The 70895-nt window shown below is 50.9% G+C and overlaps 1 protein-coding gene across 4 annotated transcripts; it reads right to left on the bottom strand.

Annotated features, from left to right (window-relative positions):
- Window positions 1–36366: 36366 nt before the first annotated feature.
- On the bottom strand, window positions 36367–45708 carry PTP4A3 (protein tyrosine phosphatase 4A3). Of its 4 annotated transcripts, none has more exons than XM_086609588.1 (5): window positions 45676–45708; window positions 43615–43707; window positions 37883–38013; window positions 36778–36852; window positions 36367–36484 (listed from the first exon to the last, which is right to left on the bottom strand). In XM_086609588.1, the coding sequence occupies exons 1-5, from the start codon at window positions 45706–45708 to the stop codon at window positions 36367–36369; spliced, it is 450 nt and encodes a 149-aa protein (XP_086465714.1). The 4 variants fall into 4 exon arrangements, with proteins under 4 accessions (XP_086465714.1, XP_086465713.1, XP_086465716.1 ...); XM_086609587.1 differs by having other exon boundaries at window positions 45604–45708; XM_086609590.1 differs by lacking the exon at window positions 36778–36852.
- Between the last annotated feature and the right edge of the window lie 25187 nt (window positions 45709–70895).

Here is a 70895-nt window from a genome sequence, read left to right on the forward strand (position 1 = left end):
GCAGCAGCTGCAGTGCCAGCTCATCTGCACTTGCCACCTATGTCTGCAGCAGTAAATTCGGCTGTGTCACGCAATTTTCTACTACCTTGAGCTAAACGGGAATGAGCCAGGCACATCTGTACTGCTAAGCACTCCGTACATCCAAGGCCAGGTGGCTGCATGCAATTTGCCTGACGGGAAAAGCCCTGCACTAACTCCGGATTTTTGTGCTGGGGCATCATTTAGGAGAGTGCTAGCCATACCCAGCCAAAGGTGTGCCAAGTGCTCTGCCAATGGCTTACCAGTATAAGAGATGACATTCCAGCAGTGTTCCCCTGTATAGCCAAAGTTGCTGGCACAGAAGTAGTTACTGTTGGGCTTGAGATAAGAGCAGAAGCAGGATCAACTCTACTTGGCTGAGATTCTGTGGGTTTTATGAACATTTGCAAAAGAAAGTCTCTTTCTAGTTATTCCATGGTGATAGAGAACCAGAATTAGTTGCTCAGAGTGTGTAATTAGGGATTATTCTGGTTTCTCTACTGCAAATCGTACAAGGTGCAGCAGGGACTGACCGAGCCAAGGAGAACCAGCTGCCTTTCCTGTCTCTGGAGGTTTTCCTGTTCCTAATGAAACCCTGCTGGTATGGGGCTGAGAGGCAAGACCTTGCTGCCCTGTGTCTGAGAACCTATCCAGGGAATGGATGAGTTTTCCTCTGGATTTAACTTCATGGCATGATGCCTTTTACATCAGTCACTATGGATTGCCTGGGAGAAGAGCTGGTGGGTCCGGTGGTTGAGTGAGAGCAGGACAGAGCACAGCTCTGATGGGAACAGGGTCTCACTGAGGAATTCCAGCAGCATCTGTTTACTCCCAGCTCAGGCTGGGGTAGACTATGAGAGGCTCTAATGAACACCCAGTCACACTTTGGTCAGAAAAAGAGGACCTCAAAGAAGGACAGAACAGAGTTTCAATTAAATAGTAAGTTACAATGCACTGTGCTCCTCATCCAGCATATTATTATTAGCAATTGCTTCTCCTGACAGGTAGCCTCCTTATTCAAGGTAATTTTCTCCTGGCTCTCTGCAGGTTCCCCTAAGCACGGGGACCAGCTCACGAAACCTGACCTTTCTTGTTATTTTTATCCAGGAGCAGCTGACACTAAAACTGACAAAAAAATTGATGGGGCAAGTGGGCCAGAGCATGAAAAATCCGGTCGTAAAAGCCGGAGTGTTTGCAATAAAATATCTATACATAAAGGGAGAGGAGGGAGGGAGAAGAAGGGCTGGACACAAAGCAGAGCAATGAGCTGTGAAAAGTGACGTCTGGACCAGACAAAGAAAGTGTAAATCCAGCTGTCAGTGCAATAATATGCCTTGGCACCTTGGTCTCCTTTCCCTCATAGAATCATAGAATGGTTTGGGTTGGAAGGGACCTCAAAGATCATCTAGTTCCAACCCCCCTGCCATGGGCAGGGACACCCTCCGCTACACCAGGTTGCTCAAAGCCTCATCCAACCTGGCCTTGAACACTGCCAGGGATGGAGCATCCACAACTTCTCTGGGCAACCTATTCCAGTGCCTCACCACCCTCAGAGTGAAAAATTTCTTCCTTATATCTAACCTAAATCTGCCCTCTTTCAGTTTAAAGCCGTTGCCTCTTGTCCTGTCACTACATGCCCTTGTCAAAAGTCCCTCTCCAGCTTTCTTGTAGCCCCTTTAGGTACTGGAAGGCTGCTATAAAATCTCCCCTGAGCCTTCTCTTCTCCAGGCTGAACAGCCCCAACTCTCTCAGCCTGTCTTCATAGCAGAGGTGCTCCAGCCCTCGGATCATCTTCTGGACTCCTCTGGACTTCTCCTTCCTCCTCCTCATGGGAGATCATGCCCACACGAGTGGCTATCGTGGGACTGTGGTTGGACCCAAAGGGGTGATAAGGTGGTGTAGGGTGATGAGATGTGCTTGGAGCCTCTCAGAGTCATGGGCAGAGCTGGCAAAACCCTCCGCTGCTGACTATGACTGCTAGGAATGGCCTTTCCTCTTCAATGATGAAGAAGAGGGGTTGCTGCAGAGGGTTGGGTTTGGGAAGGTGGTCTGGGCTGCAGTGGGGCAGGGTAGCAAACTCCATTGCAGGGTCAGTGAAAGCGGGTCAGGAAGAAAAGGCTCAGTTAGTTAAATGCACAAAACAATTGTATTGTTAAACCACCTCCAGCTGTTTTGGGTCTGCTCTGAGCACTTTGCTGGGCACAAGGCTCAGGAGACGCGAGGTGTTTCTCCAGTTCTGTTCAGGGACAACGATCAAGAGCTGGGAGCAGAAGTAGATGGAGGAGACATCAGCCCAGAGGGAGGTGAAGCACTTTTTTATATACATCCAAGAACAAACCAGATGGCATTAGAGAGCAGTGAGCAACCTCCTGGTGAGGTTTCTTTCGGTGCAAGGAAGGAAATTGATGCTGAAAACAAAATTGGGTGCCAAGACACCTGAGATCTCTCCCTAGGCTTGACCCAGTGTCCTTCTCTTTTGTCTCAGAGATGGATGAGAGCTCCAAGGTATTCCTAGGAAAGTCTGTGCTCTCATAGGGCATAGTGATGCTGCCTCAAGGTATCAAAATGGGAGTGCATGCTTCCATAGTCATACAGGAATGGACATCAGGGCTGGCACTGAGGACAAAGGATGGCGATTCCTGGTTTCAGAGACTGGGTTTTCAGGCGTCCAAATACTTGTACCCCTGGCTTGTGCTACATCAAAGATACATCCAACCAGTGGGGACAAGAGAGAGAAGAATAATGAAAAACAGAAAGACCCTGGGATGTCTCCAGCTGTGAAAAGCCTGAAGAATTTAAAGCAAGGAAGGGAACGATTTTTTTTTTTCCCTTGGCAGCCCCTTCTGAACTGCAGGATGTTTAACTCCAAAATATGTCTCTGCTATTCTTGAGCTCACGGAGTGACCTTGGCCAGCTTCTACGTGAGGAGAGCATGTGGGGGAAAGGAGAGTGTTTTAACGTGTCTGTGGCATTGCAGTCTGCATTTGGGCTCTGCAGGTCAGTGCATGTGGCCAGGTGGGGCCACATTAGAATCAGAATCATAGCACAGTTTGGGTTGGAAGGGACCTCAAAGATCATCTAGTTCCAACTCCCCTGCCATGGACAGGGACACCTTCCACTAGGTCAGGTTGCTCAAAGCCTCATCCAGCCTGGCCTTGAACACTTCCAGGGATGAGAAATCAACAACTTCTCTGGGCAACCTGTTCTAGTGCCTCACCACCCTCAGAGTGAAGGTTTTCTTCCTTAGAGCTAATCAAAATCTACCCTCAGATAGGACCCTTGTCCTATCACTACATTCACTAGTCTGGAGGCAGAAGGAAAGCTGAAATGCAGGATGGAATGGACCATGATCTTGAGACTGATGTTTGCTACTACTCCCTGCATCTGCTTTAGGGTGAGGTGGTCCAATATGGTATTTTGGTCTCAGAGGACAACAAATCCTAAGCCTCTCATCCCAAATAGCTTGATAGCTGATGTCAGTTCTGCAGGGCGTCCATGGTAATCAAACCAACAGCGAAAGAGCTGAGGTCACTTGTTCTCCATGGGCTGCCACCATTCCATGCTGAATCTGTGTCAACCAGCAGGAACCCCAAAACTTGCTAGCTGCATTATTACCATTTGCAGGCAACGTTTCTCCCCAGTTGTCTACAGAAACTCAGTCAGTTGGCATAAATCCTTCAGAGCAGGAGCAGATCTCCTCTCTACATATCTTTTCCAGCCTCTGAGCTGCTGGCCGAGGTTTGCCAATGATTATTTCTTGTGAAATACGGGATCATAAGGGTTGGGAAGCTGGGAAGGCAAAGTGTTATGTCAGTATCTGATACTGATTTGCAATACAGCCATCTTTCTTTGGAGCAGCTGGGATCAGTTCAGATTATGAGTATTAGAAAACTTTATTTAGAGACTGACAAGGAAAGAAACCTTACAATGTTATGAGATGGTGGCAAATCCTGTAGGACCAGATAGAGTGGTCCCATGGGAATAGGTGGGGGCTGCCAAGCAGCTGCTCGCTCTGAGCTTAGTATGCACAATAATTTTGTGCTGGTAAGAGAGTTTCTGCATTAGTTTTTGAGAAGGACTGGCTTGCCTTATTGTGGTTAGTTTAGCAGACATGTTGCATACTTTTCCCCAGCCACTCAAAGTTCAAGTGGCTAGTAGATCCCAAGAGGTGTGTGTTGCTCCTTGCTAAGTAAAGTCCATGTTGTGCTGAAAACCTCCCAGACTAGCTGGTCTTGGGGTGCTTCTCCTAAGAAATCCTCCCCTCCCTGCTTGTGCTAATTTTGGCTGGGATAGAGTTAATTTTCTTCATAGTAGCTATTATGGGGCTATGTTTTGGATTCGTGCTGAAAACAGTGTTGATAACACGGGGATGTTTTCCTTATTGTTGAGCAGAGCTTACACAGCATCAAGGCCTTTTTTGCTTCTCACACCACCCCACCAGCGAGTACACTGATAGCACACGAAGTTGAGAGGGGACAGGACAGCTGACCTGAACTAACAAAGGGATATTCCACACCGCATGACATCATGCCTACCATATAAAGCTGGAGGAAGAAGAAGGAAGAGGGGACATTTGGAGTTACAACTTTTTGTCTTCCCAAGTAACCGTTACGTGTGATGGAGCTCTGCTTTCCCGGAGATGGCCGAACATCTGCCTGCTGTCAGGAAGTAGTGAATGAATTCCTTTTTTTTTTTTTTTTGCTTTGCTTGCGTGCATGGCTTTCGCTTTACTTTGAAAAAAACTTACTTTGAAGTTTTTTGCTTTTACTCTTCTGATTCTCTACCCCATCCCACTAAGCAAGCAAGCGGCTGTTGTAGTTCTCAGTTGCCGGCTGGGGGTTAAATGACAACGCTGCTGAAGGCAGTTCTGAAGGGAGAGAAGAAGACCCAAGAACAGGGAGAAGAGAGGAAGAGGCATGGCTTGGAACTAGAGAAATGCCTCTGGGCTTGCTCGATTGACCCTTGCATTTGGTGATGTTGAAGTGTCTGAACGTTTCTGGCATGATGTCTGCGTGGCCTGTGTGGGCACAGTACTGCAGTGAGGGTCTTGTGAAGGTCCAAAGAGTGAAGGGACATGAGGAAACTGTGCATGTCTAGCAAGTTTCAAGGGCTTTGCTAGGACCCTTTGCAATGCAAGGGAAGCTCCTGAGGGCATGCTGGAAACCAATGTCCTGTTGGTCTGGAAAAGACAGAGGGCCAGATGTTTGGGAAGGGTAAATCTCTAGAGCCTCATGGAAAACTAGGAACCTAAACTGATTTACAGCAGCTGCAAATCTGCCCTCCACATTCTATTTAAAATAAAGAATCATGTCCTTAATCCCCAATCTTTTCCTTACCACCCTGGTCAATAAATAACTGCTAAACTCTGTCAATGCATCTCACTATGTCGATTCTGACAGTGGAGCAGATGTTTGAATAATGACTCCCAGAAACACAGATGCCTAGAGCAACATACTTGGCAGACTTTCTGCCTTTGTTAATTGGCATTTTAGAGACTTCCTATAGCAGAAGTTGCAGTCAGGTCGCTGCGCTATGTTGTCCCAGTGAAATCGTCCATGATTTTGAAGAAAACCTTTGTGGATCCCTGAAAATCCAGTGCAGCATCCTTTGTCCTCAATACCACTTTTGTGATCCCATGCATAATGTTGGCCTCCACGACCTCCTGTGGCAACAAGTCCCACAAGTTAATTACATGCATCGTGTAGAAGAAAAGCCCTTTCCTTCTGTTGGTATCAAACCCTTTGCCTGACTATCTCTTCGGATACTGATTGGGTTCTAGCCTGATGAGCAGACAGAAATCATTACTTTTTTGCTTTATATGGCATACTTTCCTCTAGCTGGTCCCTAATTCAAGGAGTTCCACCTTAGAAAGCACAAAGCACGCAATGCCTTGGGATCTGAATATGGAGATGCGCCAGAAGAAATGTGTAGTCTTTTCTCATTTATTCTCTTTCAAAAGACAAACAATGATCACATGCTTTTTGTGTTTTTCTCAGGTGATCTCTTTTTCTAAGGACTAGTCGCACAAGCAGCTTCAACATGAAAAGAGGTGGTTTTGCCAGTAACTGCCCAAGTGGCCTCAAGTTGAACTCTTCCCTTGTAGCTTTCCAGCTTCTTTGAACTGAACAGCAGGTGCCTCTGCCATATAACAAACCAATCAATGTTTTGCCATGACCTCATGTCCAAAAGTGCTTCATCTCTGTTAAAAGAGTGAGCTCTGTGCTGTGTACTCCTCAGGAAAGGACTAGGACAACTCTGAAGGCAACGTGGGCTGTCAGCTTTGGTCCACTCATAATCATCAAGACTCTTCCAAAGAGGGATGTTTCTCCTGCATGGGAGTTGTTGGGAAAAGCAGTGAATGACAGCCTTTCAAGTGAGCACAGAGCAGAGACAAATGTTTGACATCATAGGAACAGGGCTGGTCAACATATGCAACTACGGCAATATGACAGGGGGACAGGCATAAGAATCATAGAATCATAGAATGGCATAGGCTGGAAGGGACCTCAGAGATCATCTAATCCAACCTCCCTGTCATGGGCAGGGACGCCTCTCAACTAGACCAGGCTACTCAAGGCTCTGTCCAACCTGGCCTTGAACACCTCCAGGGAGGGGGCATCCACAACTTCTCTGGGCAATTTATTCCAAAGTCTTACCACCCTTGTACTGAAGAATTTCTTCCTAAGATCTAATCTAAATCTGTTCTCCTTCAACTTAAACCCATTTCCCCTTGTCCTATCAGCAGACACTCTTGTAAAAAGTCCCTCCCCAGCCTTCCTGTAGGTTCCCTTCAGGTATTGGAAGGCAGCTATTAGGTCCCTCCGAAGTCTTCTCTTTTCAAGGCTGAACAATCCCAGCTCCTGCAACCTGTCATCGTAGCAGAGGTGCTCCAGCCCCTGGATCATCTTTGTGGCCCTCCTCTGAACACGCTCCAACAGACCTATGTCTCTCTTACGGTGGGGACACCAGAACTGGATGCAGTATTCGAGGTGGGGTCTCACAAGAGCAGAGTAAAGGGGGAGAATCACCTCTCTTGACCTGCTGACCACACTTCTCTTGATACATCCCAGGATGCGGTTGGCCTTCTGGGCCGCATGAGCGCACTGATGGCTCATGTTGAGCTTTTCATCTATAAACACCCCCAAATCCTTCTCTTCAGGGCTACTCTCAACCCACTCCGTGCCCAGTTTGTATTTGTGCCTAGGAAGAAAAAGGCACTAGGTCAGAAACCTTATCTGACCAAGGCGCTGATGAATCACAGATCTACAAGTTGGAGAGATCAGAGGAACCGTCTATGCATCTCAGGATATTTTATTTCCAAAACTCTGCAACCTTCGTTCATGATAAAGACTGGCTTTGTCTGTCATCTGAGGTCATTTAGGCTGAACTGGAGAAACTGAGAAATAGTATCCTAAGAATCAAGGGATTTATGTGGAGCATTGAGTGAAGAATGATATTTTAATCACTGAAGTTTTTAAGTCTTTACCAGTAATTTATGTTTATTTTAGCCTATCTTTATCCAGTGAATAAATAACACTGGGAGGAAGGAAGTCTTTATTAAGGATTCAACCTCCTTTCCCTGTTCAGCTGAAGAATTTAGGGATTGCAATAAACATGCTTTTGAATCCAGAAAAGGTTTTTCATCAGAACTAAGGCGGGCCAACACTAACACTCCTAATCCAGTAAAGACAGAATATTAATATCATCAAGCCAAGACCTTTCATGTCATGTTTCTACATCAGAAAGAAGATTGTTGGTTATAACCTGAAAGTCCAAAGCCTTACTCAAACACCTTGGTAGTGAAACAAAAGTCTGCCATGACAGTCTCTTTTGGGGTAACTAAATTAGTAAATTTGTCTAGAACAGACCATAATGCTTTCCGATGATTTTTTTTTTCCATCAAAAAACGCTGATTTAATTGAAACTGAAACTTTCCATGGGAACATAGCAATTCCAATGAAACCTTAGTTGGGAAAAGTTTCTCAGGTCCCAGATTGAATTTGTGGTCAAAAATCAGAGAGGAAGAGAGTTTGTGTGCAGTTTTATCTGACCCTGGTGGATATGGAAATCCCATAGCACGGGGGATGATAGAGGTTCAAATCCCTGCCTCAGTGAATACTGGCTTTTCCTTAGAGGAGCAACTCAACACAGATGTGACAGCAACTTGCCCTTGCAGTGGTGAAGACTAACCATGTACTGAGCTGTATTGGTTTGACTGGACAAGGCTCTGAGCAGCCTGCGGTGGCTCGGCTCAGCTTTGGGCAGGGTTGGTAGTGTTCTAGCCCACGTGATTCTGCAATGACAGGGGTAAACTTGGGCTCGCTCGTGGCAGTGGTTGGAAGTTGGGTAGTGGAGTTGGATGAGAGCAAAATAGAGATGTGAGCTATGGTACGCCGTTTAAGTGCCCTGTCTATGGACTGGCCAAGCAAAAGTAACTTCATCTGTCCCATTCTCTCTGATTTTCTGTGAAAAACTTGACAACTTTTTTTGTCTCTTTTTTTTTCCCCTCAGTCACAAGTTCTTCAGAAGTTCTGAGGATAAGGAAACCATTTTATTACCCACCTCATTGAGTAGAGGGGGAGAGATGACTCTGGGCAGGTACTTACTTCCAAGCTGCCTACATCTTGCCCTCCATGGTCCTTCCCTGAACTCTTCCCCTGGTCAGACAGTGCTTGTCCTGTGATGTGGGCAACTGGCATCACCTGCAAACAGATCTGCCTGGCTGGCTGGAGAGATCAACAGGGTCATTAGACACATCATGCCTAAATTCCTTGAGAGTTTCCAGAAGAGAAAGGTGGACGAATTCCCAGCGTACTCTGTCACCGATTTATGCAGCTTGGATCCATGACGGCTAAACAATGAGTGATCAGGGTTTGTTTGACAGCCCGGTCTAAACCTTTGCATATGTTAATGTTACAACATATTTTCGTTCTGATGCAGAATTCCCCTGGGATCAGGCTGTGCTTGCAAGGGGCAAATGGAGGACAGAAATTTCTGCTGGCTGCGACCAAGGCTTTCAAACCACCATGGCACAAAGCAGTTGCTTGTCGCGGACCGCTGGTATCTCATCTTCAGGAATCACAACCCAAAAGGCCGTTGTGATTCCCCTCGTATATCAGAAGGCTCTTATCTCAATTCTTAAGGGTCTCAATCCCAAGCAAAGGCTATCCAACAGAGAGCTCCGACTCACTGCTCTCCAGGGGCTCCTACCTCTCCAATCTCCAGGAGGAAACTGCCCCACTCCCTGAGGGGAGTGCCCTGCCTTTAAACCATCCATGTGTCACGTGGTTTCCGGCTGACCAACGTGACTCACAGCACCTGTCTTGATGAGGCACAGGTGCTTTTCTATTCAGCCCATGTAGCAGCCAGAAAACTTCCCCAACAATTCCCCCTTTTTTTTTTTTTAAAAAAAAAACATCTAATGACCTTTAGGGGTTTCTAACGTCTCGATTCCATGTACAGCCACCATGTCGAATACCTTTGAGACCAGGTCATGGGGAAGTCATTCTTATATTTTTTTATCATACCAAGTCGGCAGTGGATATATCCATTGTTCTGATGATGTCGGATACATCCACCCTGGCTGTTCTGGCTGCTTTTCCTGATGGTTAATCTGCGGCTGCCACAACATTCCCTCAGGGGTCTTTTCCAGACTGGTCTGCAGCTGCTGCAACGTTCCCACAAAGGGTTTGCCTGGACCGTAAGACATCTGCGCACGCTTTCTCTTTCTGCCATTTCTCGGATTTGGCTGGCCGTAAGCGTAAACCTTTGACCTGCAGTGTCTAGCAATATGGCCTATTTTCCCACACCTGTAACATCTCTGTTTTCCACATTTATGGCAGTTAACTGAGCCATTAACTTTTCTGGCATTTATTGTCCACCTTTGGCCTTTCTGCCCTGGGCATTCTGATTTTATATGTCCCAGGTTTCCACATCTATAACACTTCTGCTTCTTCTTCTTAGCACGCAAGGGACCCGGAAGGGCTAGTACCACAGGGAACGCACTAGGCCCTCGCCCCATTTCTGTTATAGATGGAACTTTATTGTTGATTGGTACCCCCAGAGCTTCAGCTAGGTCCCAGTCTCCAGCCTCTATTGCTTTCATTCTAACCTCGTCCCAGAAACGTACTGGGTCACGAGGTTGAGCTGTTACTGTAGACGCTCCCAGGGGGTCTGGTTGCACTAAACAGGCAGATTTCGGCAACCTTTTTCTTGGCTTAGGTGCGGGTGGCAACTTCCCAGCAGAACTGTCACTTATTTTAGAGGTGTCTTTCACAACATCACTTACTGCAGGGGGGGTTATGGCCTGCTGAAAAGTTTCTACCACCACCGCTAGCTGCTGGGACACTCCTTGTAACATTGTCATGACCTGCTGCAGTATTATTGGCTGTGCTGCCTGTACCTGGGCCAGATATCCAGATACTGAGGGATACGGAACTGCTGGAGATGGTGTCATTAGATCCAGTGGCAGAGCCACAGGCATTACAAAATCCATAGAGGAAGGAGGGGGGGCTGCTGCGGCAAAGGGCGGGGGACGTTCTAACACCTCTTGCAGGGTGGGGCAGAGTCCCTGCACAGTCCCCGCAATTTTCTTGATTTCTTTGAACAGTGAGGATATACCTAATTCACTGTCCACGCTGTCTGACACCAGTCCTCCCTCAGACAGTTCATCGTCTTGTTCAAAGCCTTCACCCACTGATACATAGTCTGTTAATTCATCTTCTTCTTCTGCCAACCCCTTTTGAATTATATTATCTAGAGCCCCCCATGTACGCAGCAGGTCGATCTCAGTTAAGTCCTTATTCTCAAACACAGTCTCACAAAGTAACTTATCTCCCAGCTTTTTCCAAAGCTCTAGGTTAAAGGTGGTGGTAAGGCCACCTAGGCCTTCATGTTCCACCACCCAGTTGAGTAAATTATATAAATCTTCATTACTTATATTGACCCCCGCAGCCATTATCACAGATTTAAGGAAGGTGAAGGTCTGGTTCTCCTTGACAAAATTCTGACCCATGTCCACTCCCAGCAGCTCACCTTGCTCTAGATATCTAAGTCGAAGACGCAGTTTTCCCACTGCTCTCGAGCTTCGCTGGGCTTTAACTCCACCGCAGTTCACCCTGCGGTCCAGACAATTCACATTTCAACAAATCACATCAGGGTCACCAATTGTCACAGACCACTGGTATCTCATCTTCAGGAATCACAACCCAAAAGGCCATTGTGATTCCCCTCATATACCAGAAGGCTCTTATCTCAATTCTTAAGGGTCTCAATCCCAAGCAAAGGCTATCCAACAGAGTTCCAACTCACTGCTCCCCAGGAGCTCCCACCTCTCCAATCTCCAGGAGGAAACTGCCCCCCTCCCTGAGGGGAGTGCCCTGCCTTTAAACCACCCATGGGTCACGTGGTTTCCGGCTGACCAACGTGACTCACAGCACCTGTCTTGATGAGGCACAGGTGCTTTTCTATTCAGCCCATGTAGCAGCCAGAAAACTTCCCCGACAGTTGCTTATTCTTGCAACAGGCAATGGCAAATGCCATGTCCCAGTAAGGCCAGTCTGGTTTCCTCAACCCAGCCATCTTCTTCCTGAAGGGCTATCCTTCACCTCTGGGTAGGAGGGAGGCCAGACTCCTATCTGACCAGATGAATTACATTCTCAGTCTTGTTCAGGTGGAAATAATAAGCCTAAAATGCTGGACAGGGAAGGATCAGGCTGGGGAGTTGTGTATTTCAGCGAACACAGTTCAGTCTGCGTGTCCTCAGAGCGATAACGGGGCCAGCCTCAGTTCACTGGCTGCTGCTTTTCAGGACAGCACGTAGGAGCCTCGTACCGAGAAAGTTTAGTTTTCTCAGCTGACACTTCGACAGGCCTGTTTTGTGTCCAGCTTTGCTCATCGCGCCGCCTGTGTCCATGCAGGAGGTGTTTCCCTATGCAGCCCACAGCCCTGCTCATGCTGCGTCGCCGTCCAAGCCAAGGCACGGGCAGGACGTGAGTCATGAGTCACGGCTTATGGCACGAATTCCAGGTGGCCAGAGGTAACTGAGCAGCTCCATGACAGGTTCTGGGAGCACTGGGAACATACATCAGGCTGATGAAAATGCTCATGGCCAGGGCTGACTGTGGTGGCTGCAGCCTGTCTCCCAGAGCCGGGAGATGCTGGAGGGGAGCACCAAAAGATGCAGAGATATCGAAACTTGTTTAGCATCACTGCAAGGTTGGTGCCGCAGCATATGGGGTCAGAGATCAGTGACCAGAGACACTTGCATTTATCAGGGCTCTGTACAAGCTGCTTTTAACCCACTGAGGTGCAGAACACTTACTAGGCCGACGGACAAAACGCTTTCTTAATGGCTTGTGCTACTCATCCCTGATCTTGCTCTTGTCACCTTACATCCCCACTCTGTTCTGACCCCTTATACCATCTATGCTTTCACCTCTATAAATGGTTCCTTGTCCTGAAAATAGTGATGGCTATTTTCTCTCCAATCTATTGATTCCTCCCAGGATATTAGCAAGACAGAGCAGAAGATGCCTAAGGAGCCACATCTCAGCATGGATCATTGCACTGGGACACCTGCATGGCTCAGGCGCTCAGCAGGCATCACCCACTGGCACACACAAAAAAGAAATCCCAATTCAGAGATGCTTCAGCACTTGTTTTTTTCAGTTATTTAAGAGATGAAGCTGGAGATGGGCTGGCATCGCCATCTGGTGCAAGTTTTCAGGAATTAACTGGCTGTGAGCAGCTCCAGAATGAAAATACTCGCTTGGGATTTTGTAGCTGATCAGAGCAATGCTCAGGGCTACAGGACGGAATGGCTCAAGGAGAGATCACCTCGCACCTTGGCATTTTCCAACCTGATTCTGCCCTCAGAAATATTTGGGGCGTCAAACTGCAAGTTGCTGAGCGCAGGGATGGAGGAAAGAAAGAAAAGTGGTGCGCAGTGGAGTCTAGATCCCTGTTTTTCACAGGGAGCATCTGAGTCTATAGGGTTGCTAAAATTTGGCTAATTCTTGTCTTTAAGACAGATGATCTTTTAACTCTTGTATTTAAGACAGAGTGCTGAACGTCACCCCGGAAAAAACAGTTTTGTTTCGTGTTTATAGGGGCAAAAGACTACAGAAGTCCCTATATAAGACTCAATGGGCATATTTTAGTTTTCCTTAGTCTCAGTGCTTTCATCTGCTGCTTGTCTGCCTACAGGGAAGGGTGAGTGGTGTTCACAGGCATCACCAGCACAGCCCAGCTGAAGCAGGGAGTTTGCTGGGGCTCTGTGTGTCATGGCACAGAGCTAAAAGGAAATGTCTGGCACGAAATCAGTCCAAATGAAGTTATTTGATTTGAATTTTCTGGGAAGAAAAACAAGCAAACAAAAAAAAAAATGGAATTACTTGAGCAAAACCACAGCTTTTTCTCAGTGAAGCTTGATTTTGCAAATCTTGCCTTTCCTGCTGAGCAATTGTTCTTGCAAACAATTCCCACAGCCTTTCCAGAAAGGCAGGGGGTTACCAGCTGGCATCTTCTGTGCTCTATGCAGTCAATTAGTTCAAACCAATTAGGCAATTATTGGGTGTTACTAAACCAAAGTTAATTTCAATAACTTGAAAACAGCTGGGGCATTTGGCATTAAAAAGCAAATCCAAAGGATTCCCCAATCAGGTTCTTCCTCTCTGCACTCCTTTTCAGAAATCTCACCTATGATGTTGGCCTTGGCCTTGTGATGGGGAAAGAACGTCATCACCTTCCCAGGCAGTGGCACACAGAGGCGCCTGACCTCGTCATAAGACAAAGATGAAAAGCCTGCCCTGAATCCTCTCTGGAAGAACGAATCCAGCTGTCCAGATTGCTCCAGCAGAGATGAACAAACAGCCAAGTTATTTGATGGGTGAACTGGGATCCCAAGGATGGGCACTGATCTGAACATTGCTCTGAGAACATGTTTTCCTCTATCCCAAAAGTCCCCTCCCCTGACATGGCATCCTTTCCAAACAACAGCTGGAGCAATTAAAGTCAGAAATGAGACTTAGAAATGGGACTATCTCTAACTTTACAATGCAAGGCACTATATGGGACGTTTCCCCCAAGTTGTCCCCAAGTTTCTGGGACATACAGAATAGTGCATTTGCCTAAACATCTGGTACTGTTTGAGATGCATCAGGATACCTGAGAGATATATAGGGAAGGCCAGACAGACCCATAGGACGCCCATAACCTGCTGTTGTGGGAGTTGGAGGTCAGTGGAAATACCACATACGGTATGAAACACCTGTGTTAGGACAATAGATTGCACCCCTAGCATGCAGTAAACGCCTACACGTAGACATCTCTACAGCTAACCTCCAACTGAAAGCCTCTTCTGTGTTGTGCAGTCCTGGGACATGCCATGTCATACTGGACTTGGGCTTGACTCTCGCTCTGGGAAGGTACAGAGTTACACTGGTGGGACTGGAGAAGAAAGCATTCAAAAAGTTCTCCCATGCCACTGTAAGAAGTGATCTGAAATGCAGAGAGGTTGAGCAGGTGGCAGTAGACCAACATGTGGCTATTTCTCAGAACTGGTTTTGCCCAGAGTCTGAATGTGAAGAACTGGTTTCCAGCAAATTAGGTATTTCTGTGTCTTAGGTGGACAAGACCCTTAATTTTCTTCTAGCTGCTCTATGAGCTCTCAAAGTGAAGGACCTAGCTTTTAGATTGAGCCTTCCTCTCACGTCTGTACCTCCTGTGGCTCGTCTTGGTTCCCTGAGTCCTACATCCCAGAGACCTACATCCCAGAGACCAGGGACAGCACAGCCAACTCCTACTGTCCTTTTCACAAATCACTTACGTTTTATTTAGTTGGATCACAGGGCCTTCAACTGGTCATGTGAATGAGCCCCACAAGATCCCAAACATCCTCATCTTCCTTCTGACCAGCTGAGAAGTAATCCCTCAAATTTATTTGAACAGAAGTTCACAGTGGTAAAAGTTGGTGACCCTCTCCACTGAATAGCCTGTCTTGGAAAAAAAAAAACACCTGTTGGCTCGAGCAAACGTCGTCTTGAACAGGGTCTTTCTCCATTCTGCAACATGCCGGGCAGCAAACTATCTGTTGAATACAATGGCAAGGATTTGAGTGCTTCCAAAGGGTTTGAGCTGGTCAATATGTGACTGAAGACTGGAACTTGTGTCTGGTCTCAATGTATTAATTTTCAAAGGGGAATCCCTAGAGAAAACGCAGGGAGGGTTTGGAAGATAACAGGCCGCTAAATATATTCCAGCACAAAGCTGACAACAGCTAAAGCCACATGTGATATGCCTGTGGAATTCTAGCAGGGTTGATTTATCTTGGTGTTAGGCCTAATATACTTAAAAGCCCTTTATAAATAACCCAGGACCTTTTGCACTTGCTGTTCTACAGACTTGCTTTGTTTATTTGGCTGGTTGAGCTGGTCCTGTCATTTTTAATGAAAATAAACTCCTTATGAGGGACCTTTTCCTTTTGGGACCTTCTAAAGGACACAGAGCAATTTTCTGCTTCTCCCCCCCTTCCCAGAAGCCTCATTAGTTCTCATCTTTTTGGCTTCCGAAAGGTGAAGCGGTTCGGGGAAAGGTTAACTGGGCCCCTGTGGGTTATGTTTCTTCTGGCCTACAGAGCTTGTCTCCAAAGCTGAGCAAGGAAGCTTGTTATTTTGCATTTGGTTCTTTGAGGGGTAGGCACCCAACGTGCTGAAGTTCACCCCAAAGGACCAAGAGGCATCCACAGAGGAGGGCAGGTAACAGACAGAGAGATACGGGGCCTTGACTATAGTTTGGAGAGGGTATAGGAAGGTGAATCCCACCTGCTCCCTTGCTACCTCATCTCTTTCCACTTATTTTGGCCCGCAGAGAGCCACCATGACCTGAGCTGTCACTACAAGACTGAGGAAAGGCAAAGGAGCAGGGGACAGCACCTTTGATCTGTGAAGACAGAGATGGAAGAGTGGAGAGCTGTCTTCTGCTCTTCCAACCTTGGTCACCATGTCTCATCCTTTCTGGCCACTGGAGCAACCCCACCTCTGGGATCACTGCAGCAGAAGAGTCTGGGGGATGATGTCGTGTAAAGCATCCCCGAATGCTGAAACCCCTCAAGGTGCAAGGTGAATGGGAAGCTGTTGGCACTGGTGTAAGTCCTCGCCTCCTTTCTCCGCTGATGGTGCATCTATCAGCGGTGGGAAATGGGTCCTATGGGCCTGACCTGCCCATAAAGATCTAGCTGGATTGTGAAGATGTCAAATCCTGGGACAGGTTTTGTGGTCTGCATCCTTGAAGGTTTTCAGGACCAAACCGAATAAAGCCCTGAGCAACCTGGGCTGATTGCTGAACCTGACTCTGCTTTGAGCAGGAGTTTGGACTAGAAGCCTTCTGAGGTCCCTCCTAGCCTGAATTATCCCGTGGATCCTATGACCTCTGCTATGGCCACTGCTAGAGAGAAGAAGAAGGAGCTCAGCTCTACCTAAGACAATTCTGTAGATCACCTCTTGGCCCAGCTGCCACTAGAGAAGCTGCTTGTCCAGAGATGGGGACTTCAATGGGGAGGAATTTGAGATTTTGAAGTTTATGCTCAGGCTGGGACTGCTGGGAACTTCCTTCTTTGGGACTGTATTTGCCACGTCTCTTTCTCACTATGTTTTTTTTTTTCCTTCTGCTTCCTGAACATCAGGTAATTTCCATCTGGGATGAGTTGGTTTATTTTTCGCTCTACAGCTGTTTTCACCCAGCATTTTGCTTAGCTCTGGCGCCAGCGTTTCTCAATTCTAATAGATCATTTGGATCAGTAGAGGGAGTGCAAGAGCAAGGAAAAAAAGAAATGCACGCTGAATGTAAGGGGAGGTTGATCTCCTGAGGTGCTCTACGAGCCTCGCTCAGAGATGAACTAGCCCTGTGGAGAAGTGATCCTCCTGGCCACCTGCTGAGTAAGTCCTTCTGCGTTCTCACTCCCAAAAGGGACATCAGTGCTCCTCAGCAATATTTCTTCACCTGGTGGATTTCAGTAAATCTCCTGATTGCCTTGCAGCTGTACCACCACTACAAAAAAAAAAAGCAAATGAAAAAAGTGTGAACCTTCCAAACTCAGAATCCAAGTTAAAAAATTTTCATACAGGTCATTTAGAAATCAACAACATTGCCACAAAAACAACAACCAAAAAAAAAGTAAAAATGTGAAAATCACGTAGCTACTATTTCACCATACAAGAGTTTGGCAATGACACATGTTGTCTTTGTTATCCAAAAAATCCAAGGTCCTCAAATTTAGCACGTTGCACAAGGTTGCATTTAAGTGCCACCAAGGCCAAGGAGATTCCAGCACACAGCTGAGCGCTTTGCTGGAGCGTAAATCAGAGCCTCAGCCCGTAAATATTTGTTAACTTAGTCCAAGAACATATGGAACACAAATCTCATGGATCCAATGAGTGGCTGGTGCATCAGTCAAGGCACTCAACCCTTTCTGTTGTTTAACCTAAAAAAAAATGGACTTCAAACGACTATTGAAATATCTGCCCTTCGTTAATCTTTTCCCAGTAATTATTAGCCCGATAAGCAAGCACATCATATGGCTACCTGTAAACACAAGGCATGATTCCCCATTCCATTTGCAATGGAAAAAAAGCAGAGAAAAACCTCCAAGAGCATTCAAATTGTGTAATCAAGATAAAGGCCAAAAAATCAAAGGTCTTTACTCACATCTGCCTTACCACGTGGTGGGACCGTTTGTTCAATGTCAGCTCCCCAGATAATGGCACCACAGTAATGAGTCCAAATGACTTAGAGGAGAGAAAGACCCGAGTCAAAACTCACGAGGCAGCTCATGAGCTTCATCTCCCGTTATCCAGCTTCATCTAGGCACCCACCAACATCCAGCCCCACCTGCAAGCTGAAAGGGTAATTAACCGTTTTGCTCAACTGCTGTTCATTTGGGGTACACCCTGCCTATGCTGTGTTTGATCCAAGGCTGGGAAAGCCACCTTCTCTACATGACTTCTGTACATTACTACTAATGAACGCTCACCAGGAGACAGCTCCTAACTCCCCAGTCTTTGTGCCCCCCAGGAATACTTCATCTGAGAAGTACTGAAAGTCCAAGGCTAGATGTATGGCTTCAGTAAAAGTAACATATTTCCAAGGTGATGTGGGCCTCCTCTTGGAATCTTCTCCAAAGAGCAGTCTCTCTTGTGCACCCACTCCTAGGACCACTGATCTGGAGACCACTATACTCTTAAAAACGAGTAACCAAGTTTAATTGCTTGGACTGGTCTGGGTAGACTTCATTCAGGAAGGGTTTGGTCCAGCTTCTCCAAAGGCAGCAGCAGTGGAGTTAGTTGAAGAACAAACTCCTGTAACTACTTACTCTCGGTTCTCAGCATGGGGCCGAGGGACAGAGATGTAGTGAGTCTTCATCAGCCCTGGGAAACATGTTGCTTTGCCACCCTTACCTCCGAGGTGGCAGAACAATGCCTCCAATACCACATGGTGGGACCTTATGGAGATCTGTTATGTGCTGCCTTGGTTCTCTCATAGCTGAGACCTGGTGACAGCAATATCACTTGCTATGCACAGAGTCTTTCCACCATACCCAGTAAATCTGCTCCACTCCAGGTCTCAAGAGACTTTTCTGCAGACCAGGGCACAGACATAGGGGAGCCATAGACCTGTACCCACAGCAGCTTCCTACCCTTGTGCATGGCACCATCTGGGACAATGACTTCATGGTAATGTGCTTCTTCCCACTCATGCGTCTCAAAGCCATGGTCCTAGAAAGTTTGGTTAACCACACTGGTGGCAGCCACCTGAGCCAGGAAGGCAGGAGATGCAGAGGACACCGTACTGAGATGGCCTTATGACATTCCAGTATCCACGACTCGATGATGACCAGTCACATTCCATCCCTGACATCTTCAAGCCATGAGAGTCTTGGATATATCTTGAACTTAACAATCAATAGCCAGGGAGTCTGAGATCCTATCTCAATCAGGCTCCAGTGTCTGCAAAGCCTGGGGTGTATTCCTCAACTGTAACACTGAGTGAGCTGCCCTAGGCAGCTATCAGCCACCCTCAACTGCCCCAGCCTGAAGGTAGTGCAGCAGACTCTGCATAACTGTGTGCCAGAGCAAACGTCACTCCCCTGTCCCCAGGAGGTGACACTCCAGCTCCTGGCCAAAGAAAGAGGCTCCACACGAGTCCTCCAGCCAGCCCTGCTTCTGCCTAAAACCATCACAGGCTTGTTTCTGTTAACAGGTTGTGGCAAGGGGCCCACAGCCAACAGAACATTCATGATCCCAGAGGACACCATACCAGCTGCAGCTGGCATGAGACACACCTGCAGAAGGGCTTCCTGCATCCTCAGATCTTTCTTATACCAACAGAAAAACATTTGGCAATGCAAACGTTCTTGCAGCAGGTCTGTGGTTCTGCAGCAGGGCAGGCTTTGCGTTGTTTTCACTCCCACTCTGAGGGATGGACTTCGTTTACTGGCCTCGTATTGCATGACAACACAGGATGATGGAGGTTCTCAACAATTATTACTTGGTGTGTTTAATTGCCCTACAATTAATTTTATTAATTTTCTTATGAAAGACAGCTGCCAACTTTGCTGATGACTTGTCACTCACTTGGCCCACCTGAAGGATGGTCAGGTTGGCCTTGTCCAAGCGTTGTAGGGTCTGCCCAGACACTGTCCACTCCGACTGGAGCTGCAAAGACCAGTTCCCAGATGCTTTCAGTCTTTTTTATATTCTCTTCAGCTTTTTTTTTTATCAATTGTTTTCTTGTGAGGAGGTGTGTGGGGAGGAAATTCTTCACTAGGAGGGCAATGAGGCACTGGACCAGGTTGCCCAGAGAAGTTGTGGATGTCCCATCCCTGGAGGTGTTCAAGGCCAGGTTAGTTGAGGCTTTGAGCAATGTGGTCTAGTAGAAGGTGTCCCTGCCTATGGCAGGGAGATTGGAACTAGATAATCTTTAAGGTCCCTTCCAACCCAAACCCTTACATGGTTCTATGAAAGGAGGAAAAATGAGTTTACCTTGTCATGAATTGCATCCCTTCTGCCTCCTTCTTTGACTAAGCCTCTTCCAGTCTGGGAAGCTTTGCCTTAGGACTGTGGCCTGGTTGTCTTGCGTGGGGAAGCCCTGTGGTCCCTCCATGCAGGGTGTGATGGTGCTGCACGGTTCCTGAAGAGGGCATTGATGCACCATGCACGGTCTGGCCGGTGCTGGGCCGAGCTAACTACGGCTGGACCTGCAGTTTTCCCGTCCCAGCCCTATGTCCCAGCCGTCTCCACTGTTCTAGGCACTGACCCACCACAGCCAAGTGAAACTTGTGCCTGAAAACAGGAGTCGGGCTGCTCCAAAAAAGGAGAATCGATTTACCAGCAGATCAGTGGCTCCACCACAAACCTCTGGACTTTACCAGCTCTGCATCCATACCCACACCTGCTGCCTTCTCCTCCAACTAACAGTGATGTTTGCCTCCCCAGGTTGCTAGCAGGATCTAAAACGCCTCCACAAGCCTCCAGCTCTGGACAAGGCATCCTTGCATGTAACCGGGCATCACTGTGAAACCACGTCTCGCGGCTCCTCCTTTCCTCCCCTCTCCAGCATGTGTCCCACCCTGGTCTAAGCCCTCGCCTGAGGCTCGCATCTTTCTGTATCTGCTCTCACTTTTTATTTCCCCTGTGAGGAAGTCTGGTGCAATGGGAAATGCACCATAAACCAAAGCACGACGGCACCAGACTGTGAAGAAACTCCCCAGTGGGGTGCACACTTTCCTTATGGGGGGCAGAGCTGAACTCAGTCGTGAGTCCATTTTTTTCTTGGAGGTGGATGAATTCACGGCTTGTCTGCTCCAGCCAGCAGCAGGGCTGGGCTCTGAGCAGTTCGTGTAGGTCTGCAGAGCAGACACTGGTCTTCATCACCCTCAGGGCTGGCGGTCTCCAAAACCATGCCAGTCTTAGTGATGGTTTATGGTCTCCCAAAAGTGCTGATCACAGAGCAGGGTTGCAAGCTACCAGGAAAGGCTTTCCAAACCCAGCAGGGATGCTCTTGGCACAGCAAGCTGCTTTTACACCACACCCCGGCTTTTTTTCCCCTTGTTTTCCTAAAGAAACAAGATTTACGTGAATCATCCTGGGCAGTTTCAACTTGAATGATGTTGAGCAGAAGAGCCCTCGAGGAGATTATGTTCCCTCTAGATTTGCAGGGGAAAACCAGCCACTGCCCCTGGGGCGCGTGGCACAGAGGGGACCCTCCCTGTGCTTGGCAGGATCCAGAGCAGAGCCTCTCTGAAGCCATGGGTGAAAAAAATGGGCTGAACTGTGCCCCTCCATCCTCAGCTCCCACCTCTGCCCAGCCACCCCGGCAGCTCCAGGTGCAGAAGTTGTTATGTGAAGCCTGTCCTGCACCAGCAGCTCTCCCAGTTGGAAACATGCAGAGGCAGCGTTTGGGGTCAGCAGGGCCCTGCCCTGGCTGGGAAAAGGAGGGGCCAGTGGCAGAGACATGGATGGTCAGTGAGCAGGAGATATGGGGGTGGGCTGGGAGCAGGTACAGGTGGTAAGGTGGGACCATGGCTTTGAGAATGAGATGCCACCTAGCTGATGCATTGGTCTGCAGGAATGGGCTGTCCCCTCCTGCCATGGAGGAGAGGGCTGGCAGAAACTTCATACAACCCCATATTGCCATTGTCCTGCTCCCAACATGCTTGGCTTCATCCCCCACCTCTCAGCGTGTCTGGCGCCTTTCCAGGTTCCTGTGTGTCATGCTGATGCCAGGGCTTGCAGTGACAGTTCCCTCACCTCCTGGTGCTGGGGTTTCCACTCAGCCTCATGCATGTCACATTGGCTTTTAAAGCTCCCCTCCCAGGTCTCTTGCCCAAGGCTTATGGCGGGGTGCAAGTTGGGAACCACCTCGTTTGGCTGTCCACAGCAGAACGCCAATTCCTGCAAGTCCTGGCTGCAGTTGCAACAGCTTGTTTTGCAGGAGGAGAAGCTATGAAGGAGACCGTACGACCAGGAGGTTCTTCACTCAAGCTGCCCACCAAACCAAGGAGGTGTTGGGTGTAGGGTCCCAGGCCAGCTTGGCACCATGTGCCCATACTGAACAACATGGCTGAGCCCCTCCACAGTCTAACAGGGCAGACCTCATGGCATCTCCTTTCACCACAAGCAGAACAGGGAGACTGGGATGGCCTCCACTTCCCAACGGGAGGGCACAGAGCAAATGCCCCATTCGGTTAATCCATCAGCTGATGCGTTCATTCCCCATCTCGGGACGATGGCTTATTGCCACGGGAGATGATAGGACTGGGCAAGCCTAGATGCGTGCAATGGGAAGAAAAGAATTGAAAAGGCAGGATGCCAGGTTGTCATCTCCCCCACTCTGGATTTATCACCCGCTGCTAATTAGAGGCAGCCGGCTCTGTCTAATGTGGACAAGCCCTGGCTGTGTGCTTGCAGGCAGGGAGGGCACGGCTCGCCACGTCCCGGCGAAGGGCTCTCCGACACTCCAGCTCAGCTCGTGTCCTCAGGAGCTCGCGAGCTGAGCAGGGGGGCGGTGAGGACATGCCAAGGGCAGCAAAAGCAAGGCAGGCTCTGCTGGGGCAAGCACAGCCCAGAGCCAAGCTTTTCTTCTGGCAGCTGGCACTAGACATTCACAGGGGAATAATTTTTCTTTTTTTTTTTTCTTTTTTTTTCTTCTTTTTTTTTTTTTTCCTCCTGAACTGGCCCAAATGAGCCCTGGAGGGGAGAAGATTATTTAAACTCACCACGTCCCCTCTGGTTCTTCTAACGTGATCAACCCCGAAAGGCTGCAGATGCTCTTCCACCTTCACTCATTGTCCCGTCTGCCAGGAACTGCAGATCCCACCCTTCACTGAGCCTTCCCCTCCCAGGACCTCCTCCCTTAACGGAGCCAGAGGAGGCCACCACAAGGATCCCCTCCATTGTATTGCTCACTCCTGAGGAGACCCAATGACACGTCCGGGGCTGCCACCGCATGAGCCACGGCAGAGTGGGAAGGAATCTTGGATGAGATGCAAGGAGCAGGAAGGACCCACGGCGCAGTTTGGTTTGGCAGCCCCTTACAGACAATAAAAGGTCAGGCTGAAGAGGAGCTTGTTTTGGTTTTGGGTTTGTTTTTTTTTTTTTCACTTCCCTGGCTTTTTTTCAAGGCTGTGTCCTTAAGGACAGGGATTCTCCACGCTGGCGGCAGGCTGAGACCATGGGTGGGCAGCTGGCTGTTTGTGCTGGTGGGTTTTTTAGGATTTCACTTCAGTACAAGCTACAGGAGGAGAAGGCTGGGGTGGGTGTGAGCTCAGGGGGAGACGACAGTGCAACTGGGGCACCAGGATCTGGCTTGACTCCTAGTCCAAAACATAAAGCATCTTCACTTTGACTGAGGTTTTGAGGGCTACCAGGGGACCTGGTGGATCAGGAATTTATGGAGGAAGACACATATTGTGAAGGAAGCTGCACATGTGGAATTAAATGAGGTCAGTCTCTTGCCAAACAGCCCCAAGCAGAGCCTGAGATGAGGCAACAGCAGAGTCCTTATGGAAATGGTCAAGTCGGGTTCTCTGGTGTTGTCCAGTGGTGTCAGGGGGGTCAGCTGCTTCACCCCTTGATTTTGGGAAGGATTTGAGGTTTTAGAAATAGTGGTGTTGCTTCCTAAACTTATCAGGGCAGGGACAGCTTCCTATGGCTGTGCATCACACCCAGCTCTGCAGAGTCTATCCTCATCCCTGTCGTCCCACAGCCCAAGGGTCAGAGACCACAACACACTGCTGGCACACACAAAAGGGCTTTGCAAAGCACCCTGGCTGCACATCAGCAGCTCAGGCGGGTGAGTTAAGTTCTCACCTGGGCTATCCTGCCATGTCCACACAACCATCTCCTCTTCTTGGCCACTCTGCCAGGTCACTGGTTGATGCTGTGGGCCTCCATGAGCTTAGATGCTGCCATTATATTTATCTTCTAACAGAGCTTTCCTAAAAACTTTGGAATGCAGTAAGGAAACCAGTTCTTGGATGAAGAGCAGCTGATCCAGGACCAACCCAAGCAAGACTAGAGCTCAGCTCCTTGGAAGATGAAAAGCCTTTTGATGATGCATGGGCCAATATCTTCTCCTGGTCTCCAGTACCCATACTAATGTTGTGCTAAGCCTCAGGAGCCTGCTGAGCAGCTCAACTGCCTTTATGGGCCAGACATGTCTAGGAGCGATGTCAGGCTAATAATAACAGGCTGATTGCTAATAATAACAGTCTGATCTAGAATCTGATTCATGAAAACAGAAGGAACAGAAATGTAATAAGTGCCAGTCAATCTGGTTTTATGGAAAATGGGTCTTGTTGTACCAACTTGATTTTGTTCTTTTAGATTGTAAGGTTGGTTCATAAAGATAACTGTGTATGCAAGATACTTGTAAAATATTGGATTTGTACAGCATGGCATTCCAGTGGGGGGAGAAAAGCACCACACATCAGTAGAGCACGTGTTAAATGAGCTAAGAGTTGGCTAACTGACAGATCTCAAAAAGTGGTGATCAAGGGGGACTTGCTAGTGACTGAATCTGTTTCTTTGGAGGAAAATCCTAGGCCCAAAGCTATGTAGCCTTCTCCACCAGCAAGCTAGAAATAAAGGAAAAAATTGCTCCTGAGGAAGCTGGGAAGGGAGAAAACCAGCAAGATTGCTTCTGAAGAAGCTGGGAGGGGAGAAAAATGAGAAAAATGAGGTGGACAAGGACAGAGCCACAGGGACTGGTCAGTCCCTCTTGGTAAGAAGCCATTTCCATGCAGAATTTAGCCCAGACAGCTGGAAAAGTTATATCCCCAGGGAAAAGGACCCAGTGGTGAGCTGAGAGATTGAAGTGTGATGGGCTGCAGCTCAACATCTTCATGGCATGATGGATTGTGTGGTGACAGATGATGGGGCCAGAGATATCTCTTGCAGGGCTTTGCATTTGGTGAATCTGCATCCCATGATAGAAACTCAATAGAAAATAGATGACACGTTGAGTAAGGGGTGAATGCAGGAAAGTGATTTAACTGATTTAGAATCATAGAATGTTCTGGGTTGGAAGGGACCTCAAAGATCATCTAGTTCCAAACCCCCTGCCATGGGCAGGGACACCTTCCACTACACCAGGTTGCCCAAAGCCTCATCCAACCTGGCCTTGAACACTGCCAGGGATGGGGCATCCACAACTTCTCTGGGCAACCTGGTCCAGTGCCTCACCACCCTCACAGTGAAGAATTTCTTCCTTAGATCTAATCAAAATCTCCCCTCTTTCAGTTTAAAGCCATTGCCCCTTGTCTTATCACTACATATCCTTGTCAAAAGTCCCTCTCCAGCTTTCTTGTAGTTCCCCTTCAGGTACTGGAAGGCTGCTAGAAGGTCTCCCCCGAGCCTTCTCTTCTCCGGCTGAACAACCTCAACTCCTGTTTTCACAGGAGAGGTGTTCCAGCCCTCGGATCATCTTGATGGCCCTCCTCTGGACTTGCTCCAACAACTCCATGTCCTTCTTCTGTTGGGGGCCTCAGAGCTGAACACAGTACTGCAGGTGGGGTCTTACAAGAGCAGAGCAGAGGGGCAGGATGGAGTCTAACACTGAGTACAACATGTAGTTCTGGTGTCCACATTTTAGAGAAGACACTGAGTTGTCTATGTGGGGAGCATGCAGTCTGGACACAATTCCCTCCACGGTTATGGACACCTTGACCGTAACAGAAGGAGCTGGAGGAGACAGTTGCAGTGTCAGGAGAAGATGTATGCCCCAAGGGGAGTATCTCTCTGGAGTCTCTTTCAGTGACTCTATTTTACACCTTATGAGCTCTATGATAGTCTTTTCTCAGCTGGGATCATCATAGGACCACAGGATAATTCAGGCTGGAAGAGACTTCAGAAGATCTCCTGCTCAAAGCAAGGTCAGCTATGGAAGTCAGCACAGCTGCTCATGGCTTTATTCTGAAACGCCCCCAGGACAGTAACTGCAGATGTAACAGGTTGAGGAGCTGCCACCAGAAGGACTCCACTTCTCAACTGTGTCACTTGGCTACAGCTGGGATAGTTACAGGTGCGTGCCTCTCTGCACTATCAAGCTGTGTTGTCTCCTTCAACCTAACAGATTTGCAACTCAGAAAGATCCCCAAGACTTTAACAGCACCTAGTAAGTTTTCATACCCGGAGGTATTTAGAAGACCCATAGATGTGGTGCTTAGGGACATCATTTAGTGGTGGACTTGGCAGTGTTAGGTTGACAGTTGGATTTGATGTCAAGGTCTCTTCCAACTTAAAGGATTCTATGATCCTATGTTACCCCGTTATCACAGCTCTGGTGTTGAGTGCTGAGCATCCATCCACCAAAAACGAGTGCCTTGAACCAGGTACCCCAAAACCGGTCTGGCCGTCCTTCCCTGTCATCCACAGCTGCCTGAGCGCTGCAAAACAGGTCAGTGTTGTTTGCCTTGAAGATCAAAGCTCATTTAAATGCATTGCTTCTCCCTGTCTCCACCTGATAGCCAGACAAGATGCCCTGGTTGTTGTGAGTCAGTCCCCAGCTGAAGTCAGCAGCGCTGCCAGCCTCACGGTTATCTCGGCGGGGTGGAGGCAGCTCTTGCGTCGTGCTTCTCCCAGCGCCCAGCCGCCAGGTCTCTAATCATCTCCCGCCCCCAGTCCTTGGACTGAGCCCCGGCTTGGCCGTGACACGTCCCTGGAGGCTGCTTGGTTGCTGTGGGAGAGTCACACAGCCTCCTCTGCTCTGCGAGCCCCAAGGGAGATGTTGCAACAGAAACCAGCACCTGCAGCCAGGGAAGGGCATTTTCCACAGCCGCTGCTTTTGCAGGGAACTCCCTGGCTGCGTGCAGCACACGTAGCTCTCCGGCGGGATGCGGGAGAGGCCGTCGGTTGAGTTTTTTCTCCTTTATCTTTTTTTTTTTTTTTTTTTTTAAGGATGCGCTGACAAAGCTCCAGGTGGCTGTTTGGCAGCCACGCTTTCTCCTCGGCTGCTGGCGCCGACAGCGAGTGACTCAGCCCTTTCCAGGCTCCGTGCAAGCCTCTTCCCCCCCTGCCACTCAAATGTTTGCTCTCTCTGATTGTTAAATTCTGCCCCGAGGTCCTGCCTGGCGCGCCGCTCATGGCAGCACAGCCCCTCGCTATGGTCACGGCTCGGAGCAGCGGTTTGCAGAACCTCCTTCCTGGACCATGAGGGTGGTCACATAAGTCTGGGCAAAGAGTTTCTCCTTCTTCTGCTTGCTCTGTTTGCAGGGAAATCTTCCAGGGCAAAACCCACCCCTGGCGATCCGCGTTCCGGTACCTTTGCCAAGCAGTGTCTAATTCCCCACTTGACTTTTCAGCTACGTTCGTTGTGAACATTTAAATTTTCTTCCCAACCCAAGCTCTGCCCTACATTTTCATATCTAGGAGCACGGGAGTTTCCAGATACCGCAGTGCAAGCACGGCAGCACCTCCCACTCTCCTGTGCCTCGTGCCCAGACCCACAGGGTCCCCCAGATCCTGGGGGAAGGTGAGACCTTCGCCCCTGCAGCCACCCATCACTGCACAGGATCTCTCCGATGGTGCATGTCTCCCTGGGCACAGAGGGAAGCTGGAAGACTCCTTTCAGACGTACAATGTCCTCAGGTGGAGATGTTGCAAAAGGGCTGATCCCAAGCAGGTTGACAAGAGCAGTGGTGAGAGCCGTGTTGAGCCCAAGAGCCAGCATTGGCTGTGACCGTCAGCAACGTTCCAAAACAAGCAAAGGAAGGTTTCACCACAGCTCAGCACGCAGCAAGCAGGGAGCAAGGTGGCCCTCACAGAGCGTTTTTTATCCAGTCTTGTGAGCGTGGACCATGGCTGGTCTAGGCTTTACTGAAGACCCTGCAGCCTTTGCCTCCACGGCTCTGCAGAGAGCTGACTTTCTGAGATGGGTTACTAACACTGACAGAGTGAGCTCTGAGCCATGGGTCATCTCCCAAGGCTTTGGGTGTTTCCAGTGTGGGCGTCTCTATGTGAGCTGGGCATCTGGGGACCCTCTGCAGTGGAGTTCTGAAAGAATTGTCCATGCCAGTATGATATCGATCCCTCTTGAACCTCCAGTATTGACTCTTGACTTGATCTCTGCTGACTGGAAAGGGAGCCAAGGATGAGACCACACTGTGGACACTCACCTTGAGCTGGGTGGATCTCACTAATTTTGGTGTTGGCAAGACTAAAGGCACAGAAATACATGGGTGTGATGGGGCTTGCCTGTATTCACCTCCTCTGCTGAGAGGGGGCTAAGGCACTGCAGACCATGGCATGACTTGAGAAGACATCCCAGGACTTGTGAGCGGCCAATTCAGACCTTTCCAGACAACCCCAGTTTGATGGGCTTTCATAGTGCTCCTCTTGGGGAGGGGAGGAATCTGTGCATGGAGCCTTACACAGAGAGTCGGGGTCTAGCCTGCAAAGGGGTGCATGTTTTTAGGTGATGGAGGGTGAGGAGGAACACAGGCAGTTAGGAGACAGTGTGTACGGGCAGGAGCGCGGGCGGGTGTTTCTGCAGCACAGGCGCCCGTGTCCAGAAGTTCCCCTGGCCCTCCTGGTTGGGAGGTGAGGCAGCAATTAGGCTGATTGAAGGCCCAGTTGCTCATTGCACAACCCTGGAGACAGTGCCCCTTGCAGCTTCGTGGTTCAAAGCATGTGAGGAGATAAGGATCTGCCTTTCAGAGCACTTGGGGAGCTCTGGGGCTATCCAAGGACAGCTCTGGCCATGCCACCCCACTCTACTCTGACCTGAAACGCTCTCCTCTTCCAAGCCAGCATTTCTACAAAAAGCCTTCCTGAACCTACAGCAGCAGCACAAGGGGGGTTTCCTCTCCCCTTCCCCACTTACCGCACCCAACGCCTTGTAATCACTGGGGAGCTCACACAATTAGTGTCAGCTTTCCTTGCTTACCAGCCTGTTCGTGCAAGCTCCTGCTCCTCAGCCTCCATAGAGCCTCTGGTCTTTGACTTCCTGCCTTGGTCATGGGGGACAGAGTTAAAAACTCAGCTGGCTTTGTGAGCGAAGCCTGTTTTCATGCCCAATGAGTTGTCTCTGCCTGTGGTGAAGCACTGAGCAGATCTTCAATGGGTGGTGTATGTGTAACATCTAATCTGGGTGGACTCAGGTGTCTAACCAAGGTTGAGCCATGCTCTACTGGACATACGGCTTAGGTCTTTCCTTTGTCTGCTATTTTCATTGGTCTTGAAGGAATGCGGTGTCTTTGGGAGCTCTCATGCTCAGCGGGATTAAATCACACATTGGGTTCAAATTCTTGTGGTAGAGAGATGGACAAATGGGCCTTACAAGCCCTGTTGCAAACAGTTTAATCATCAAGACTAATGATAAACCATCAGTCTGGCAGTGGAAGTGTAAAGAAACCTGATCACACTCCTGAATTTGAAGCTGTAACGTCAGTGCCAGCCTCACAGCAGCCTTGCAGGAGCTTCCCATGCAGCAACCCACTGGCCCATGCCCCCTGCCCTAACCCAGGGCTGAGCTGGTTGATTGTTTTCCCCTGGAAGGGCTTTGCTACGGATAACACTCACTGAAGAGGGTCAAAAGCTCCCCCAGATCTGCTGGATCTATTGAGCTGTGGTGGTTCCCAAGAGACCACCTCTTCAACAGCCTCGCTAGTACCTTACAGCGCCTGGTTCCTCCAGGAGTCCCAGCTATGTGGCAGGACTAAAGGATCTGGAGTTGGAACTGGATGGTGAGAGTGGGTAAGTAAAACCCATCTCATGTCTTCCAAATCAGACCTCTTTTCCTAGCAGACCCTTCCTGCAGAAAACATTGAGTCCAGGTCATTTCAGCCTTCTCCCTCTCCCAGACAAGGGAAGGTATTTCCCCATAGATAACATAAGCCAGTTCCTGCAGAAATGCTGAGATACCTGCCATGTCTCCTAGTGTCCCATGTCCTGCCCAGCTCAGTTGCCTCTGCAGTTTTAACTTGCTTGGTTGGTCCTAAGCCTGGAGAAGAGCTAGGCTGGACCACAGGTGACCACAAAGCAATAGTGGGGTTTGGGATAAAAATGACATTACAGAGATCATCCTCCCATCCTGACCTTGGGTGGAACAAGATATTTGTCCTATTCTTAGAAGTCCTCCAAGGGCTTGAACATCATGTCCTGCCTCTAAAAGTCCACTTCACCAGCAGAAACCCTACCCTAATATTCAACCCAACTCCTCCCTGCTGGTGTGCTGACCAGTCCACCCAGTCTACTTTCCTGGTTGGACTGAGGTCAACATGTCTTAAGTTGCTCAACTGGGAGACGGTGCCCCAAGACCTCACTGAGGTCTCAGAGACCTCAGCTGCTCTCCACCCAGTAGATTTAGCTGTTAAACTGGTCTATAATAGGAGAAGCAGCAAGAGAGGGAGAAGCAGCCACCAGATCTCCAGCTGCAAGATCTTCCTAACCCAGGGGTCCCTGGCAGGTTGCATTTGTGCCAGCGGACGATGCATGTTCAGGAGCTGGTTCCTCACAGTGTTGCTTCATGCCAGAGCCCTGAGAGGCTGGTCACAGTTCATCCAGGTATTTGATGTGCTTCTGGTAGAAAAGCTGCCCACTGTACAGGTGGCCTCGAGTGGCAGGCTCTTGCACGCTATGACTTATTAGCCATGGCCCCTTGGGAGGCCCAACCGGGGTCCTCAGTTGAGCATCCAACAGCACCCTACAGCCTTGCTACAGGGTCAGCACTTTCTAGGTGGGATAAAAGGCATCTCTGAGCCTTGCAACATCTTTTATCCAACTGCATCAGTTGAGACATGCTGGACAGAAGATTAAGGTGTGTGTAGGCTCTGCTTATGCCAATTATTTGATGATGAAGCGAGTACTTAAGAACCATGACACACTTAGGTAAGTGAGCAATGCAATTAGCTCGCTCAGCCAAGGCAAGTTCGCTGCTGCAGACTGGCTCTGGGGTCTCCCTGGTGCCAGATCCTCCTTTGAAGAAGACTTTGCTTGGACTGAAAGTAAATCCTGTGATGGTTGAATTCCAGCAAGGTGCTGGCTCTTAATCCTCCTATGATCATGGTGGCTATGCTGGGGGGGATGCTGGAAGTGGGGGCTGCTTGGCCTGCTAATCATCACTGAAGACATGTATGATGTTTTGCTAAGTGCTGGAGATGGACCACGCAGTGACTATGCTGGATGAGACAGAGAGCAGCCCATGGGGAAAACGGATTTATGCAAATGCCTGGAGCCCTGGGTGCACCTGCCTTGGCACTGGGCAAATCAATTCTCTCTACCCTGTGCTCTACTTTACCTAATTTGGCTGCAGCCCATCATCTAATCACAGTTGGCCCAACCCTTTCTCAACCACTGTCCTGGGAGCTCCCAGGAAAGGTGAATGGGATGAGAGGAGGACAATAACCCAGGGAATGGGTGGGGAATGTAGCTGGGACACATTTGGGATGGGACGGGAGTGGGCTGAGGTCTCCAGCTAAGGGGATGCAGCAGGAACCCGATACGCCCCCATGCATCTCTCCACCATCCCTTGGCCAGAGTTTGGCTCTGCCTTTGCCTCCCCCATCTTAATAACTCCCCCATTAGCAGCACCGCAGCACACAGGGATGTACAAAACAGTGAACGCTTTTTATTTCGCTGCTGGAGTGAAACCACCGTTAATTTCATAAAACTCAAAAAAAAAAAAAAAGTGATTATTAAAAGGCATACATTTTTTTTTCCTTTTTACACAAGACATAAGTAAACAGACAAGTTTCTTTTTAAAAAGGTTATAAAGTGTCAAGATCCTATACCTCATCTGCATATTCGAAGTGATGCCATCTGATACAAAAAGCATTGGGTATAATAATTTAGCTATGGCTCAGACCAAAAAAAAAAAACCACCAAACAAAACCAAAACAAATAAAAAAAAAGTCATCTGGGCTTAATCTACATACTACTACGATTGCCCATGGAGTTAAAAAGGAAAATACGCAGTTCTTTGTCGCACAGAAAGAAACAGCAGGGAAGTGGAGAGTTCACTGGGAGATCGTTGTCCAAAGGGAAGCCGAGCACGGCGAAACGGCCCCCCCGTCCCCGGGAATGTCTGGAGAGGCCGCGAGCGGGACTGCAGCCGGCCCGTGACCCCCCGCTGCGCAGAGAAACCAGCCACATTTTTTTCCCACCAGACAGTATCCCGTCCAAATCCACCCGCCGAACCGCACCTACCCAGCTCGCTGGAAGCAAACGAGATGTAAGACCCTGGAAACTGCATGGAAGTCACGAATCTCCCTGTGTGTTTTCCCATTGGGATTAATAAAAACCAAACAAACCCAATTGAAAAAAAAAAAAACAAAAAACAAACTAAAAGAAAACGACTCATTCTATTGTAGATAGAGCAAGACTCTTTGCTTCCTCGGGAAATCTGTTACTCATAAACCTCCTCATCCGAAGCTCTCAGCCCAAGCACCAGTGTCAGCCTTATTGCAAGACTCACAATATGAATTTACAAAGTCTTCAAATACGCATCACCAGACCTTTCTTAAATAAAAAGCCGGCCATTAGCGACAGTCGCGTTGCCTTCTCCCCCACCGCTGCCCCCACCCGACTGGCAAGCATGGAGAACAGAAGGGACACAAGAGCCTCTTAACCGAAACCTGGAGAAGGGCACAACTATGAATTCCTGCTCAGATTTGTCCTCCACATGAAGTTCATTCATGACTGATTCCTATGCAAAGCCTACAAGCTCTTGGTTTGATGGTTAGGGCATCTCTGCTTTGCCATCCCTTGGGTCTCCCCTTGGAGCGCTGTCCCTGCAAACCATGGAAAGATGGTGGGTTTCCATGGAGGGAAGTGGGAAGAGGTGAGGAAGTGTAAAACCCAGTTTATGCCTTTGCTTCTGCAGAAAAGGGCAGGATAAGGTGGTTGGCTTGTAGCCACATCCATGGGGGTGTCTGTTCCCTATGACATCTGCCAAGACCCAATGGAGCAATAACAGAATAGGCAAGTAAGATTTTTAAGGCTCTCCTTTCAACATCTTGGCACCTGAGGTGAAACGAGGATTAGCGTACAAGGAGAGACTCCAAAACCAGCCCAAACCGTGAGCCCTTGGCTGCTCAGGACTTGCTTTGGTGCCACATGTCTACCAAGATCCATCCTTCCCTCTTCTCCAACTGTCCCGAGATTTTTGTGAAGGAATGGGGCTCTTCTTTGAGATTTCTAACCCAAAACCTAGTTGGAAGACCCCTCCGTTTCCCCAGCTTGTTATGTTTCTGCAACTGTCTCTAGGCTGCAACATCAGGGAGTTGGTACCTCAGAGGTAGGAGCCCAAGTCCCAGTCAAAAAAATCTCAAATATTTGGCAGTCCAACTCAGAAACCTTGGAGCGGGCTCAAGCCCTCCATGCAAGGGTGGCAGCTCCTGGGCTGCCGAGCTGTCCTGCCCATGGAGCAGCACATGAGAGGTGACAGCAAGTTCCAGGACAGGGGAAAGACATCCATTAAAAAAAGAAAAAAGAAAAAATTAAGACAATTTAACCAGCATGTTGGTTTATTTTCTTTTTTTTTTTTTTTTTCAGTAACCCACAAACTGAAGGATATCAAGATGCTGCTCTGCCAGCCAGAGGTGCTCAGGATTTGGCCACATGGATTGTGCCAGGTCAAGGACTGCTCTCACACTAGAAGCTCCCTATTTTTAAGGTGGTTGGGTTGATGCTACATAAAGTGAAGGAGCACTGCAAAGCCTATCCTCCTTATATTCCCCAAAAACAAGCCCACCAAGCTGAGATTTGAATGTACTCTTTGAAAGTCCCTTCCAGCCCTAACCATTCTATGATTCTACTCTCATCAGAGCTCAGCACTGAGCACTTCCACCACCACCACCAAACCCTGTATGGAGGAGGTCAAAAGTTCCTGTGGCCAAAGGAGGCTGAATTCAAGCCCCTCTGTCCCCACACCAACTCCAACTCCAAAGCATTGTGGCTGAAGCCCTGGACCGCTTGCCTTGGGCAACCCGCCATGTGATGCTCCCATGAGCACGGATGAGAAAACATTCCTCCTCCTCTTGCCAGGGCAGAAACATCTCCAAGTCTGCAAAGCAACAATTCCCACCACTTTATCCTAAACCCTTCACAAGTCATGGCACAGCCTGTTGTGACCAGGGAGCACATGGGACCATGAGGTCTCCTGGCTAAAAGGGACTGGGGCTGTCTGCATCGCAATGCTGAGCCGTCTCCTACTGCCCCTGGGGATTTAGCAGCACCTATTTTAGCAGCGGGAGGACACGCCTGGGTAGGAAGGGGATGGTGACCCACCTAGTGGGACTGCTGTAATACAGGATCAGGGCTTTTTATCAGCCCTATTTCTTGCCCTTCCCAACCAATGCAGACCCTTCCACCACTGCCGCCTTCCCCACGAGACATAGGAATCAACAGCCTGGAATAGGGCTGGAGAAACTCAAGGGACTGAAGGCTGTCCCACAATGTGGAAGCTTTGGACAGGCTCAAGATATGTGGTGTAACTCCGGGGCCACAGGTGGAGAGTGCCCACCTCACTTGGCACCACAGCCTGTCCCACGGGATGGTCATCCCTGCCACGCAGCAGGGCTGACTCCCACCAGGAGTGAAGTGGTGGCACTGGAAATGGCTCCAAACTCCTCCTCTGTCCATGTGTGGTGGCACGAAGCCATCCCCTACCCTTCTGCATGTACCAAAGGTGTCTAACCAGCCTTCCTCACCGCTTATCCCAAGAGATGAACCCTCTGATGCAAATGTCTCTGGACAGTCTCTGTTTCACAAGGCACACAAACCTATGGAGATACCCAACATAGGGCACTGAAGGCATCTGAAGTTGGGCAGCCTAAAACCACAAGACACTGGATGACTAACCCTCCTTGATCCAACAACTGCAATCCTCTGCAGCAAGCCCAAAGGATACCCGGAGCATCCCTCGGGCCACACGTATCCCTGGTGACAGTGGATGGCAGCCAGCTGTGACCCAGTGCTGGGGATCAGTCTGGGGAGCCATGGATCACCTGCTGGGCTCCACTGGGCAGCGATGGGAGAAAGAAAGGCCAGAGGACGTGCGGAAGACAAACAGTTTGGTTTTTTTTTAAGTTTTTTTTTTTTCCTTTAATTAGCAAATTTCTTCTTATCCTCATCAAAAGAAAAAACATCCCCATGCCCCCTACATGCCCACCACTCCAGCTGCTGCAAGCGTTCAAAGGCAGAAAGTTGAGAGATGTTTAATGTCCCAGCTCAAGGGCAGCTTTGATTCCACCCCACCAGGGCACGTGCTGGGGGAGTTTTGGGGTGCCAGGCGCCGGTTTACAGATGTGGGAAAGGCAGGTGCAAAATTTGGTGATGTGCTCTTCCCAGGAGCACCCAAAATCCCCCAGGAAAGATGCAGCCCAGCCCCTCAGCCAGCAAACACAGCGGTGGAGGACATGGACATGCCCCGAGATGCACACTGCGTCCCCAGGGCATCAGAACTGGGGTTTGTGCCATGGTTCAGTGATGGGGACACGACAGGAGAGAACACACCACCCTGTGCATTGAATTTAGAAGCTATAAATAAGGGCACCCCACACTTTGGGGGGACCCAGTGTTGCCCTGCACCCTGGCAAAGCTGGGTGCCTCAAAGCCCCACCATGGTCCCAGAGTTTCCCAGCGCCTCCGCCTTCATTGCGGCAAGTCCCCAACGAGCCCGAGCTGCAGCATCCTGGCCGGCATCAAGGCAACTGGGAGATGGGGAAGTGGCAGAGGAGCCAGGAGAAAGGGAACGGTGCTGGGGGGACTTAGCTCAGCCCTTCCCGTGGCCACAAGGCCAGCACTGAGCTACGAGCCCCCTTCACCTCTCCCTCCTCTCACCATCTTCCCCTCCAAGGCCATCATGTCATCCCCACCTCCGCCCCCTACTGCTGCAGCCCTTATTATTAGGAAAGAGGTGGGAAAGGGTTTTTCTGGGGGTACTCCAGCTCTCCTGCTCTCCATCCCTTCTCAGCTGGCACAGCCCTGCCTGCATCAACCCAACCCAACCCAACCACCCTTTGCCCATCCCTCTCAGTGCAATGGGAGGAGAAAGGGGGGAGGAGGAAGGTGAGGAAGAACCGTCACGTGAGCTCATTGTCTGCTAAGGCCAAGAGGCAAAGGGCAGCGCTGCCTTCCCTTCTCGGGGCTGGGGCTGGAGAGAGCAGCCTTTTTTGGGGGTCCGGCAAGATGACCGTGCCGCGGGTGCTGGAACACGTTGGTGATGCTCCACCTCCCCCGACCCCAGTGGGGCAGGACGTGGGGCACGCAGGGCTGGGCGAGGAGGTGCAGGGGTGGGATGCGTGCAAGTGCCCGGGTGTCTGTGTGCACGGATTTTGGCAAGAGGTCATTGAGGTTACATGATGCAGCATTTGTTCTTGTGGTTATGAGGGTCCTTAAATCGGAGTCTCTGCTTTGGTCGGTATTTTTCCAAGTACGTCAGCTGCTTGCTGTTGATGGCTCCTCGGCGCTTCCTGCAGGGACAGAGAAGGGCCAGCACAGTCAGCGGCGTGGCAGAAGACCCCTCCACCTCAAACTCACCCCTGTCGGGGTGCTGAACACCCCTCTGCCTGGAGCAGGAAGGGATTTTGGAGGCTGCAGCCAAGTGCGTCCTCCAGCACTGGAGACGGGTGCCCACCCCAGCAGCCCAGCGAGTCTCAGGACACGGAGAGCCGTGGAAGAAACGCGTGGGGACACATCAGATCTCTCCGTTCCCTCGGGAAGGGGGTTCCTTCCTCCCCTGACGCCGAAACGCCGCTTGACTTACTGTCGGATGAACTGGATGGCGTCTTCGTACTTCATCCCGCTCTCGATCAAGGCCAGCGCGACGAGGACCGGAGCGCTGAAAGGCAACAGCGGCGACAGTCACTCCCTGGCCACGCGGCCCAGGGGCTGACATCCCGTTTCGGGACGCGGGGACACGCTGCAGGGCTGGAACGGTGGCATCGCAGGCAACTGCCAGCCCTGGCTTTTAGCTCGTAATTCCTTGACATTTGGTTGCAAGTGCTGCCCCAAGGAGCAGCTGATTTTGGGAGTAAAACCCCCAGGATGGGGCTGGCAGCTGTTTGCTGATCTTCTAATAAGCACGAGGACTTGGGAGGCAAATCTATGGGATCAGCGGATGTAAATACACATGCAAAACCTGACCCGCAGCCGGGGGAGCAGTAAAATGCAGCAGCTCTCAAAAAGCATCAGCTCCTGTTTGTAGCAGGAGGCATTTAGCACAATTTGCACAATGAGCTCTTAGCAAAAGCAAAACCACCGTGGGGCACTGGCAGGACAGCACTGAGCAACCTGGGTCCCTGCTCCGGTGCCCAGGATTTGGCTGCTAGAAGTGCAAGGGGGAGCTCAGCCAGCAGCTCCCCATTAACACCTCGTCCTGCTAAGGTCATAGAATCATAGAATGGTTTGGTTGGAAGGGACCTCAAAGATCATCTAGTTCTAACTCCCATTCCACGGGCAGCGACACCTTCCACTAGATCAGGTTGCTCAAAGCCTCATCCAACCTGGCCTTGAACACTTCCAGGGATGGAGCAGCCACAACTCTGGGCAACCTGTTCCAGTGTTTCACCACCCTCGCTGTAAAATATGTCTTCCTTAGATCTAACCTAAATCTCCCCTCTTTCAGTTTAAAGCCATTGTCCCTTGCCCTATCACTATATGCCCTTGCAAAAAGTCCCTCTCCAGCTTTCTTGTAGGACCCCTTTAGGTACTGGAAGGCTGCTAGAAGGTCCTTCCAGACCCAGGTCTCCACTGCATGAAAAAACCCTGCTCAAAGACGTACTGGGGAAGGGAAGGAGGAGAGCAGCCACAGTTTTCCCTCTTTCCCCTTCAAGGATGGGTGGCAGCCGGGGTGCTGGGCTCTGACTTACCGCCCCAGGCCGGCCACGCAGTGCACGGCCACACAGCAGCCAGGGTCTTCGCAGAACTTGGTCTTCAGCAAGTTGAGCCAATCTTCCACTATTTTGCTGGGAGGAGGTGCTCCATCGTCGAACGGCCAATCCTGCAGGGCAGGGGGGGCAAGGTCAGGAGAAGAGAGAAACGCTGTCAGACCCTGGGGTTAAACTCATGGGATTGCTTTCTGCTCAGGACGATGGTGTTTGGGACCTCGGCAGCAAGGAGGCGGATATGTGTGCAGGAACCGGGCTTGCAGAGCAGCTCTGCGCGGATGTAGCCGGTTTTGCAGCACCATCTGGCATGCAGGAATCCCCTAGCTGCTTCAGCTCAGGATTTGCAGCCATATGAGTCTAGGTCTGGGGTCCTCCCATCTCCTACAGACAGGTTCAGCCTTCAGGAGCACCTACAAGATCTGCAACATGGTCCCCATGTCCTCCTGCCTCCACAGACCAGGGTGGTCATCACCTGCCTCCTCCTCATTCAGATACCACACTGAGCCTCAGGGTGATGCAACTCCCATCCTCCTCCCCTGCCCAGCTCCTGTCTAAATCCAGCACTCGGGAGTGCAAAGACATTTTGTAGGAAGTTTGAGCAAAGGTGGCTCGGATATGGCTGAAATCTCAGCAGTGCTGAAGTTCAGCCTGCTGCAACATGTGGAGGGGAAGGTGAACACTCAAGTCCCAAAAGGATGCTCTGAGGACCCCCAAACACAGCCCTAGAGAGAGTCAAAGGGAGGGAGATCTCTCCAAACGGGGCCATTAAAACAGCATCCTTCAGGAAAGGCTCCCAAGGAATAAAAAAAAAAAAAAGCAAAAAAAAGCCCATCTTCTTCCAAGCTTCATCCTCAAGATGCAGGGACTCAACATTGGAGTTTGGTGATGAAGTGAGTACAACAGCTGCTGCATTAAGCAGCTCCTGGTCTTGGGCTCTGCTATGGGGGAAAAGTGTGTCCCCCCTCTTGCTTGTGACGGCTGCAGCATTTGGGGGAAAGAATGATCTCTCCCCATGGGCACTGGCAGCCAGTTGAGGCTGAATGTCTCTCCCAAAATGGGGATTTCTCTCCTATAATGGATTTGGCAGGAGGAGTGTGGCCACTGGTTACACAGCAGCAGGAGAGAAGGATGGGCAGGAGAGCATCGCTCAGAGGGGACGTGCCACGGTGAGCGCCAGTGGGTGGGCACAGGCTGTAATCCTCATGTCTGAGGAGTGAGTCACTAAGCTGCTGTGCTGGAGTCATTCTTGGCGAAAGATGGCAAAAGAAGCTGCTGAGCTTCATATTCAGTGTTGGAACAGTCATTGTGATTTCAGTTGGGCTTTGCTAGCAAAGGAGCACCCTGGGCATCAGGGTACCCTAATGCTTGAGCCAGCCCGCCTGCACAGTCTGTTCCCTGTCCTGCAAGGACACGTCCTCCTCACGCTGCCCAGAAAGCACCACTGCATCCATGACTGCAGATCACTGGGCTACCACTGGGATGACACAACATACCACAAAATCATTGAATCATAGAATGGTTTGAGGAGGAAGGGCCATTCAGAGATCATCTAAGTCCAACCCCCCTGCCATGGGCAGGGACATCTTTCACTAGGTCAGGTTGCTCAGAGCCCTGTCCAACCTGACCTGGAACACTTCCAATGATGGGGCATCCACGACTTCTCTGGGTAACCTGTTCCAGTATCTCACCACCCTCATTGTAAAGAAAGTTCTTCCTTGTATCTAATCTGAATCTATCTCCTTTCAGTTTAAAACTGTTGCCCCTTGTCCTGTCACTACAGGCCTTGGTAAAAACTCTTTCTCCATCTTTTTTATAAGCCACCTTTCGATATTGAAAGGCTGCAATTAGGTCTCCCCAGAGCCTTCTCTTCTCCAGGCTGAACAACCCCAACTCTCTCAGCCTTTCTCCACAGCAGAGGTGTTCCAGCTGTGCAACTGTTTTTGTGGCCCTCCCCTGGACTCACTCCAGCAGCTCCATGTCCTTCTTATGTTGGAGGCCCCAGAGCTGAACGCTGTATTCCAGGTGGGGTCTCACAAGAGCAGAGCAGAGGGGCAGAATCCCCTCCCTTGACCTGCTGGCCACGCTGCCTTGGATGCAGACCAGGACACGGTTGGCTTTCTGGGCTGCCAGCGCACATTGCAGCTCGTGTTGAGCTTCTCATCAACCAACACTCCCAAGTCCTTCTTCTCAGGGCTGCTCTCAATCCATTCTCCGCCCAGCCTGTACTTGTGCTTGGAATTGCCCTGACCCATGTGCAGGACCTTGCCCTTGGCCTTGTTGAACTTCATTAGGTTCTCACAGGCCCACCTCTCCAGCCTGTCAAGGTCCCTCTGGATGGCATCCCTTCCCTCCAGTGTGTCTACAACACCACACAACTTGGTGTCATCAGCAAACTTGCTGAGGGTGCACTCGATCCCACTGCCTACGTCACTGATGAAGGTATTAAACACTATTGGTATATCCAATACAGTATATCCATCCTTCACCATAAATGTTCCTACAGTGAAACCCACACAGCATCGGTTCTCCGGCAGGATTTCTGGCCCATCTCCGACCTGCTGGAAGAGCTGCCAAGCAGATGTCCACGGTACAGGACATCTCTGTATGGCATGACTTGGTAACTGCCATCAGCTTTAGAGACTGCTCCGGATCCCCTGCGGCACACAGAGGAGCCAACAGCTGAAGACGTGTCCAAAACACCCAGGCAGCGTCTCCAGGATAGGACCATCATACGTGTGGGCACTGCAGATGCTGACATTCAGGCAGACCACACCAGAGTCACGCCTTTACTAGCTTGTGCCTATTCCCCAAAGAAAGGGATAGGACATACAGATGTAGTTTATATATATATATATATATATATTTGATATAGATATATATAGAGATATGTCTGTATCTGCATATATATCTATCCATAGATACACAGGATACAGATATCTCTCTATATGATATACCTTATAGAGTTTCTATATAGTTTTAGAAACATAGATATAAGTAATATAGTTTCTATTCAGTGTCTTCCACAGTTTCTATATCTGGGTAATTGAGGCACTCAATGCCTCCTTTGCTTCAGTCTTCAATGGCCAGACTAACTCACTGGGCGATATGCCTCTGGAACCAACTGGTGGAGATGGAGAGCTTTGTCAAGGTTTCTTTCAAGAGGAAATGGTAAGCGAACTGCTGCACAGCTTAAATGTGCAGGAGTCCATGGGGCCAGATGAGATCCACCCAAGAGTTCTGAGGGAGCTGGCGGAGGTGCTCACCAAGCCACTTTCCATCATTTACCAACAATCCTGGCTAACAGGGGAGGTACCAGCTGACTGGAGGTTGGCAAACATGACGCTGCTCTACAAGAAAGGCAAGAGGGAAGACCCAGGGAACTACAGGCCTGTCAGTCTGACCTCAGTGCCGGGTAAACTCATGGAACAGATCATCCTTGGTGTTATCATGCATCATGTACAAGACAGTCAGATGATGAGGCCCAGTCAACATGGATTTATGAAGGGCAGGTCTTGTTTGACCAACCTGATCTCCTTCTATGATAAAATGACCCATTTAGTGGATGAGGGAAGAACTGTGGATGTTGTTTACCTCCATTTTAGCAAAGCCTTTGACACCATTTCCCATAACATTCTTCTGCAGAAGCTGGCTGCCTATGGCTTGGACGGGTGTACGCTTCGCTGGATCAAAAACTGGCTGGATGGCCGGGCCCAGAGAGTGGTGGTGAATGGAGTTAAATCCAGCTGGCGGCCGGTCACCAGTGGTGTTCCGCAGGGCTCAGTGTTGGGGCCTGTTCTCTTTAGCATCTTCATCAATGATCTGGGTGAGGGGATCGAGTGCACCCTCAGCAAGTTTGCAGATGACACTAAATTGGGGGGTAGTGTTGATCTGCCTGAGGGTCGGGAGGCTCTGCAGAGGGACCTGGACAGACTGGATCGATGGGCTGAGGCCAGCTGTATGAAATTCAACAAGACCAAGTGCCAGGTCCTGCACTTGGGCCACAACAACCCCCTGCAGCATTCCAGGCTTGGGGAAGTGTGGCTGGAAGGCTGCACAGCAGAGAAGGACCTGGGGGTGCTGGTCGACAGCTGATTGAACATGAGCCAGCAGTGTGCCCAAGCAGCCAAGAAAGCCAACGGAATCCTGGCAGTGTGGCCAGCAGGAGCAGGGAAGTGATTGTCCCCCTGTACTCAGCACTGGTGAGGCCACACCTTGAGTGCTGTGTCCAGTTTTGGGCCCCTCACTTCAAGAAGGACGTTGAGGTGCTGGAGCGGGTTCAGAGAAGGGCAATGAAACTAGTGAAGGGTTTAGAGAACTTGTCCTATGAGGAGCGGCTGAGGGAGCTGGGACTGGTCAGTCTGGAGAAGAGGAGGCTCAAGGGGGACCTTATCGCTCTCTACAATGAACTGAAAGGAAGTTGTAGGGAGATGGGGGTCGGTCTCTTCTCCCACGTTATGAATGACAGGATGAGAGGGAATGGCCTCAAGTTATGCCAGGGGAAATTTAGGTTAGGTATCAGGAAAAATTTCTTTCCAGAGAGGGTTGTGAAGTATTGGAACAGGCTGCCCAGGGAGGTGGTGGAGTCCCCATCCCTGGAGGTGTTTAAAAACCGTGTGGATTTGGTGTTGAGCAACATGGTTTAGGGACCCTGGCAGTGCAGGGTGAATGGTTGGACTTGATGATCTTGAAGGTCTCTTCCAACCAGACGATTCTATGATTCTATGATACCTCCCTATATAAAACATATCACAGATATAGATATCTCTCTCTATAAGATATGCAGAGAGATATGTATGCCATAGAAACAGAAACTCAGACTGGAGGACTCTGGTCAGAAACAAGAATTTGGTGTGTAAGCGAGCAGACATGATACCCTACATAGATTTAGATTAGATCTAAGGAAGAAATTTTTTACACTGAGGGTGGTGAGGCACTGGAACAGGTTGCCCAGAGTAGTTGTAGATGCCCCATCCCTGGAAGTGTTCAAGGCCAGGCTGGATGAGGCTTTGAGCAACCTGGAGAAGTGGAGGGTGTCCCTGCCCATGGCAGGGGGGTTGGAACCAGATGATCTTCGAGGTCCCTTCCAACCCAAACCATTCTATGATTCTACAATTCTATATAGATTCTATATGTAGAATTCTACCTTTCTCTGTTACGTTATACAGAGAGGACCTACACAGAGAGGACCACCACAGGAGACACAAGGCACTTCCAACCCCTTTTTTTTTTTCCAACCCAATAATGAGCAGAGCCTCGCTTTCCAGCTGGAGCTGAACCCCCTGGCAGGGCGATCACGCCTGACATCATCTCCAATTACTTATCAGCCAAGACGCAGCCCAGGCAGCTGCCTGCTCGCCTTCTGCTTGCTGCCTGCTCCCTTCCATCCCCCAGAGCTGCACCAGCCGGCTGCTGGAAGAGCAAAAATCCCACAACCCCCCCGCCCTCCGGATAAGGTAACGCTGAGGGTAACAGGGACCACGCGCGTCTTCCACGTGGGATCATCCCTTGGAGTCTTTAAAGCCGGAGTGAGGGGCAGGGAAGGCAGCTGCCGACTCAACCGTATGAGTCACAGTTTCGGGTGCGTGGGCAGCACTTTCATTTTTTAAAGCACCAGCCCCACCTCGGCCTGGGGAGCGGGGTGTTTGGCAGACCCGAGGGATGGGGGTATTTAAGCCCAACCCCCCGTCCCGGCATCCACCCTGCTGTCCGCTTACCATGACGGTGATGCCGTCCTTCTCCAGGGGGGTCTTGTCATAGGTCACTTCGCACACTCGCACAACCGTGGTGGCACCATATTTCTTCAGGTCCTGGGGAGGGAAGGAGGAGGAGGGGTCTGAAAAAGCCCTGCCAGTTGCACCCCAGTTAACCCCAGCACATCCAAACCCTGCTACGACCACTATGGACCCTAAAACAGCGCTGTGCCCCATCTTTGGATCCTTGACCAAAATCCCCGTGGTCCATCCAGCATGGGGAGGACAAGGAAACATGAAATCCCAGGGCACCAAAGCCACATGGCCACAGTAGGATTTTTACCCAGCACCTTCAGGACTCCTTGGAGTCCTGAGCGCCTACGGGGCCATTTATTTTTAAGCCCGAACTGTGGGGGTCGCAGCGCACCCCACCAACCGTGCTCAGCATCCTACAAATTGTTCTGGGGGTGCTTCTCGACCTCTTTGCCATATCCCGTCATCGGTCCAACATGCCGCAGGCTTGGGCGTGGGACTTGGGCTGTTTCCAGCGTGGCTTATCGCCCGCCGCACGGATTGCCCCCGGATTACGTGCCGGCATACCGGCCTCGCTGGGCACCGTGTGAGATCATCCCCTTCAATGATCCATCTCCTTCCTTCCTCGTGTGCGCTCGCCAGACTACGGCAAACCCCTGCGCGCTTGGCAGCTCGGCCAAAAATCTAGGAGGCTGGAGGAAAGGGGAATTTTTCCCCCTTCCCACCGGTGCCGTCCCCAACGCCTTGTTCACACTGTGCAGGGTACGGGGTGGCTGTCCCCAAATTGTAACCACCTTCTTGCGGCTCTCCGAGCTGGTGGCCCTCACGTGTGTTTTTTCGGGTGCGCACTGGGGAGGGTTTCCTCGAGTCGGAGGATGCAGCTGGTGCCAGCATATCGGACCTCAACGTGGTTTAGGTCTGAGGATCACGCGCAGCCCCAGGTGCCCCCGCAAATGACTCCTCGTAAGCAGAAGCCACCTGTGGCAGCTCAACTGAACTTGCAGGGCACGGTGTTTCCCCCAGGCATTGATAAAAACAGCACGTTGAAGCTTTTCACCCTGAACCGTGGGCAGCCATCCATTAATCCATTCCAGCTCCCAGAAGCTGCCAGTGTTGGAGGCAGCGCTCCCAGGCTGGGCACCATCACTTGCTCATGCTCCTATGTAGACAGGCTGAGAGAGTTGGGGTGGTTCAGCCTGTGGAAGAGAAGGCTCACAAGAGACCTTATAGCAGCCTTCCAGTACCTAAATGTGAGGAGTCTACAGGAAAGCTGGAGAGGAACTTTTGACAAGGGCATGTAGTGATAGGACAAGGGGAAATGGCATTAAACTGAAAGAGGGGAGATTTAGATTAGATATAAGGAAGAAATTCTTCACTCTAGGGGTGGTGAAACACTGGAACAGGTCGCCCAGAGAAGTTGTGGCTGCCCCATCCCTGGAAGTGTTCAAGGCCAGGCTGGATGAGGCTTTGAGCAACCTGACCTAGTGGAAGGTGTCCCTGCCCATGGCAGGGGGATTGGAACTAGATGAGCTTCAAGGTCTCTTCCAACCCAAATCATTCTATGATTCTATGCAACACCAAGCCCTCCAGCTCCTGCACACTGCTCAACATACTTTGTGCATTGGAAAGACATCGGGATATTTGAGATTAGAAGTCCTTACTGATGTGCTGGGAGATGCAGGGGAAGTTATCTGCATCCACATGCATCACTTCAAAGCGCCTTGATGGGATGTACTGGCAGTGGATTCAACAGGGACAGGAAAACTCTGCTACATCTCTGCTATGCCCTTGGTGTCCTCCAAAATGTTGGTGCTGATGGGACCCATGGCCCTGGGAAGCCACTGAGGCTGTGGTACCAAAGGGGACGTGCCACTGCCTCATCCTACGGAGGACTGATCCCTCTTGCACCTCAATGGCAGCTTTTAGCCCCAAAATGCGCATCTGGGCCCCAGTGCTCCCTTTCCAGTCTCCCCTCCTTACCTCCAAGAAGGTACTGAGCGTGGCGTTGGTGGGGTTGTGGGTGATCAGGAACCTCATGTTTTTGTAGCAGACCTCCACCGGCGCAGGGCGGTTCATCCGGGCCATGGTGGAACGGGAGGAGGGTGAGGTGGTGCTGACAGTGGTGGGGGAAAAACCCAAGAAAAGCGTGGTGTGGAGAGGGGGGGGAGGGAAATCCAACCAAAAACCCCTCAGCGCTTCAAAAATAAAAATAAAAGAGGATCGAGAACTCAATATACAGACGTTGTGCAAATAATTCCAGCTCCTGGGAGCGCGCCGGCTTCCTCGACACACCGCAAGCCCCCCGGGGGAAAAAGCCAGATGGGAAAAAATAATATTAATGATAATAATAATAATAATAATTAAAAAAAAAAAAATCCCTTTGCTGTAGTGTCGGCGTCCTCGGCGTGTGTGCGACGGCGAGCAGCTGCCGCCTCCGGTGCCGCTTGCTCCCTGGCGCTCTAGAAAGGCCTCTGCATATGGGGGGGGTGGCGGGAGGGTGACCCCCGTCACGTTACCCCATCGGGGTATGTGGAGTACTTGGGGGTGGCACGGGGGGCCGGGAGCCTACGGAGCGGCGTCGGCGGCGTCCGGCAGCGGTCCCTCGCTGGGGCGATCCATGCACGGGAGCCTTGAATGGTTGAGTCGGAGGGTCGGGATGCCGGGGGAGACGAGGCGAAAGCGGCCGGGCGCTGCTTCACGGGGTGGGCTGCCGGCTGCGGGGCTCAGAGCTGCTCCTCAGCACCTCCATAAATCCTGGCAGAGAGCGAGGCTGCAGGGGAGGGAAAGGGAAACATGGTGGGGAGGGTGTCCTCCTCCCCAGGCCGGCTCCAAGGAAGCTCCCGGCCAGTGCGGAGAGGGACACGGTGTCCCCGAATGCACCGGTGCTCGCCGCATCCCATACGAGCATCTCTGACCACGCTCGTCTTTGCAGGAGACTGTGGATTAGAAAGCGAGGTGGTATTTAAAGAAAAAGCTGAAATATCATCTGAAAAGCTGAAACGGCACTGGAAAGCGGGGGAGGGAACTCGCATTTTCCTTTTTGTGAAAGGGAGAAGAAGCACATGGCAGGGAAAGCACTTGCTCTCACACCACCCAACACCCGGCCGGTGTATTTAAGCACTCGAGCCACGTGAGCTGACCCCCCCAGTGCCCACCCTAACCCCCCCCGACCTCACCTCTGCCTCCCCGAAACTCACGGTGAATATTTCCACCCCGAACGTGACGCTCTGCCCGAAACCAGCCACTGCTGCCCCTAATCGGCCACACGCTCCCGGCGCTGCCTGGGCGGCTCATGTCCACCAAAAGCACCTCTAATGCTCTTAGGCCAACTAAGCTGCCCACAAATGAGCTTTCTTGGGTGTAGGGGGGGAGCAGAGGAGGGCGTTACGGGCAAGCAGTTTCGCTGGCGTTGGTGATGGATGTGGCCCCCTGCTCGCTTGATCCCAACCCCATTGCCACCGGCACCTGTAAAGCACCACGGTGTGAAGCACCCTGTCCTTGTGACACGGGGCATCTCTGCCTTCAAGGATGGCAACAGGAAGAATTAAAAAAAAAAAAAAGAAAATCCATTCCCGTTGTGGAAATGCCAAAAAGCAAGAGAAGACAGGCCCAGGGGGAAAGCGAGGGTGATGCCAGCCCCGCTCGGAGCTGAGGGAAACCCAGCGTTTCCCTGGATCGTTACGCGCTGGACTCTTGTTTTGAAGCTGGTCCCTTCCCCGGGTCAGCAGCTGCTTAGCCAGAGCCTCAAAATAGATCATAAGCACATAAGTAACCCGAGCCAGGCTGGCATGCACCCCCTCACTTCTTCTCCCCAGGCCCCAGCACCCAGAAAGGTTCCCCTCTGGGTTGTTTCACCCCGATGCGACGCGACGAGGTGGGAGCAGGGAGGTGCGCTGAGCACCAACCGGCTCATCACACCGCTCGGGTGCTGTCAGCGGGCTTCTCCGTGCCTGAGCATCATTTACAACCCACCTGCCAGCTCCTGCTTTGCCAGCAGTCCCTGGGAATCAAATAGCAAGATCAAAGAGTAAAAAAAAATCAAATAGCAAAGGGGAAAAAAAAGCCAGGCGAGGCGGCAAGGGGAAGCGGGGCTGCTCGCCTAAGTGCACCCAGCTCGGCTGCTAAAATCGTGGACTTCCCTGCTGGCAGGGCAATAATTATTTCTTATCAACAGCACGTGCGTGCCCTGGCACTGCCTTGGCACACAGCGCATCCCTGTGCCCACGGGTTTCCAGCTGGGATTTGGGAAAGGAGCTTAGAGGGGGCTAGGAGCTGGGAAAGGGCCAAAACTCAAACGGATTTTGGCAGCGAGCCCTGTGCAGCTCCTCTGCAGACCCTTCTGTGTCCCTGTCTCCCTTGTGTTGCCCCAAACCCTCTTGTCTATTGTCTATCCCATCCCATCACTCCCGACTCATTTTTTTTTTCCCCATAAAAAATCAGGTAATGCTACCCCAGAGCCAGGAGAAAACGGGACGGAACCAGCTCTGCGGTTTGTGACGGTGACCTGTGGCCAAGCAGCATCCAGCCATGGGCTGCTGTGGTTAGGGTGGGTTGTAATGTGTTTTTTTTTGTTATTTTTTCTTTTTTTTTTTTTTCCCGAAGGATGCTGAAGAACAATAACAATCCACTCTGCAAGGATGCTCTGTGAAGTTCAAACCCAGCCCAGGATGCAGCAACAAGCAGGATGTCCCAGGAGGAATTTTCTAGCCTCCATTGAGAAAATCAGATTTTAGCCACCAATGGAGGCTGGAAGCTCAGGTGAGGGGTGGGAGCACGGCGAGAGGTGCCTCCTAACAGCATTTGGGGTCTGATTCAGAGCAGCTCAGTGCCAAGGTGATGCTGACCCCCCTGGGCAGCTCACCCTCCCCAGCTGGACCGTGGCAGCTAGGATCTTTGCTAAAAACCTTGCAAAGCTCCTGCGAGATGGGACAGAAAACCTGCTCTCTCCTTGGGCTTACTGTGCTTTTCCAGTGATGTTCCCACTCATCACTTCACTTGTGGGGTCTGCTCCCCCCTGAGATGAGCTCACTGTGGCTGGGTAAGAAATGGTATTTCTGGAGGGTAACTTTGGGCTGTCTTTGGTGATGTGGCTCCAGCAGGGCCATGAAAAGAGCCAGCAACCCAGCAAGTGAACGTTTCCCAAGAAAAACCTGCTGGCAACCCCCTCAGCAAGCTTCTTCCTTCCTTCTTTTATTCGCTTTAAGGTAAAAAAGAGGTTAAAACCCTCCGAAGGGACGGGAGGCAGGAGGGATGGGCAGCCACACACACCTGCTCAAAGGGAAGAGCTGCTGGAAAGCAGGTATTGCCCCAAATCATCCCCTGGCAAAGCCAGTTTCTCCGAAACAAAGGACCTGAGGATCTTCTGCTTTTCCTTTTAATGCCACGAGCATGAGAGGTGCCCAGAGTGCACAAGGAAAAGCAGCAAAAAATAACTTTTCCCTTCCTAACAACCTCATACCCTGTTTTAACCAGCTGAAGGGTCGTGTTAATACAAACTGTGCCCAAGTTTAACAATGCCCCGGATTAAACCCACCCACGGAGCAATCTGGTGGGACTGGGAGCCACTGGGAGCACCAAAGCCAGCATCACGCGCCAGGAGTGGTAGCTTGGTCTCCATCATCATCCCACAGACGGTTCACGCTCCATCGGCGCTCTGGATACCGAATAATTTTTTACTGGCTCGGGCGTGCTCGCTGCCAGTAACGCAGCTTCACTGGGAACAGCGTACGAGAACAGCGCGTGCTCCTTTCCCAAGAGGTCTCCTCTCCAGTGGAAGCGTTTCAAGTATTTTGGCAATTGCGTGTCCCGGCAATCCAGCCCCGAAGCCAATAAAATGCCTAATGGATATTCAATTGCCAATCATCCCCAGCCCTACAGCCCAACATTAAGCATGGCAGAACAACGCGGAAAAGGGTATTTCAGCTAATATTAATAAGCTGCCAAGCAAATAAATATCCTTCTGACTTGAGTGCCACAGGAGATCTGGATGAAGACGCCGCGAGGAAGCCCTGGATGAGGCTGCTCAGCGGTGCAGCGCTGGTCTTTCACGCTCAACCTCACCAAGGTGAAGCCCAACAAAGGAAATCCAGTGTGGATGACTGGAGGAGCCAGGTACCCAGCTGCCACCATGACCAAGGCCGGGCAAAGACGGGGACCATCAACCTGCAGTGTACCCATTGCTTGATCTGCAAGCTCATCTCAAAGCTTCACCAGTGATGTCAACCTTTGAATTTCTACAAGCATTCACCTTCCAGCTGCAGCCGTGCGACACGGTGGGCACGTTCCTTGCAAAGCCCCCAAGACACATGTACCGTGCAAGTCACAATGATGTTTTTCACCATGATTGTGGAAGTTTCTGCTTCTTCCACAATAAGTTTTGCAGCCAAGTGTCTGGCGAGGATCTGGGGTGCACGCACGCACTTGGATGTGGCAAGAGAGAGATGGAGGATGCTGCTCTGGGGGATGAGGACCACTGAGCCATCACCTCTCTGCCTACACCCCAAAGCGGAGGGGATCAGGGGCTCTACTAACTATTCTTGTGCCATGTGGCTGCTCCATTGCACATACTTTGGCCTCCCAACTGTCCAGAGAAGGACCCTGCAACAGCAGGGATGGGGCTGCTCTTCTTCCCAGCACCCCAAGGCGAAATAAAGACCTGGGCTTCACCACTGCACTTAATGAAAGGGCTTGGCTGGACCAGTAAGCAGATGCCAGACCTGCTGGCTACACTGCTGGTACTGTGGGACGCAGGCAGTGAAGTCAGGTTTTCTTCAGCACAGCAACTCCCCAAGCTAAGGAAAAGGAAGTTTTGCAGAGCCAAACTGTCGCTCCACGTGGGATTTAGCAGCAGGACTGGGAACAAAGGCTCTTACCCAAACAATATGTATCTTACCCGTATATAAATATAGCTGTCTCCCGAGTGAGCACATCTCACGTTCACAGTTCACCTTCAGAAAAATCTACCAAAACACCCATCTGTGTTACGTTTGCTCGACCTCTCTCCTGGCTTCAGCCCATGCAGCAAGACATCGACGTTCCCCTTACGGCAGATCAAGTCCTCCTCTCCCTGCTCCCAATCCCACCTCCACAAGGAGCATTTCCATCACCCTGATGAAAACTGCATGCAAGTTTCTGAGTAGTCCCAGTTATTCCCATGTAGGAGTTTTGTCCACCACCAGTGCCACGTGTGACCGCAGTCAACACATCTACAGTGCTTGGGTCATACGCAGGAGGAGACCAACCACCAGCAGCACCATCACCACCACCACTGCCACCAGCACCGCTGCCAGGGAGGATAGGCCCCAGCACACAGAGAGCCACGGTGCTGTCCCCAGCCCGTGACTGCAACCGGGATCCGGCCAGAGGAAAGTCAACGCACTGAGATTTCCTCCGGCCGCATCTGCATGGAAGGAAACAGGAAAGATCCGGGAGGAGAGCGACGGAAACAAAACACCCCCGCAGAAGTCAGCGTCTCCTGGGGGCTTAAGCAGCCACTGGCACATCCTCCTCCAGGTGCGGGGTCGGAAAGAGCAGACGGGGATGTCCTGGAAAAGCTGTGCCGGACACCGCGGGGAGGTGGTGGCGGTTATGGAGCATCTGCTGCCAGGAGCGGAGCAGCGCCCGGCACCGTCTGCTGGGGAAGTGTCGTGGGGTTTTTCTTCCAAGGGGTTATTTTTTTGTTTGTTTCTGTTGCCGCAGGGGATGTTTTCTGAGCAAAACAGCAAGAAGAAGGATTCAAACTGCACGTGTGCAGAGGGAGACCGACGGGGAGCTCTCGGCAGCCCACTGAAACGCACCTGCGAGATAAACTAGTTCATGCATCTTCCTCCACGTCCTTCTTAGTACGTGGTAGATGCTGGCTCCCACGTAAACCGGCAGAAAAGAGCCCTACAGCTCCTGATTTTATAGGCCTGGTCAGATTTAAGCAGTTTGATGGTACTCAGGCAGCGGGGAAAGATGCCGGCACAATGTTGGCGTGGAGATTTGCAAGCGGGAGGCACTTGGAAGACTAGGAAAGAGGGAGGAATGGGGAAGGTGAGCCAGCGAGACAGATGAAAACAAGAGCACAGTCTTCCCAGTGCTCTGCAAGCTGAGAACAAACTGGAGGCCCCGGTAACACAATTGACCCCTTTTCATCTTTTATTTGCACGTTTTTTCTTTGAAGAGCAGCTGAGGCACAGCATGGAAAGTGCCTAAACCAGCCCTTTGGGAGTTGTTTTTCCCTCTTGCCCGCTTTGGCACCCGTCCACAACCCCGACGGGACACGGACCCCACGCCGGCGTGAGGATGCCCGCGATGGGCACTGGTGCTGGGGCTGCCTCTCCTGTCCAGTGCTCATGGGGCAATGCCCCGGAGGAAACACCAGCTGCTCCAGGCACCCCCTGAACAGCCCTTTAGCTGCAACTTCAGGCTCCCCCCCCACGTGCAACCCCCAAGCAGCTCCAGTTTTAGGTGTGCATTTTTTTCCTAACCTAACTCCTTCTTGCAACAGAAGATTCAGCCACCAGGAGCAGCTCAGAAAAAGCACAAAAAGGCACCAAATATTCAGCACAGGGGGTAAAAGGACACCCCCCCAGCCGAATGCAGTCCCTCACCCATCCCTCCCACCCCGTCCCCGGCAGCGGACGACTCACGGGCAGCCAGCGGCGGCCCCGTTCCCAGCGAGATCCTGGTTTGATGATCCGGGATATCCCCTCCACTGCCTTCCCCCAGCAGCTGCCAGGAGCTCGCAGCCACGGTACCGACGTCAGAGGCTTTTCCTGGCTTGGATTTGAAGGGAAAAGAGGGGAAAAAAAAAAAAGAGGGAGGCGGAAGAGAGGCCAGCTCCACGGGGAAAAGTAATAGCAGGCTTTGGGCTGGCTGCCTCCCAAATCTGCAGAGGGAGTGTCCCGGACGTTTTTTTTTTTGGGAGGTGAAAGGCTCAGTCGTTTGGGGACAGTCGGTCCTATGTCCTATGCTTTGGCACCCAATGCCCAGGGAAGTCGGGCACCCCAAATACTGGGGACTAGCTCCCCGCCATCCTGCAATGATTTCTTTTGGAGACAGGCATCAGGAAAAAAAAAGCAATTCTGCCTCTGATGGGGGATTTCCAGGCTTCCTGCCTTGCCCAAGAGCATCCTTGGAAAGAAAAAAAAATCCCAAAGCAGCTTCCTTACTCCAAAACACACACGGGGGGGGAAGCCGACCTCGGTGGTCCCCCCCTGACAACCACCACCGCCGTGTGCTGCTCCCACCCCGAACCTCCAGCGTGCCTGAACATCTGCTCGTCTTTTCTTGTGGTTTCTCAAAGCGTTTCAAGCCAATTTCATACTTGTGTTCTTCCACTGCCTACCCCAGCACTGGTGTTTTGGCCCCTGGTCTCCAACTGTCCCGTTTTCCATCTGACCTCTGTTATCAGACATCCCTGCTCAGTGGTGGCATCCCAATGCAAAGATGTCCCTATGCTGGTCACTCCTGCCTCCTTGTCGAGCCAACGGCAGCCCTGACCAAAGGGCACTGGTAGCCCTTTCTGTATCACCGGCACATCTTGCACAACCCCCAATGCCACATGGCCGCGGTGGCTTTGATGGACGTTTGTTGACAAAGAAGGGGATTCCAGGGGCCTCAATCTACCCAACAGGTGGATTTTGACCTGCAGATAGTGTTGAAATAGTGCTCCATGACATGCTGGGGATGGCAACACAGGAGAGAAGAGAACATGCTCTGTGATGAGCCCCATGGAAATGTTTTTTCTGATGGCATCAAGCTATAGCCAGCATCGACCAGAGAAGCCAAGCTCTGGAGAAAGACAGCTCTTCCAAGTCAATGGCACCAGGTTGAGATGGGTTTGTGGGTCCCTGAGCTTCCCCTGTCATCCAGACCCTGTGCTCTGAGGGGTTGTCCTCCCAAATCATCTCACCCTTGCTCCCCAGTCTTGGGTCTACACATTTCATCTCACGGAGACAGGGTCATGCGTATTGTGATAGGCTGCTGGCGGATGGCAACACCACTGACTCTCTCCCTCATGGTGGGCACTGAAGCGCTTTTGAAGGCAGACACCAGCCCATGGGGACAGTGCTACATGGAAAACCCTGGGATAGCTCCTCTTCATCCTCACCAGCCCTGACCGCTGCCACCATCCAGCAGAAACCACCCCTTGAAACAGCCCTTCCACGGCTATCTCCTTTCCAGCAGGATGGGACAGAGATGCTGCATGCAGTTAAGGAGTGACTCCCCTCCAGCTACTAATAATACGGAGAGACACCGGGGGAAACATGACGGCTGTCAGACAGGATAATTAAAAGCCCTGGAGCAAGCGGAGAGAGGTGGGAAAATGCCCTGCTCCTGCATGGGATGCTGCAAGGTCTGGCAGTGTCCAGGCATGCACGCCAAGCTCCTGGTACACCCCACCGAGCCCAGGTCCTGCAGTGAAGGTTTTCCCTGCAAACCCCTTCCAGAAACCTCCTTGGCTCCAGCAAAAAGTCATGGCAGAGCCCCCCAGTCGCCGCGGAACTGTTGCTCTGCAAAGACAACGCATCAGCAAAGCCTTGGGGCTGAAGGCGGGTACCTCTGAGCTGTCAGCTTTGGACGCAGGGCTGTGGGCATGGTCTGACCCTGCACCCTCTCCTGCCCCTCTGCAAAACCCTTTGGTCTGAGCCTCTGCTGCTCTTGCGCAAAAATGCAGCGCCAAGGGACACTGTCCTGCTGGCAAGAGCTTGCGGAGCAAATAAAGGTGGTTTTCTTTCAAATAAAAGATCAAAGGGGATGAAACGCCAGAAGTTGCAGCTGTTCTCGCTGGTGGGACATCGGTGGCTCCACTCGCTGCGCTGAGCCTGCCCGTTGTCCAGACCAGGTAGTGGTAAAGCACTGACGCTCATCCTCAGCCCAGTTATACACCCCATCAACATGGGAGATGGGGGACCAAACTGGAAGGAGGAGGAGAAGGGAGGACTGGGCATCACTTTGGAAGAAGGTGTTGAGCCAGCGCAGAGACTTTTTACCATGGCCTGCAGCGACAGGACAAGGGACGATGGTTGAACACTAAGAGGGCAAATCTAGATGGGATGTAAGGAAGAAATTTTTTATGATGAAGGTGGTGAGAAACTGGAAGAGGTTGCCCAAGGAAGTTGCGGATGCCCCATCCCTGGAAGTGTTCAAGGTCAGGTTGGACAGGGCTTTGAGCAACCTGATCTAGTGGAAGGTATCCCTGTCCATGTCCCTTCTATCCCAAACCATTCTTTGATTCTACCACTGCCCAGTGGCCAGGGTGGCCAGGTGGCACTGCAGCCCTTCCCTGAGGCTCTCCATGCCAGCATCCTCCCAGCTCACCTCTTCACCAAGTGGGTTCCAAACTGGATTCAAGATTTGGCCTTGAACACTGCTCCATCCCCGGAAGTGTTTAAGGCCAGGCTGGATGAGGCTTTGGGCAACCTGGTGTAGTGGAGGGTGTCCCTGCCCATGGCAGGGGGGTTGGAACTAGATGATCTTTGAGGTCCCTTCCAACCCAAACCATTCCATGATTCTGTGATTTACCAAGGGATGAAAAATCCTCACTGGAACGGGACTCTCTGAGCTTTAGGAAAATGTGCTGAAAACCCCTTTTGCAAGGGAACCTGAGTCCTACAACGCCGCAGCTCAGGACATGGTCCTGGGCTGCAAAGATGGGCTCCTTCACTATGATCAAGTCGGTCTTCCTCCAACCTGCGAACCAGAAGCAAAAAGCAGGCTACTGGCACGTTTTACAGGAGATGTCAGAGATGCTGCTGCACGCTCCTCTCCCCATTCTGGCAGGGAAAGGAAGGAGGAGGTCACACAGCAAAGTCCAGCTGGCTGCGATGGACCGCGCCCAGGTGATTTTGGAGACCATTGAAGGAGAAGGACCATGTCCTCAGGCGAATGGTAGAAAGAGATGGAAACATGAGATTAAAGGTTTACACGCAGGAATCCCATCGCTCGCAGTGCCGCTGCTGAGCATCATGTGAACACTGCAACAAGTGGGGATGCCACGTCCCATGGGAATGGTGCACCCAGGAAAAGCAAACCCAACAGCGGGACAAAAGCACCTTTCTGGACAATGTGGAGGTGAAGTAGTCAACTCACAGCGCTTTTCGGGCCGGAGCAGTTTGCAGTTGGCAATGCCATGTTGCTTCTCCCCAAAACGCCGAGAGGTTTGCAAGAGTGTCTGACTGCTCGAGAAATACCCAGAAACGTTCACTCATGAGCATGCTTTGGCTTTGACTTTCTTTCATCAGGATATTTGCATAAAGCCGGGCGCTGCCTTTAGGGAAATGCAAATTCCCTGCAGAAAGGGAAGCACTTGAACATGCTGGCGGCTCAAGACGCGCCAGGAAGGGAAGCAAACGCTTTTATCACCTGAAAATTAAATAAAGGTTGAGATGTGAAGCCTCCCCACCCTGCTCAGCAGGAAAACTTCCCCAGCTCCTATGGATGGGACAGGCAGGACGTCGTGTTTCATCCATGCTCTGCACATCCTCCCTGGCCCCAGGGGTAAGCTTTAATGGCCTGGAGACACGCAAGCTGCTCCAGCTCTTTGGCTCTGCTCAGCTCCTGGATGGTTTCAGAGGCGTTTTGACACCTCGGCGTGGGTGGCACTTCCCGGCCACCCTTGCTGCACTGGAGCAGGCTCTAATCAAGCTGAACGCAAATGAGCTTCTCTAGGTAAATTAAGCTGCAACCCCAAATTCATCATTTACGATGAAGCCAACAGCTGATGATGATAGTAAACATTTTTGGAGATGCACACGCTCTGCCTCTCGATGAGGGGACAGGCAAAGGAGGTGAATGAAAAAGCAAATCCAGTAATAAGCAAAAAGCCAAAGCTGCTGTGCAGGGGAAAGGCCCTTCATAGAATCATAGAACTATAGCATGGTTTGGGTTGGAAGGGACCTCAAAGATCATCTAGTACCAACGCCCCTGCCATGGGCAGGGACACCCTCCACTACATCAGGTTGCTCAAAGCCTCATCCAACCTGGCCTTGAACACTTCCCAGGATGGGGCATGTACAACTTCTCTGGGCAACCTGTTCCAGTGCCTCACCACCTTCATACAGGACCTAAGGGAGAGGCAAACCCAGGGAGCCTCATCTCAATCATCCCAACCATCCCGCTGGAGGCTCCTGGAGACTTGAGCTGCTGCGCCGGGCTCTGAAAAGCCAGTGGGACCAGCCTTGCCTCACCAGAGCATTGCAGCCGGTGGCAAAAGCACAGGGCAGCATTCCTCCAATGTCACCGGCTGCATGGGCCACGAGCAAAATGGGACCATATGTAAAATCCAGGCTGCCCCACCAACATCCTTCCTCCTTTCTGGCCCCACTGTGTTCACCAGGCACCACCGATCCCTTTCCTAGACTCCTTGCTCAGTGGCACCAGGGCTCCTGCAAGTATGGGTTCCATAGGGGAGCCATGGGACCTACCCCGGGTGTTTCTGGTCTGCCAGAAACAGAGGTCATCAGGAGCAGCTCGGCTGACCGGGTTAAATACTTGCTTTGAGATCCAGCCAGAGTGGTCCCCGCCTCTCCGCTCCCAGGGGCCAACAAGATGGTTTCAGCCCAGGGAAGGAGGCAGACAGCTATTCCCAATCCTGTTTGTCACGGGTGCACCCCCCGGAGGGCTTTTCTCCGTCTCTTTTTCATGCTGCTTCCTAAAGAGCCAGGCTGCAACAAACAGAAAATGCAACATTGAGGAAAATCAACAGAGAGCTTGCAGAAGTGCAGAAATACCAGAGCTGGATCAATTCCCCCATTATAAGCTCCTGTGGTAGGGAGAAGCAGCTAAATGAGGGCATTCCTATTAATATACCTGGCTCCACGCTGAAATTTGTACTATTTTAACTATCTTAGCACAAAAACCACACTCCAGCGCCCTACAAGAGCTGTGCACAAAGTACTCACAGCAGACAGAACGTTTTGCTGTTTTACAAATAGAATCACAGAATCACAGAATGGTTTGGGTTAGAAGGGACCTCAAAGATCATCTAGTTCCAACCCCCCTGCCATGGGCAGGGACACCCTCCACTACACCAGGTTGCTCAAAACCTCATCCAACCTGGCCTTGAACACTTCCAGGGATGGGGCATCCACAACTTCTCTGGGCAACCTGTTCCAGTGCCTCACCACCCTCAGAGTGAAAAATTTCTTCCTTATATCTAACCTAAATCTCCCCTCTTTCAGTTTAAAGCCATTGCCCCTTGTCCTGTCATTATATACCCTTGTCAGAAGTCCCTCTCCAGCTTTCCTGTAGGCCCCCTTTAAGTACTGGAAGGCTGCTATAAGATCACCCCAATTTCAATTTGGCATTGCACATGACAATCAACAGCAAAACCAGCCCAGGGATGGGCTGTCCCACCATGATTCAGCCCGAAGGAGCAAACAGATGAGGGCCACCAAAGATGTCTTCTCCAGCCATAGGGCACGGGGCTCATCTGCTCCAGCACAAAGTCAGCTGCCCCCCAGCTTGGCTCAGCCATGCAGCCACGAGACCACCGAGATGTCGATGGTTGCCTTGGTGAAGGCACCCAGGAGCTGATCCTGCCTTGCAGGGAATTATATATAGAGAAAAAAAGTTGATTTTCAGCTGGCTCCGCTCCTGCCCCATCTCCCTGCACACAGGCAGCTGTACTGGCATGGTTCCACAGGCACAGGGATGGGCAGTCAAGAGCTGCTAAATGAGCACTGGAATTAAACGCCGAGGCGCAGCGTGAAACTCTGCTGCACATTCCCAAGCGGGAATTTCTCTGGCATTTTCTTTTATCAGCTGGTTGATAAAACACTTCCCACCCCATTTCCAGATCTACCGTAAGTGTCGTTGGTCAAATATATGGAGCACATCCTCTCTGCTGTCATTAGCACATCCTGGGCAGGCATTTACTAGAAACACAGCAGGACTTCCCCCAAGCTCTACCTCTGTCCTGCATCTGCTCTACCTGATGGTGGCACCTGTAGGACTTTGGGGACCTTAACAAGAGGCTTCCCTGCAGGGTCTGGAAACACCAACTGACCTTTCCGGCAAAGCCGGACCCGCAGCCTCCACGGCTGAACCTCCACGAGCCTGTGGGACCGCAGCAAGCTGCATTTGGATGGAGGTACCCATGAAGTCTTCATCTAACTCAACCGCAGAGGGTCACCTGCCCCAAATCTGCTCCCAGGAGACTGGTGCAGCACACTAGTCTTGCATCGGGGTAGGAATAGGAGATTTTGGTTAATGCCAAAGATTAACTCTGATTAACGCCCACTTTGCCAGCACAACCGTCAGCAGGAGCTGGGCAGGGACACAGTCGTGGGCACCGCTGCCTCCAAAGCTGGTGACAGCATCACCAGCTCCTCACCAGCAGCACGCCCCAGCCATCCTCCCGGCTTGCAGCCACAGCCCCAAGGATGAGGACGATTCCCAGCAGCTGGGACCATGGGCGAATCCCTTTGATGCCAGGGGGGGCTGATAAAACCCCAGTCCTTGACCTGCCCACTTCAATAAAGCAAACAAGAGCTCAATGAAATCTCCACTAACTTTAGCAGATGCCAATTTTAGCCGCCCGTGTCTGTGACGCCTCTTCTGCATTTTATCCCCGGCAAAGCTTCAGGCACATCTTCTGATTTTTTTAATGCCTGAAGACAGCTTGGAGGAACATACATTGATTTTTAAAGTAATAGAGGAAATAAATCAGTATTTTAAAGGGATACAGGGGAAAAAAAGCCTTATTCTGGAAGCAGCATCCCCCCCAAAAACCCGCAGTAATGAGATTTGCTGGCAAAAACTGCACCCACATGTGGGACACCTCAGCTAGGGGCTTGTTATCTTGGGGGAAAGGAGTAAGCTTATGTGGGTGTCCTGTGCAAATCTTATTGCACATTTGCCATCATTCAGATGGGCTTAAAATGTGGAATTTTTGTCAAATTTCATTTTTGGAACTGACCTGAAGAGGCCCTACAAGAAAGCTGGAGAGGGACATTTTACAAGGGTATATAGTGACAAGACAAGGGGCAATGGCTTTAAACTGAAAGAGGGGAGATTGAGATTGGATCTAAGGAAGAAATTCTTCACTGTGAGGGTGGTGAGACCCAGAGAAGCTGTGGATGCCCCATCCCTGGAAGTGTTCAAGGCCAGGTTGGATGAGGCTTTGAGCAACCTGGTGTAGTGGAGGGTGTCCCTGCCCATGGCAGGTTTCATCATCTGGAACTAGATGATCTTTGAGGTCCCTCCCAACCCAAACCATTCTGTGATTCTATGATTCATTGTGCCCCTATATTTTGGCAAAGAGCAACAGGATGGAGAACGCTCAAGAGCAGCTCAGGGATTCACAGCAAGATATCTTCACGTGGGATTAATCCAGTTTTAAAACACTAGATTTTAAATCAAACTTTTAGTCTGCAAATCATGCCTTTTTCAACGAGCTCATTTTCAGGAAGCTGACCCATACATTCACCTCCAAAAATGTTTGTCTCTGGCTTGTGTCCATCGAATCAGATAATAGGGAGTTTGTAACTTGGTAACTTGAACTGAAGTCAGAAAGTTTTCTCTTTCATTTTCCAGAGCTGATTCAGGGCCCGAAAGGCGGGCTTGCTACGAGTTCGCTGTCGTTTCGGAGTTCATTTGCAGTTTAAAGCGATGCTCTGCTCCTGCCCGACATCTCCTGCGCTCTCGTCCCGGCTCGGCGTCGGCGCATACCGGCACAGCTTCTATCTGCACTCCCCAGTGCCTGCCTGGATCCATCTTTTTGACCTTGATAGAGACAAATGCTCCTGGATTTGCTTCTTTGCTAGAATGCAGAGGGCTGTCAAGCAAGGATTTTGGTCCTGGGGCTAGATATCATGGGCTGCCTTGTGCCCGAGCGATCATCCTTGATGCTGAGCGCAGGCAGAGAACAGGCAGCAGAGCCAGGGCGCACCACCTTGGACTTCAATTTTCATCCCTAAATCAGACATTTGAGCTTTTCCAAATCGAGCTTTTTCCCTCTCTGCTACACAAATACAAGAATTCCAGCTTCCCCATTTCACTGAACCCAGCTGTATTTCTGGTCTGCAAAGTCAACAAGAAGAGCAGCCAGTTTTTTGGCTCCCTTGGAAGCTTCGCAGTCCAAGAAAATCAGACGAAACATCTGAATACACTCAAGCTTGTTCGTCAACAGTCTGATTTCTTAGGGACCTGACCCTGCATTCAGGCTGACCGACGCTGCACCAACAGCAATATTTTTGGGTCCTGTGTGAAATGCTCCTGCAACAGCCCAGCTGCCAAGTCTTGCAAAAGTTCCCAGGCTGAGGGGCTCGCACTAGACTGAGGAAGGAGCATCCATTGCAGGGTCCGTGTGAGTTGCTGAAACATCTCAGGTCACTGGGGAAGAGTCAGAAGCGGGGAGAGACATGCATGCACCACGTTAAATATAACTCAACAAAAGCACCAAAATACACATAGTCAAGCACCTGACATTTCACATCACCTGTCACAGAAGAGTTGAGGTTGGAAGCGACCACCTCCAACCTCCCCAACCGATGACACATCACCATGGGCATCTCACCGTTGATGCCTTGGCACCTTCATGGACACCCTGCAGATAAGATGGTCACTCGTGTCCCCTGCATGCCTTGATGGACGGATGAGATTCCTGGTCTTGGCTACTTGGATTGTCCTCCTCTCTGGAAATTTAGCATCTAAAGTACATGTCTAGCGTTAAAGGATATAATTTTCTCCCTCTTTGCCCTGCCCAAGGTCACTGAAGGACACAGATCCACACTTAGGGCATCCCAGCCCATCCTGGAGACACAGACCTCCTTTCCCAGACGCTCCCTCTCAGTTTCAAGCAGCATCAAACTCTTCCCCTGAGGTCCTTCATGTGATGGGAAAAGCACCCCTCAACCTCAAAACGTGGTCATCACCCCAAATCCTCCAGGGAGCCTTGTCCACAGAGCCCATCCGAGGCGCAGCACCCGGTCATGGCCCAGGGATGAGGCATCCGGCTGAGCCCACAAAGTGGAAAGTTCAAGTGGCTGCTGTTTATTTGGCTTTGCAGAGAGCAGTTGTCCAGACTGAATGTAGGCCAAGTACCTTCCCATGGCAGGAAGCACCGCAGGAGTCTTTAAATAACCACCAGTGGTCAGGGCTTTGGTTTACAGCTCTGCTGGATGGAAAACCATCCCTCACATCTGCTTCAGCTGTTTCCTGGCTATAAACGGCATCTGCTCACCTCCCTACCTCCTAGGTATTCATCTTCATTCCCACCAGGCCCACATACTGATGGAAGCGGTGATGGAAGCTTGCTAGAAGCAGAAAAATATCTCCAAGCATACGCATAAAAACACACATGGGCTTTTCCTCCCTTACACAGATGAATTGTACGTCCTACAGCCAAAACTTCATTTTGCCTTCGTGTACATCAGCAGCTCCTTGGGGCTCTCCTCACCCTCCCCAACCTGCTGTTAAAGTCCATATTCAACAACTCGCCATACTTCAACATCCACCTGCAGCATTTCTTCACCATTATAAGGTGCTCCTCACCTTCCTGCCACTGGGCTGCTGGGTTGCCAGGTTCATATGGTTAAAATCAAGAATAAAGAATAAAATCCTTCCCCTGGGGGAAGCAGAAAATGCTAAGATCCCCCCAAAAAGGCTTTCTCATGTATTTCCCTGGGGAACTTGAAGCCAGAAACCTTGCCAAGAACCTGGACTGAACCGGTCACCCAGCAAATCCCGCTTTGCCGATGGAAAGTTCCCAAACGCTGTTTGCTGGGAAGCCTGGCGAGTGTGGGATTTTGGCAGTGCGGGCTTGCCAGGACTCTGGGGGGCAGAAATGAGTTTTTTTTACCTATAGCTGTCATTAACAGATTAACCTAAAATGACGGTTGGCAAGAGGAAGCTCCGTAAACAAGCAAAATAGATTTTTACAGTCGGAAAACAAGACCTTGCCCTGACCTCCTCTTGGGCAGATTCACTGGAGCGCAGCAAACCAGTATTTTATTTTAAACTGCGCTTGTAAAAAGTGAAAAAAACTGCTTCCTTGACACTTAAGTCAGGTAAGGACACAGTGGGCTATTCTGCCTTACAAATAAGCCCACTCTTGTATACACAAGTGTTTTAAAATAAGCTTATGAAATGTAAACACACAGACTTTTACAAAAAAATAATTCAGCCTCACTGAAACCATTTAATCGGGGCTGGGCCAGGCTTCCTTCACCGTGTCAGAGATCTGCGCAGGGGATGCTAACTTAGACCCCCCAAACCCCCAGAGACACACGTAACACTCTCACAAACACGCAATTCCGTTTTCAATTTTTGCAGCCCTCCTGTCCCTTGAAAGGGTGCCTAAAACAATGCAAAAAGGATCAAAAGATGGTATTTTTCCTAAGGACCATCCCTGGAGCTGCATTTTTGCCTTGGTTTCCAAGCATGAGGTTATAGGAATGAGAGGTTAGAGCAGGAAGGGTTCCTTCCAACCCAGCATACATGAGCACTTTCCCAGAATCACAGAATGGTTTGGGTTGGAAGGGACCTCAAAGATCATCTAGTTCCAACCCCCCCGCCATGGGCAGGGACACCCTCCACTACACCAGGTGCCCAAAGCCTCATCCAACCTGGCCTTGAGCACTTCCAGGGATGGGGCAGCCACAACTTCTCTGGGCAACCTGTTCCAGTGCCTCACCACCCTCTGAGTGAAGAGTTTCTTCCTTAGATCTAATCTACATCTCCCCTCTTTCAGTTTCGAACCTCTTTCCACGCTGCCGACCTTCTTTGCACTGCTGAGGCGGGTAACTTTTCTGTTTATCCCTGTCCTCTGTGCTCCAGGAGAGGAGCCCATCAGGAAATCTGGGCTGTAAAAATAAAAGAAAAGTTTTGGCTTCAGAGGGGCAGGTGCAAGGGGAGTAATTATTTTTAACCCTTATTTTGCAAGAGGGGAATGCTGGGATCCCTCCACGTGGGGCTTGACTGAGTTTAGGAGATTTATTTGGAGATGGTGGAGGGGTCTGGCTGGTGGTTAATCCTGGTGCTGGGTGCTCAGGGCTGGGGGAGCAGACATCAAAGCATTCCTGCATCTACTGGGGAAACGGCAAAGGCAGCAGACGGCGGCTCTGCCTTCTCCCTGTGCAGCTGCTGGGGAGACAGGGCGCATGGAACTGACACTTGTGGATCTCCATGACCCAGGAAAGCTGTCGAGATGTCTGAGCAAACTCTTGGGGCTAGACCTTCCCGCTTGATTTGTTGGGTTTCCATCCTGTCACAAGCACAGCCAGGTAAACTACAAGGAGATGAGCTCAGGATGCCCAGTGGGAAGTAGTATGACCCCAATGGAGACCCACTGCTGTCACCAGCCAGAGAAGGTGAGCGTGACTTTATTCCACACCAGCTAGACTCAGACAACTACCTTTCAGGCTTTGCACTTTGTTCCCTCTCTAATTAACAAAGAGAGAAAGGGCAGTCTGTGGAGCACACCAACTTCTGGAGGTACCTCCCCATCTCTAGCAGTGGGTACTCCCCACCACTAACTGTGGTGGGAGCATGGGGCAGTCACCTTCCTAAGATAAGAGGTATGATAGGAAACCTCCCAGCCTGGGTGTGCATAAATCAACTGCATTGGAAAGAAGTTATTTTGATCTGTTTCTGAGACCATTCTATGCCTTAGGACCTTTCCAACTACCCCTTGGCAACACAATGTCCTAGCCATGAGGATGGAGGACAGTGACCTTGAAGAATCAGAACTTTGGTAGGATCCTACCAGCTAAGGGAGACAGGCACAGGGAGCATCCCCAATAACGGAGATGGTGGAGCACTGCATGGGTAGTTTCACCTCAAGCTTGACTGAGTATTGGTTTGGGGGGATACTGCAAGGCGAATAATCTGAATAAAAGCTAGAAAATCAGTTGGCACTGAGGGCTATTTAAAGTTTTCTGACTCTTTGTTCCCCTGCGGCAAGACCACACTGGCAAATGCAATGGTCTAGCCATCAGTGACCAACCACCCAGGAGTCAAACAGCTGGTCCATCGGTCCCAGGAGAGATTGAGGAAGGACCAGCTTCCTTGATGGAAGACACAAACGGAAAATTTTAGGAATTTGCCCACCATGAGTAGAATACCAAGTGCTGACAAGTCAGGGAAGCTTCAAGATGAGCTCCCAGGAAGCTCATGAGACCAGTGCCCGGTGTCCCTGTGTCCCTCCTGGGATCCATGGTAAAAGCTTTCCCTATTGCAGATTGAGGACAGTTCAAACATTGTGTGAACAGTGACCCAAGAGTTAACATCTCACCTTGGAGATGAAGAGCATGTGAAGGATTTAGCAAGACCTGACATCTCATACAGGGTGGGTAAAGTAATGTTGTCAAAGGTTGAGGCTCCAGACTTCTACATTCAAGGAACCAAACGGCCTCAGGCTGGCAGCCCAGAGGGACTTCTGGATATGCTGCATAAATTTCCAACCTCATTAAAGCTCCAAAGACCACAGAATCCAGCTCCTGACCTTCTCCGGAGCAGAAAATGTCAAACGTTTCCTGTTATTTATAGCAGCTGGAGAGCCTGATGGGAAAACCCCACTTGTGAAACATGGGCCACTTGCCATGGTTGCTCTGCAGAGAACGGTCAAGATGCTCCGAATTCCTGCCCGATGGACTGCTCCACCCCTGTGGCCACTTCATCCCTGGCAAGAACATGCTGAGAGACTACGCAAGAGGAACAGGCATATGGATCTTGCTCTTGTTGGCTCTCCCAGGCCATGTTCGCACAGCACAGCTTGAATTCAGCAAGGCTGAGCATCCCAGGAGAGGGGCCTTCAGCTCTGGGGCTACGGGGACCTGGTGTCCCTTGAGAAGCACCTCTACCTGTACAAAGCTCCACCTAAATGTGGTTGACTTTACCTTGGAGGTGTTTGTCAGCCTTTCAAAGAAACTTTCAGTGGTGAGGCACTGGACCAGGTTGCCCAGAGAAGTTGTGGATGCCCTGTTCCTGGAAGTGTTCAAGGCCAGGCTGGACGAGGTGTTGAGCAAACTGGTGTCGTGGAGGGCATCCCTGCCCATGGCAGAGGGGTTGGAACTAGATGATCTTTGAGGTCACTTCCAATCCAAACTATTCTATGATTCTATGAAACTGAGCAGAGGGCATAGCCCCTTTGCCCATCTCCACTAAGTGCTACCCCCCTCCCCAAAGCACGGTGGGACACCCACTGGCACGTCTGTTTGCTGGCAGCCCAATTTCCACCACCCTGGCACACATTACAGGTGCTTTCCAACGTGCTTAGTCACGCAGACGCAGGAAAGGTCGCAGCCCAGGCCAAGCTCTTCCTGCAACGGCTTTGCCGCAGGCTCATCAGGCGAGAACGTCCCAGCACCGGCCCCGTTCAAGATGAACGTTTGCTGTCACGCTGTCCAGGAGGATTCCCATAGCTTCTGCCTTGGGCCGGTGCCAGGGCGGGTTTTCCGCTCGCTTCCAGGCCGAGGGAAGCAAGCTGTTCATCACGCGCTGCCGTTGAGAGGCTGTGAACAAACTCGCAGGCGCGACAGGAAGAGCCAGCCGTCTCTGGAGCTTGCCGGGCTCAGCTGTCACCATGGTGGCTCTTTTCACATCGAAATGCTGTGATGGCACCCAGGGCCACGTACCAACCGCTGCCCCGCCATAGTCTAAAATAAGCCACCGGGATGAGGGAACGGCAGGGCGAACGTGAGCATCTTCCGTGCCAATGCAGCGGTGCGGAGATTTAGGACAACGCTGGGAACCACACAGGTCACTCCTGAACTTCACCTTCATCATGAAGCCGTTGCTCCTGCCCTGGAAATGATGCTACGGGTAGGATTCAGCTTGTGAGCAGAAACCTGAATTTAGGGACCCAGGAGTCTCGTTATAGTCATCATAGAATCACAGAACGGTTTGGGTTGGAAGGGACTCTTACATGTCGTCTAGTCCAACCCCCCTGCAACGAGCAGAGACATCTTCAACTAGATCAACAGAGCCCACTTCGACTTGCCCTAAAGGCATCACCTGGTGCCTGGCTTCTGGTGGGCTCCTCCCGTCCTTCTCTGACCACCACAGCTCCACTGTCAGTGAATCCCCACAGTCCCGTGGCCATTATGGGAGACCGAGACCCTCACACACCACATCTCATCTAGAAAATCCAAAACCAGAGCCATGGCCAAGACCCTAGGTGCATCTCGTCAGAGCCTAGCCAGATCTTCTCCCAGGGAGATCTCAGCCCTTGTGAAGCACAAGCTCCTTCTAAATATCCCCAGGCAGTTTGCCTGCAACTCCAATTAATAACACCGTATTTTGTCAACAAGGTCGGCTCAGCAGCAATTCATAGACTTCACGCTGGTTAACCTTTTTCCACCAAACAAGCCCAGGGATATTTTTACTCCCTGCCCTTAAGAAGTTTATTTGTGTAGGACCCGTCCACTTACCAGCTTCCGGCAATGAAAAGACACGCGAGGAGAGTAACTACTTTCTAATAGCCCGGGAAAGATTTTATGGCTGTGGCTGGGGCTCCCCAGCGCTGGAGTTAGAAAAGCAGAGCACCTGCCAAAGCTGCCTGAGAGAGTCCAAGAGGCTTGTAATCAGCCTGGGAGAGAAACCAGGGCGAGCGCCATGGCCCAGCCATCACCCCTAGATGTCATAACATCTTCTGCGGAGAACTTGTAGGTGTCCTTGCTGGAAGCGAAACGCGTGTACTGGAGTTGTGATGCCCAAAAAAAACCAACAGCCTTCTCTGTTGGCTTTTTTTGGGCTTTGCAACCCCAGTACACAGAGAAAGCCATTCCTACTTTCAGCCTTTTCCACATCCCATCACCCAGGAGGAGATGACTCAACGCCAAACCAGTTCAAGCTTCCCCAGTGCCCTCCACCACTCATGACCACATCTGATGCTCCCAGCATTTTGAAGCAACGGCAGATGCAAAGAGCAGGGCCAAGAAAATGGATCGTCTTAACCTTTGCTGGCAAAGATTTCATGCTTTACAGAAACAGAAAGACCGTGGAGGGAGATTTCTCCACCTTCTTCCCACGACATGTGGGATGCATCTTTCACGGCGGGCTGCCACAGCTCACAGATGTTTCTGCTCTGGGCAGCCCAGAAACCATCACCAGGATTCAAAAGGGTTGGAAAAAAGGGATTTAACTGAGACTCCTGCACTGCCTGGGCTCTCCTGGGTAATGATTTCCAGATGCTGCAACTGGCTGGTGTGCTCTTCACCCAGACAGAACAAGCATTTGGCAGGCTCATTATTTAAGCAGCATTACTGCCCTGCGTGGAGGGTGTGTCCTGGAGATTTATTGTCCAGATATCAAGCGACTGAGCTCTGTCCCAGGAGCACCAAGAGGGAAAAGCAAAGAGTTTCTTGGTAGAAGAGCCTGCTTATCACCATTGCAATTATTTGCACATGAAGAGGAGGCCAGGAGGGCAAAGGCACCCCAGGGTGACATGAGGAGGTGACACGGGGCTGGCTTCAGCGGGCACTGCCAGCTGGAGGAGGGTGTCTGGTGCGATGCAGGAATGGCTATTGCGGAGAGGGGCCGAGAAAATCGTGCCTTTTAACAGCAGTCGTCATATTTTCTCCGGTGCATTCCTCTCCCTCCAGTAGTCTTATAGGAGCGTGGAAAGATGGGTTGTGAAACCCAATTCTTCCCTGTTGGCGGCTCTGTGGGGATGCCAGCAGCCAGAGCAGCCTTGCATGAGGGATGGACAAACATCCATCACATTGCAAACGCCGAGACACCGATAATTCAACTAGGTGGCAAGGAGAAAGCCTTTCCCAGCATTTACCTCCTTCCTGGCCTGGCTTGTCCCTGCAGCAGGGTGGACACGGGCAGAGCTTCTCAGACTGGAGCAAAGGATACAGCACGCTCAGTGTGATGCAATATTTACCTCTTCTTGAGATTTGGGTGAGGTCATGCATCTGCATCACTTCAGGCTGTATTTGCTTACAGATAGAAAGTGAAATCCTCCGGGTTTCGGAGTAAAACCCCAGTTCAGCGCAGTAGCTGGAAGAAAAGCCCAGTGGGACACACTGGCTCCTGGGTGGCTCCTCCAGGCCAAGCATGACCTCGTGTGGTGTGTGACATCGTTTCTGTCCATCCCACCGACGGGCAGGACAGTGGGTGGCATCCGGCCACGGTGCACATCTGCGTAGTGCGCCTTTGCCCACCTCTGGGTTCAGTTAAAGCCACTACTAATTTTAGTGAGAAAAGCCTGAACCAAGCGCATCCCGCGGTGGGCTTGCTAACGCTGGTCAGATGTGCTGCTCCTGCCAGGTGCCACGGTGGCTGCAAGCATGCAGGTGGCTTTGCAGGGGGAAATTAAGAAAAAAAAATAAAGTTATGGGTCATAGCCATCAAACCAAGTCTTCTGGGCTCAGGAAAACCGAACCGAGCCGGTCCTGGATGCTGTGCAGACTGGACTTGGGTGAGGCCCCGGGGCTGTAATGGTTTTATTTAGGGTGTGCAATAACCTTTGGCTCCTATTGTATTTGTGTTTGCCAGAAACACAGTTGGTCTGGCTGGATTAAGGCCGGGGGTAATTACATGCCAATGCCTCCTCCACAGTCAGGAGGGGCAAAACAGAACAAGAAAACCATGCGCGCATCCCCCTGCTCCCTGCTGATATGGCCCCTCTCCCTCCCGCGAGCAGAAATTCGGCTCGTGCCCAGCGTTAGCACTTTGGAAAGTTACTGACAGCACAGCTGAAAAGGAGATGTGGAAATCACTCCTGGTGTCAAAAGGCATTTCGTAAGGAACTGGCCGTATCCCCTGAAGGACACCCTCCACCTTGCCCAGCCATCGACCCCGCGGGCAGCCTTCCCCACCTCCCCAAATGGGTGTGCGAAATTCCAAACAGATGCTCCAAAACACCGGGTCGAAGATATTCCCTTTCATCTGCTAACTGCTGCTTCCCAGGGAGAAGACTTTAAGTGGTCCTCAAACCTTCTTGAATGACCCAGACACCTATTTTTGTCCTTTTTGAGCTTCAGAGAATCTTTGGCTTTGGTGTCTGAGCCACCACGCTGCTCCTCATCCCCTCTCTCCAGCAGTCCTCACCAGCATTTGCACCCCTGGAGCTGCTTTACAGTCACCCATTTGCCACCAGCCACGTGCAATCCCACTGCAAAGAGTGCCACGACACCACTGAGATGGGCACAACTGCTCCTCCAGCACCATCCAGGCACGGTGCAGGAAAGCCAGCCCAGGGCGTGCAAAAGCCAAAACTAAGATGTAATTTGCTACAATGGTAGTGATGACACCTTCACGTAAAACTACAGCACGAGGAAATCCCCCCCTCCAGCTGCTACAGCTATGCCCTCCCCAGTTTTAACTTACGCAAGCCTGAATTTAATTGAGGTACATTTCCACTGAGGATTTCCTCTTGTCCTCTTCGGCCACTGCATTTCTAGCTTTGGCAAATAAACAACGAGTCCTCAACCCTCGGGCTCTTTATTGTTTGTGGTTCTTTCCCCTTCGCTTCTAAGAAATGAATAGCAGGAGTAGAAGGTTGCAAAACACCCACTGACCACCCCTGGCTTTAAATACAGCGAGAAATCAAATAAACGGGGAGAGAGGAACGTGGAAGACCGACTGCAGGGAGAAAATTCCCAGCTGTAGCCACCATGAGTGCTGGAAGCCATGGATGCTGATTCAGATGGTGAGAAAACATGATGTGAAGAGCAAAACCAGTGATACCACTGAAGAGCGCGGGACGCGATGCACTCCTGCACCAGAGCCGCGGCCAAGAAGGAGCCCATGGGGTGCTCAGAAAAGACTCAGGGTGGAAAGTTAATGCCTGATGTGATGCACTAAACAACCACGGCCTGGAGAAGAGGAGGTCCGGGTCAAAAATCACTGAACATGGAAAAAATGCGATGGGGTCTGCTGGTTTCTTCCCAGGATCTGCTGCTGATGCTCAGCACCAGATTAGCATCGCTCTCCCCAACAGCGGAGATGAGGGTTAGGAGGAATTGTGTTATACCAGCCGAGCAGCTTCGCTGGAAACCGTGAGAGATGAGAATAATCCTGCTAATAACCGCAGAGCCCAGCTCCTCCTCGGTGATGCCAATTTACGCGCGGTTTAACGAAGGCACAGCGTGATGGAAGGACACTGCAGGGGAATATAAAATCCTGCTCAAATGGACACATGCTGATGCAGTTTAGATTAGGCAGGATGAAAAGAAAATAAAAATAGGTTCCTAACTAAAGAAAAACTTGGAGGAATTAAGGAGCTGGTGAGTGATGGCACCTGGAGCATCTTTCTTTCCATCAAAGGTACCAGCCAAGCTCTGTCTGCCAAGGAGAAGGCAGGGGTCTAAATGGGATGGGCAAATCAGTGT

The sequence above is a fragment of the Tauraco erythrolophus genome, chromosome 3 (assembly GCF_009769465.1).
Source record: "Tauraco erythrolophus isolate bTauEry1 chromosome 3, bTauEry1.pri, whole genome shotgun sequence".
Taxonomy (NCBI): domain Eukaryota; kingdom Metazoa; phylum Chordata; class Aves; order Musophagiformes; family Musophagidae; genus Tauraco; species Tauraco erythrolophus.

Excerpts from the sequence above, each read along its gene's own strand:
- PTP4A3 (XM_086609587.1), bottom strand. The coding sequence starts at position 45,708 with ATGGCCCGGATGAACCGCCCTGCGCCGGTGGAGGTCTGCTACAAAAAC. Across the intron at positions 43,708-45,603 it reads CGCTCAGTACCTTCTTGGAG|GACCTGAAGAAATATGGTGC; the intron begins GTAAGGAGGGGA and ends TTCCCTCCCCAG. Across the intron at positions 36,485-36,777 it reads GCCATCCAGTTCATCCGACA|GAAGCGCCGAGGAGCCATCA; the intron begins GTAAGTCAAGCG and ends CTGTCCCTGCAG.